The following is a 72,089-nucleotide window of genomic DNA, read 5'->3' on the forward strand; positions in this document are numbered from 1 at the left end:
AAAGTAAATTTCAATCGTGGTTTTGGCGAGATTTGGCTCAGTTGAAAAAAAAGGTTGCCCACCACTGGTCTAGGAGATAGGGTATTTGCACGAAATTTTATAGCAGACCCGAAGTGGGTTGAGGGACATATTATTCAAGTAACTGGCCCATGTTCTTATAGGGTCCAGTTACAGGACAGACGACAGTGGCGCCACAATCAATCATCTTTGTTGCTCTTCTCTGTACTCTTTCTAGAGTCTCCACATCTTTTTTACATCGTGGCCACCAAAACTGAATGCAGTATTCCAAGTGTGGCCTTACTAAGGCATTATAAAGTGGTATTAACACTTCACGTGATCTTGATTCTATCCCTCTGTTGATGCAGCCTAGAACTGTGTTGGCTTTTTGGCAGCTGCTGCACACTACTGGCTCATATTTAAATGGTTGTCCACTAGGATTTCAAGATCCCTCTCACAGTTACTAATATTGAGCAAGGTACCACCTATACTGTATCTGTGCAGATTGAACTGACAAAAACTGAACATCATCTCAAAGGGCACCAAATCCCACATCACTTCAGTCATGGTCTCTTTTATCCCCCAATCTTCCCAGGGAAATCCAGTTTAAGTGTCCTTTACTTGTCAGACTGCTATTCTCTGATTTCACTTCCTTCCCATCTTTGTTCAGCACCGGAAAAGGGGAGGAGGAGATGACTGTGTCCTCTTTTCAAATACCTCTACCAATTTCTCCACTACTGTAATACCATATCAGGTCCTGCCAGTTCTAACCTCTTCTATAGAAGAGGTTCCACAAATCTACAGTGCCATTTAGAACCGGTTCCAGCTTCCTCCCCCCGCCCGTCCGCACATCATCATGATGAAGAGCGAGAGAAGGAATTCTGGGAGTTGAAATCCACAAGCCTTAAAGCTATTAAGTTTGAACACCCTGAGGTTTTTTATTCTAAAGGGTTAAGGGTGCAAGGGTCTTGTAACTTGACAGCTTTAAGACTTGGTTGCTTCAATGCCAGAGTTCCTGAGCCAACATGACTGGAGGAGGAATTCTGGGAGTTGAAGTCCACAAGTCTTAAAGCTGTCAAGTTTGAACACCCATGCGGTTTTTTTTTTCTAAATGGTTAGGGGTGCAAGGATCTTGTAACTTGACAGCTTTAAAATGTGCGTGCTTCAAATGCCAGAGTTTCTGAGCCAACATTTTGGTTGCTAAGCAAGAGCGTTGTTAAGTGAGTTTCACTACGTTTTACAAGTTGGCCATGCCCACCCAGCCACATGGCTGGCAAGCCACTCCCAGTCGGTCACATGGCCAGCAAGCTACTCCCACCTGGTCACATGGCCAGCAAGTCACTCCCACAAAGCAGGCCACACCTACAGAAGAGGTTCTAAAAAATGTGAAACCCACCACTGGATCAGAGTGACAGTTAATCATCTTTAAAACAGGACTATTTCCCAGAGTCTGCTATAGACAGCCCAAAGTGGTTTTTGATCTCCTAAGGATTTCTCCTTTTTCAAATGCAGATGAAAAGATTTCTAAGAGAAGTTAAGAACCCATCCAGCCCATTTGTCCCAACATGTGAAGAAGATGGCAAAGCGCTGGCTGTACTTACCACCCAGATCTCAAATGAGTGGGAACTGGGACAGGTCAAAGGCAGAAAGCACTTCTCTTCCTATCACAGGCCAGACTTCATTCAGGTAATTGGAGAAGCTTTATAACGCTCCCTTTGATCTAGAATTAAAATAAACATCTCTAAATATGACTTTATAAAATGCTATTGTTACTGTTTCTACATATCTATGTTTGAATTAAAGGAATTCTTTTTACAGTATCACTTAAATGATGCTGATCAGAATTTGGAAAAAATCTGCATATGATACATGAAACAGTCCTGCCATCGCAATGGACAATGTTATAATGTTCCTGAAACAAAACAGATTCATATAGGTACTCTAACTGCAGATCATGCTTTGTACATTAAAAAGAAACACCTGGTTAATTAGATGTGCCACAACAACAACCCAGAGCCATAAAAGAGAGGTTGAATATGGTGGTAATGGTGGGTCAAGACAATATGATAAAGAAAATAATGATACTGTTAAGATTAATCATAATGATGAGTTGCCCACAAAAAATTCTTTATTTAATGACCAATCTCTAAAATAAAAATGTTACCTGTATATGATTTCAAAAGTCTTGTTTGAGGAAGAGCCGTATACTGATGGAATCTGATTTTTTCCTTGCCTAATTTTTTTAAAAAAAGTTAAAACAAGAAGAAAATCATCCTGGCATTGTCTTCTTTATAGGTCACCGGAGACTTAGTGCAGGAGCGAAGCGGCCCTATACCTCATTTCATGCCACATTTGCACCTAAGGCAGCCTTAGCTTCCTGCCGCTTCAGGCTGGAGATTGCACCCTCCACGCTTGGCTGAAATAAGAGACTCAGAAACAGGGAGAAAGACACACACACACACACACACAGACAGACAGACAGACAGACATAGAGAGATGGGGGGAGATCAGCTAATGAGTGAGGGCTTTATCCGAGCCTGATACCTGGGGTGGGCATCCGAGGTTCGGCGGGGCCAGCTCCCTTTTCACACTGCCCTGAACCTTTTAAAGCTGCGGCTGGGCTTGAGCCAGTTCGGGGGCATGGCAAGCCAGTGCAATAAAAATGGCTCTGTGCATGCGCAGAAGCAAAAACCAAGATGGCACCGCTTATGGCGCCTTCAGGAGAACCGGTTCAGGTGTGTGCCAGGCCTGGGTTGCTACCTGTTCCAGTGAACCAGGCCACCAAACAACTACCGGTTTGGCCGAAGCAGTCCGAACCTGTAGGAGCCCACCTCTGCCCCGCATGCATTCATAACCCCATGAGCACGCCACAACCCATGCGCATATCCGGCAAAACCCCTAAAGACCAGTTAGCTGGTGGGAGACTGTTTTTAAGTGTCACAATAAGGATAATAGCTCCTTAAGTCAAGTCAAGACCATGATGATTATATGAAGATGTTCATGTAATTTTCTTGGCAATTGTTATGAAACAAATTGTTATGGAGCATCAATTCTCTTCTGAGGGTTTCTTTTTTTTTCTCACTGTTTGCGTAACTATTCTCCATAGATCTGAGATTTGTGAGTCTCCAACCCAAGGTGTAATCAGATACAGCTCACCATAATTTTTATAAGATCATTCATGATCAACCTGATTCTGCCAATGCTGGTATTGAACAATTAACACCAATTAATTGAGGTTTTTATTATTGGATGTGCCTATGCAGGATCTTACAGCAAGTGTAAATCCCATGTTTTGAAATGGGAGAAAAGAAACTCTAAAACAATCCAGATAGGCAGAAAATGGTCCTACTGCTTGTATCTTTGATCTAAAGAGGTAAATTCAGTGGTGATGATCCAGTGCCATTGCAATTAAATAAATGCGGTAATGTCATATTCAACATGCAGAATATGAAAATTCCTTAGTTTATTGTGGACAAGGGTCTAATAATTAAGATGACTTTCCATGCTCTCTATTTATTCTAGTTTACTAGTCTCCCACTGGGTCTGTTTACCTCACAGCATCAGGCAAATATTGCATTGATGAATATGTCAATTCAGGAAAGAACTTCATGGAATAATACTGAGATGTTGGGCTTGATTTGACCAGGTAGAGATTGGTAAAGTCTGTGTTTTCATAAAGATCTAAAAAAGAAACAAAAATTGCAGGTATCATTGTAACTGTCTTTCAATTCACTACAGGCATACTTGCATGATTGTCTTAAACTACTTTAAAAATAAATTATGCTGTATTATGTCAATCATTTCACAATAATATGAGAGTAAATTTGGTGCAATGATTAAGGAATCTGACTAAAAACTTGGAGAGTACAAGTATAATTGTACAGGTACAATAACAACAACAGAGCTCAAAATTTATGTTGCTAAGTGAGATATTTGTTAAATGAGTTTTACCTCATTTTACAGCCTGCCTTCTCACAGTTAAGTGAATCACTGCAGTTGGTAAGTTAATAACATGATTGTTAAGAGTAATAGGCTTCCCCAGTGACTTTGCTTGTCAGAAGGTCGCAAAAGGTGATCACATGACACAGGGACACTGCAGCCAATATAAATACGAGTCAGCTCCAAGCGTCTGCATTTTTATCAAGTGACCATTGGGATGCTACAACAGTCGTTAGTGTGAAAAATGGTTATAAGTCACAATTAAGTAACTATAAACTAGTGGTGGGTTTCAAAATTATTTAGAACCTCTTCTGTAGGCGTAGCCTGCTTTGTCAGAGTGACTTGCCAGCCATGTGACCGGGTGGGAGTGGCTTGCCAGCCATGTGACTGGGTGGGAGTGGCTTACCAGCCATGTGACTGGGTGGGCATGGCCAACTTGTAAAATGTGGTGAAAATCACTTAACCACTCTCTTGCTTAGCAACCAAAATGTTGGCTCAGAAACTCTGGCATTTGAAGCACGCAAGTCTTAAAGCTGTCAAGTTACAAGACCCTTGCACATCTAACTCTTTAGAACCCCCCCCCCAGGGGTGTTTAAACTTGACAGCTTTAAGACTTGTGGACTTCAAGTCCCAGAATTCCTCCTCTCGCTCTTCATCTTGATGTGCGGACGGGCGGGGAGAGGAAGCTGGAACCTGTTCTAAACGGCACTGTAGATTTGTGGAACCCCTTCTATAGAAGAGGTTAGAACTGGCAGGAACCCACCCCTGCTTTGAACTGTCACTACATGAATTGTTGCAAGTCGAGGATTCCCTGTATAAGTTCCTGTCCCGGGTTAGGCACGAAGCTGGCTGGGTGACTTTAGGCTAGTCATATTCTCTCAGGAAGGAGGCAACTGAAAAACCTTCCCACAAAAACCTACAGGGATCTGTCTAAGCAGTCTCTGAGCATCAGACACAATTGAATGCAAGGGAAAAAATCATAATAATATAATCATATGTGCAAATAATCCTGATTTTTAGGGGAATAAAACTGCTCCTTAAAACAAAGAAGGCATCACACAATATGACACTCCATAAGTCATATTGAATTGTTAAATCAATTTTTTTTTAAAAAAAAACACCTATTGGCCAGTGGAGTATTTCGAAATTATAATGTTTCCTTGACAAACATGTATTTATATTGTTGACTAAATTAGTATTAGCATATTGTATGACGCTAACAGACACATGCACAAACCAACTTACTACACACCATAACAGCTTTCTGGCCTATGATTTCGAGAAGCTCCCCTTCTACAAACTCTTGGATCTGTCAAACTCCACAGGTGCAGCCACATTTTGCCCACCATTTCTAATAATTGCTGGCCACTCCAGTTGCTTCCTGCTTCTCACAGGATTACCTTTGCCATCCTTCCATTCCAGGGTCAGGAGCTTTAACCCCATATAGGCCTCCAGCAGCCTCTGCATCCCAATGGGGCTGGTGCTCAAGCGCTTAGCAACGGTTGTGGAACACAGTGTTTCCCCTAATTCCCTCAGGAGATCAAAGACACCTAGCTCACTGGCAGTTGAAATTATCTAAGAGGAAGCAGAGAGCAGGAACAAAAGCCGTGGGCAATTCCCTCAGTTCACACCCCACAAATTCCAAAATCTATTCATGTGGTTTACTGAAGAAGACATCAAGCAGGCCCACACATGTTAACCAGCCCCACCAACTATTGAACAAGCGGAGAAAAGGCATTATGTAGAGATCCATACTTTGTGGAGTCAAATCCTTTCTTCTGAATAAAGCAACTAATATTCCTTTCTTATACAGATTTGGGCTTTGCTCAACTTATTTATCAACTTATACCCATAGACACAGAGAGAGGAAGGGAGGAAGAGGGAGGGACAAAGGGGTAGGGAGGGAGGGATGGAGGGAGGGGGGAGGATGCTCTCCATGATCTGAGGAAACTAGATGTATTTATCTTGGACCTCACTTCCTAGAAGGGACCTTTCAGCCTTGAAGGCTTCTAGGACCATGACTGGTGATATGTTCAACCACCAGAAAGGAACATAGTTAGAAAGAGCAGCATCTTGGTAGAGAAAAAATGGGAACAAAAATACAGATGTCTCATCACACACTATGATTCAAACCCCAGGTTTTTAGATGTACCCTATGCTATTATTGGAGATATCCAAGAGGGGAATAAATTGAAGGAAAGAATATGTGATCCTACCTGGCTGAGGGGAAAAAAAGATCCTACATATGATATATTCCATTGGGGAAGCAAAGATTATGGCAGAAAAATAATAATGATTCTGCCTCTTCCTTACTGCCATAATAATTTGTAGAGTAATAAAATTCTTCAATGCTTTATGAATACTAATTAAACTGAGACAATAATAAATGTTGAACTTCCTATCTATTGTAGTAAACGTTGCTGGAATCCCACATTTAGTATTCAGAGTTTCCTTAAAGTAATGCAAGCAAAATTTATCAAATAAAAGGAAATTTCAAGAGTTAGATGCAATATTAGATATAGGACAAATATAAATTTTGTTGCAGATTAGAGTTAAAACATGCAGGAAAGTATACGGTCACTAGATTATTTAGTAATTTGGCTGGGAGATTTATTCATGGAGATCAATGCCCTTAGGACGTGGAAACTCTGTAAACTATAATCATCTGGTAATAAAAAAGATGTTATAAAAAACTACTAAGGAATTTACCTTATTACACCTATCATGGTGTAGTAAAATTTTATAAACTTAATTTTAATTTCTTATTGACAAAAGAAGAACATATTTAAACAAGGAAACTAAGCTGCTTGTTCAATGAAGCTTCTCTGCTCAGAAGACACAAGAAAGAATCTTGCAGCCATTTAATAGCTGACTCTTTCATTACAACATAAACTTTGTGATTCTATTGTTTTTAAACAATTAAGAAGCTGAGAAATTGAAGGTCTTTTGTATTTTCAAAGTTAGGTGTTCATATTTGAAAGTATTAACCCACCTTACCTTGACAGTTACAAATGAATTCTGGTAGCTAAACAGTATTTGAATATTTTCAATTTCTTCTAGTGAACTCATGGTTCTTGACTTCTCTTGTTGACCAAAAGGACCTTCCTTCAGCCAAAATATTTGGTATTCCTGAGTGTAAAAATGGCAAAATATACAGTCACTAGATTATCCATAAGTCCATAAAATGTCCCAGGATAAAGTATGGAAAACATTATTAAAGAGAGAACAACATCAAAAGGTTTTCAAGAGTCCTTCAGCAAAGGCTCCTGAATAAATTTAGCTGCCCTGGCATTAGAGGACAGGTGCTCTCATGGAGCGACCTGAAAACCAGGAAACAAGGAATAAGAGTAAAAGTGGAACATGTGTGCTTATATGCAGGTCTGGCTGGCACACCTTAAGAAAAACATTGCATAGCTCTAAAAAGTATAAATTTGCAGGATGGAACAGCCTTTCTAAAATGAAAGTTTTCAATCCAAAAGGTAAGCAATAGACACAATCCAGAGAGAATATGAGGCCATTACCACAAATGAAGCAAACACAGTGAAAGAAAGGGAAATCCAGAAAGGGATTTATTAAGTCAGTTTCATTTCCAACCAAGCATCTTAAGGCCTCCTTTACATATGTTCAAGTTAAAGTACTGCTTCTCATCTTTAATGCCCTCCATCCATTAACTCCATGTCTGCTAGACCTTATTTCTCTTGAGATTACAGGAGGTTGGTCTCCCCACCATTCCTCAAAACTGTTGTCATTCCTCAAAACAGTGTCAAAACTGTTCAGATAATTTTCCTTTAAAATATTTGAGAAATTGGGAAATGATGAGAAAAGGGAAAAGGCAGAAAGAAAAGAACTGTTTCAGGAAAATATGAAGAAATTAAATCTGTGTGTACAACTGAGGAGCAACATCTTTTAGAATATGGAAATTGTGAACATAGTAAAAAGAATACATTTCTCTAAGAAAGATATGGGAAGTGAATTTCAGAGAATTAGAAAATGCTAATATACTAATATCTATGTTTAGGGAGTTATTATGAGGTAGAAAGGTGGGGAGAGGTTGAGAATAGCATGAAACTAAAGACCTAGTTTCAGAACAAATGTTAAAAAATAGGACTTTAAGTTCTAAAGAGGGATTTAAAAGATGCTGTACCCAAGACTTAATATATCAAAATAAAATAAAAATATTATTATTGAAATAATTATATGCACATACCGTAGAAAATCTAAATACCAAAGTATGTTTCAGTTTAAATATTAACCTATCTACACAAATCAAGACAGGGAAATTCTAGAAATTATGTTAGGTAGAGATAATTGCCTTATTTGCCATCTGCTTTTCCCTCCTTCTTTTTCTTTTCCTCTTATTATTACACAGTCCAATTGTAGATCCTTTCTCTAATGATTTTGGCAAAGTTGCGTAATTCCGTACAAAGGAAAAGCTGTAAAAATCTGGATAGAAAATTTGAGGTTAGTAGTCTCTTACAGATACTACAGTCCATGCATCACAGACATGAAGTGCTGAGTTTAGTGGATGAAGTCTTACCCACAGGACACTTGAGCAGAGGAGATTCCAAATCAGTCTTTCGTGAGATGTTCAAGATAAACCTCAGTTTCAAGCAAAGGAAACTGTTAGATTGGGTAATGGATAGGCACAGACAGGCTTAACGGTAACAACAGCTCTTTATTCAGTACAACAAGTGAGAACAATCCAGCGAAGGTTGAATCTGACATCAGCCCTTTTATAGGGAGCTGTCAGACCCTTTGACCAATAGGATTAAACCTCTGTTCCCACTGGAACAGAGGACCTTGGTGGAAACCACTGCAGTCAGTACAAGTATCTAACACCCCTCCCCTCTTAGATGGAACAATCCTACTGGTAATTTAGTCACACAGGTAGGCAGGCTTTTGGGTAGCCCTGCCTGAGCTACGCAGTTCAGTAGGAGGGGTTTCCTTGGACAGGTCGGATGGACCTATTTGCTTCGCAGCTCTGCTTGGTGGAAGCTCCTGGAAACTTTCACAGGCCGTGGCTGGAGCTTCTGGAGCTGGTTCGCTCAGAGCTCGCTGCGGGCCTGCCACAAAACCAGATAGGTTTCATGGTACCAGTGGCGTAGTGTGGGTTGTCAGCACCCGGGGCAAGGCAAGTAACCAGCGTGCCCCCTTTCAATGCGGCCGCCCCCCCCTGCACCCCCCACGCTATGCCACTGCTGGCACCCCCCCCCTCCACAGTGGGCGGCGACCCGGCGGCTCGGATCAGATTCGCACAGCCAGCACTGCAGTGAGAGAGAGTGAGTGAACCAGGCAGGGGCAGAGAGCTGCGAGTGCGAGCGCACCCCCCAGATGTTGCGCCCGGTGCGGCCGCCCCCCTGCACCCTCCACGCTACGCCACTGCATGGTACCCTCGGGCTTGAGCTAGCCGTGGAAGGAGTGAGTGTTTGCTCCATTTGGATAGGGCTTTGGCTAACTCGTGGAGGAGTTACCTCTGGTTGTCTAAGAATGGAGTTGGAGAGGCGGCCACGTAGTTGGTCAATATGCCTTCTCCAATTCCTACCGTCCTCGAGCTCTAGGAGGTAAGAGCGAGGGCCGGTGATGCCTATCACTGTGGCAGGAATCTACAGAGTTCCCCCGGCATAGTTGTGGGCGTATACCAAATCCCCTACGCTAAAAGTCCGGATCTTGCTTGTGGAGTCTGGGGGCAATGAGGCAGAATAATTGGGGTGTAGCCGGTCTAACTGGGACCTTAGTCGGCGATCCATGAGAAGCTCAGAGGGGCTTCTCCCAGTAGTGGCACTGGGTGTGATGTGCTGAATTAGTAAGTAATGGTCAACCTGTGTTTGCCAATCTCCCGGGCCCATCCTAAAGAGGGCCTCTTTTGCAGATCTCACCATTCTCTCCCCCTGACCATTGGAGGCCGGATGGAATGGTGCGACCAGGGCATGCCTGATTCCCTGAGCTGCTAGGAAGGTCTCAAATTGCATGGCCATGAATTGGGGGGCCATTGTCAGAGACCAAGACGTTGGGCAGGCCGTGCGTGGAGAAAAGTCTCCGTTGCACCTTGATGACCGCTTCTCCCGTTATGGAGGTCATCAGGACTACCTCTAACCACTTTGAGTAAGCATCCACAACTACTAAGAATGTCTGGCCATGAACTGGGCCAGCAAAATCAATGTGCACCCTAGACCATGGTGCTTGAGGTTGCTCCCACTCCTTAGTGGGTGCCTGTGGGGGAGCTGGTCTGGACTCCTGGCATGGTGTGCAGGTAGCCACCCATTCTTTGATCTCCCTGTCCATGTTAGGCCACCACATGTAACTCCTAGCCAAAGACTTCATCCTGACAATTCCAGGATGCCCTATATGCAAAGCCTCTAATACTGCAATGTGCAGTTTGGGTGGAACAACAACCCAGTCCCCCCACAGTAAACAGCCATTTACAACTGATAACTCATCATGTTTAGTAATATACATTTTAAAATCAGCCCCAACAGGCCCCTTGGCAACACCCTCCACACCCAGTTCAAAATTTGCTTCATAGTGGAGTCCCTTGCAGAGTGACGGGCAACGTCAATGGACGAGACAGGCCCAGTCTCCAGGGAGTCAATGAGGAGGACTGGAATCTCAGGGATAGGGTCAGCAAGAAGTTCAGGCAGCGGGCAGCAGGCCCCAAAGAGGAGCCTGGTTGGTGGATGAGGCGGTAGGAGTAGGCAGCTAGGAAAATGGTCCATCTGGTCATGCAGGATGATAACAACACTGGGGTAGTTCAATCCCCAGCCAGTAAGCCCAACAACGGCTTGTGGTCCATAACCAGTTCGAAGTCCCATCCATAAAGGTACTCGTGGAACCTTTTTCCTCCGGCCACTGCAGCCAAAGCCTCACAGTCCAGCTGGCTGCAGTTCTGCTCTGCAGTGGACAAGGTCCTGGAGTAAAATGCAATAGGGGCTTTGGTTCCGTTGGGCATGTGGTGGCTGAGGACGGTGCCGATGCCAAACAGGGAAGCGTCGCAGGTCAGCACCAACGGCAGGGTCTGGCTGTATTGTACCAGCAAGGGGTCCGCTGACAGGAGTTGTTTTACCATGGCAAATGCGGCAGCCTCAGCTCTACCCCAGGACCACTTCGCATTCTTAGCTAGGAGATGGTATAATGGCTCAGCATCGGTGGCTTTCTGTTTAAGAAAGACACTGTTGAAATTAAGGAGCCTGAGGAACGCCTGCAGCTCGGTTTGATTGCAAGGTGTGGGGGCGTCCTGAGTTGCTTTGATTTTTTGAGCCATCGATTAGGTACCCTAAGAATTCAAGCCTTGGCATGTTAATTTGGCATTTCTCTTTTTTGAGTGGAGACCTTTGTCTCTAATTCGAGCCAAAACAGTTCGTACACATTTTAAAAGTTGCGCCTCGTTTGCAGCCAATACCAAGATGTCGTCAAAATAGGGGATGACTCCTGGAATCCCCTGCAAAAGCCATTCCATGACGCTTTGGAACAGTCCAGGGGCGATACTAATGCCGAGTTGCAGGTGCATTTGAATGCACCCCTGTGTGTCACAATGATTTGGGCCTCCACTGTGGTGCCATCTACAGGCAATTGTTGGTATGCCTGCGCCATGTCCAATTTAGCGAAATTTTTTCCGGGGCCTAACGAATGAAGGAGGTGCTGTACAATGGGTACAGGGTAGGCACTTTGTTGTAGCGCTTTATTAATTGTGCACTTATAGTCCATGCAGATGTGGACTGACCCATCAGATTTGGCAAGTGTCACTATAGGGGTCTCCCAGCATGCGTGATCGACCCACTCTAGGATTCCCTGGCCTACGAGCATGTCAATTTCCCTGTGAATTTTGGGCTGGAGAGCAAAAGGTATTCTCCTTGGTTTTAGCCTTAGTGGGGCTATGTTGGGATCCAAACTAAAGGAAATTGGATTCCCCACATACTTACCCAGACCAGTGCCGAAGACGTCCTCAAACTCCTTAAAGATGGCTTCAGTGCTGTCGTGTTTCAAGGTGTTGATACCAGTCACCTCTAGGCCCAGGGCTTGGAACCAATCTAGCGCTAGGAGGCTCTGCAGGTTGGCGCTGACCACTGTCACTGGGAGTTTCCCACTGAACTGCTTGAAGTTCACCTGGAAGATGCCTTGGCCCACAATGACAACCGGTTACCGGTTTCCCTGGTAATCGCGTAGACGGATGTCAGGGGTGCAAAGATGCTGCTTCTTTAGGCTAGGGATAGCCTGTTTCAGGGTAGACCACGGTATGATGGTCAGTGATGACCCGGTGTTGATCTCCATCTCACATGGAGAGTCCTCGATGAGGACTGTGACCTTCAGCTTTTTGGGCCGCCTGGTGTGGACTTGGCTGATTGATGTGTGGTGGGTGACTCTGTCATCGCCCTCCGAGCAGCGTGGTGGCTTCTTCCAGGCCCCTTGGCTGGGACTCAGTTGGCGGTTTGGTGCGCTTCTAGGCTACCAGGCAGTGACAGGGAATTCGCTCCAGCACACCTTGGCGATGTGCTCCTTTTGCTCGCAGCGCTGGAAGGTTGCGTCGTGGAAACAGCAAGCCGATCTGGCATGGTCTCCTCCGCAGCTCGCACAAGATGGGAGATGCTGTTTGAATTTGCGCGCCGGCTGTTGTCATCTTCTTCTCCTTCTGAACTCTTGGGCTCTGCAGCCTTGTGATATACGTGTGTGCTTTTCTGCACGTCTTGTGGCGTGCTTTGGCGCTGCAGAGTCTCAGTCCATTTGACGGCTGATTCTGATGCCCTGGCTTTGTCCAAAGCAATCTGCAGAGTGAGGTTAGATTTAGCGAGTAACCTCCTCTGTAAGTTAATGTCCCGTACACCACAAATTATGTGGTCCAGAATCAGCTCGTCTAGGTCTCGGAATTCACAGTAAGCTGCAGCCTTGTGGAGAGCAGCAACGTACTCATTAATCGACTCGCCCTCCTTCTGATTTCTGAAGTTGAATTCATGCCGGCGAACGTGCTTGGATGGCTTGGGTGCGTAATGAGTCCTAAGCATCTACTGGAGCATGGACTAGGCAACTGATTGGAGCGGTGTCGGCTCAGAGAGGTCTTTTGCCGTCTCGAACACTTCCTGGCCACAGTACCCGAGGAACATGTTCTTCTTGCGGCCTTCAGAAAGGCCCATGAGGTTGTTTGCCTTGAGGAAACAATCAAATCGTAACATGTAAGAGTCCCAGTGGTCATACGGAGCCGGTGGGGTGTGCATGGCCATTTTGTGTTCAGAGGGCATTTTGGGTTTGCCGCTCAAAAATGGCTGCTCGAAGCCACATTGAGCTCCAGGCTGGATGTACTTGCTGGATTGCTACACTCTTTTCGGTTTGTCCAGTTGCCTTCCAATCCCACCTTCGTCACCAGTGTTAGATTGGGTAATGGATAGGCACACACAGGCTTAATGGTAACAACAGCTCTTTATTCAGTACAACAAGTGAGAACAATCCAGCAAAGGTTCAGTCTGACAGCAGCCCTTTTATAGGGAGCTGTCAGACTCTTCAACCAATAGGATTAAGCCTCTGTTCCCGCCAGAACAGAGGACCTTGGTGGAAACCACTGCAGTTAGTACAAGTATCTAACAGAAACTAAGTCAGAGAAAGGCGTATATATCTGTGGGGCACTAGTGTGTTTCCAGGCATTGCTTAATTGACCTGCCAGCTCTTCATTAAAGATATCAAGATGGATGGTGGCAATAAGCAGATAATTTTGGGAAAACATTTGTTTTCACTACAAACAAAAAAAAGAATTATGGCATGATATTAGTTTGTGTTCTGACCCAGCTTCAGTAGAACCAAGAAACAGACTCCTTGTCCCGAAAAAAAACCTCTTTATTTAACTACTGTGAATTCATGGCATTCACACACAGAAAAATCCAGGCAATAATCAGTGGTGGGTTTCAAAAATTTTGTACTACCAGTTCTGTGGGTGTGGCTTATTTTGTTGGTGTGGCCTGGCAATCATGTGATTGGGTGGGAGTGGCTTGGTGGCTTGGCAGTCATGTGACTGGGTGAGAGTGGCTTGGCGGTCATGTGTCTGTGGCCAATTTAGCCGTCCATTTTGCCAATTTAGCATCCATTAAACAATACATAGCAGCCCCCTTTTCTATTTTTTAAAATACTACATGAAGTTTTTGCTCTAGGTTTTCAGTTTTTTTACTAGGGGGGAGACGTTGGCAATGCCTGGGGATTTCTGGGAATTTCTCCTCTGTGTTAGAGGTACCAAAATAACCAAGATGATATAAGGTCTCCTGTTGGAGTGAGGGGTTGGACTATATGACCTCTGAGGTCTCTTCCAGCCCTGAATTGCTGTGCTGTTCCAAAGCATCCTCTGAAGCTGCATCTAGTGCCTCCTCTCCTTTCTCTCTCTCTCCCTCCCTCCCTCCATCCATATCTCATTCACTTTCCCTTCCCTTCCCTCTTTCTCCCTTTCCTCCCCCTTTCTCCCTTCCCTCCCTCCTTTTTCCTTCCTTCCTTCCTTCCTTCCTTCCTTCCTTCCTTCCTTCCTTCCTTCCTTCCTTCCTTCCTTCCTTCCTGTGAAGAACCCCAGAAGATATTTGCTAGGAGAAAAAAAAGCCAGACGTTTTGAAACCGAGAACATTCCCATTGATCATCTGGTATTCTTAGAACTCCAATATTGATTAGCTTAGCCTGAGCAAGGATAGGTAGCAGAGGTCTTCAAACTTGGCAACTTTAAGACTTGTGGACTTCAACTCCCAGAATTCTCCAGCCAGCAGAGTTGAATTCTGGGAGTTGAAGTTCACAAGTTTTAAAGTTGCCAAGTTTGAAGACCTCTGCTCCATGCACTTGGGGATCCCCAAACGGTGAGGATTTCTTTCTTTCTTTCTCCCTTGAACCCCCCTCCCCGCAGCCCATTTTTGCTCCCAGGGGGCTGCAGGGAGGCTTGCTAAAATATAAGGTGACCAACCGTCCTCCTTTAGGGAGGACAGTCCTTCTTTTGTAAGTTCTGTCCTCCCTCGAAAAGTGTCCTCCCACATGTCCTCCTTTTTGATATTTGAAGGCTAATCTGTTGCGCGTTATGTGACGTATTTTATTAAAAGGTTTTTAATGGTGTTTCTTTTATTTCATCGCAAGTATATTGAACAGATATTGAATCTTGTGTTGAATTTTTATCTAAAGAAATGCTAGACATTAAAATAGATGACAATTGTCTCTTTGAAGAAATTAGAAGACTGAATGTATATTTAAATTCTGAAAAATTAATACAATGGGAAAATCAACATGTTGAAATTGATAAAAGATGGGTCGATATTTTCAGCCATTTCAAAAATGAACATATTCCATGGAACTAATGCAGCAGTTGAAAGAGTTTTTTTTCAATTGCCAATGATTTTTGGACAAGTGAGAAATCGAGATTGAATGTTGATACTCTAGCTGCAGCACTTGCCGTAAAATTCAATATGAAGGATATTTCTTGTTCAGATATTTCCAATATATTGTTAGAAGATGATACATTGACAAAAAATATTAATTCAATGGAAAAGTACTCATTTAAATAATAATTAACAGGCATGTAAGCATAATTACAATATAAAATGTTGCAAATGTTTTTATTATGCGTATATCATATTTTAGTGTATTATTGTTGCAATGAATAAAATATTTCTTTTATTTACGATATATTTTTTCCAATTTATTTGTCCTCCTTTTCATTGTAAAAAAGTTGGTCACCTTATAAAATAGGGTCCCCACATCCTATTTTGGGCCTAGCAGGCCTCCCTGAAGCCCCCTGGCAGCCAAAATGGGGCGAGGCAAATGATCGGGGAACCGGTTTGGGGATGTGGCAGCCCTGGGTAGCTGCCGGTTTCAGCGACCCAGGCTGCCAAGTCAGTAAAATGAGGACCCATATTGTAGGGGACAACATGCTGACTCTGTAAACTGCCCAGAGAGTGCTGTAAAGTACTATGAAGTGGTATATACCGGTAAGTCTGTGCTATTGCCTGTTTGGACCCTGAAACATTATCTTCACTAGAAGACTCGTAAGAGGCAGATGTGACATTATTCCTCTTCACAAAACATAAATTAGTACATTGTGAGAGTTCAAGGATTTACAATGCAACAGGACATGTTGCATATGCACAACCTCTACGCCATGAGAGTCACAGCGAGAAAGTCATTTGTGACAGGGAATATTTTCTTATTTACCATCAATGACTTCTAAAGGGTATGTGTTGAATCTAGCTAATGTACATTTGTGATATCTATAGTTTGTTAAGGACTGACAATAGACTGGTGATAAAAGTTTGCCTTGGGGCTAAGCTAATACCTTAGTACTATCTGTGTCAAGGATTCTCTTCTTCAAAGACCTTTTCACCTGATCATATCCCATCCTTTGTATGACCTATTTAGAGAGAAACAAACCTGGGAACAATATTAGTCTTGTGCCAAACAAATGAGATCCATATTCTTGCAACTCAACATGTGAAAAGATCCACTAAGTTCACAATTAACATCAAGAGGTAAACGTTATTGCTGTATGCCTCACGGCTATATTAAACACATACTGTATCACATTGTGGTCTCTTTTGATGTGGTTCTGTCAACATTTCTAAGGATCCTAGTTTTCTGATGTAAGTTAATGTGATCAAAGCAGCTTCTTTATATTATACAGTCCTAGTCACTTTAAATAGCTTTAAATCATTGTCATTCTGTTGTTTTAGTAAGCTTTTTTCAAGAAATAAGGTATCTGCAACTGGAACATCCTCAAGTCTATAACTGGAAAGTACCCCAAATAATGGGAACATCAGTTGGCAGGATTAAATTCATATGACCTGGCATAAGGCTAGCATCCAGCTAAAGGCAATTCTAATTACATTTATCTTTTTCTGGTTTGCTACCTGGTTATGATCAGAAAGCAAAGAATGGGAATAAATAGTTTTATAACAAAGTCACAGAGTTTCTGAACTTGGCTGCTGTATCTGGAGAACTGGGATATTGGATGAGATTTGTTTATGAAAATATCATAGAGGTATAGTATATTTGAACCAGAGACCAGGACACAATTAAAGCATTAGCGCAATATGCAAATTAGTTTATTGACAGCGATAGAAAATAGAAACGCTAAAATAATGGTGAAATTATAAGCCCTTTTTATAATTAATCACTATTAATAGGATACAGCATTAATAAGGTTATATTACTGATTGGATTAATATAGATGCATTGAAATATATAACTTGGAGTAGAAAGAAAAAGATAAAGTTTCAGAAGTTATTTTACTCTATTTTCTATCTAAAAATCTTTGAGTTCCCAGCACTAATTGTTAATTTCCTTGTGGCTAGGCAATCCTGTGCCAGAGGTGGGTTGCTACCGGTTCGCACCAGTTTGGGTGAACCAGTAGTGGAAATTACAACTGGGTTGCTGAACCGATACAGACGGCAGGCTTGCCATGCACCCGAACCAGTTTCCCGGTCAATGCAGCATATTTTTTTTGACATTTTTTATGTTCTGCGCATGCACAGACCTGTTTACAGGCAACTGCGCAGGCACCCAAAGCGCATGCAAATTGCGTGTGCACCGAACCGGCAGTAAGGCTGGCAGAAACCCACCCCTGTCCTGTGTTTATTATTATTATTTATATTGTTAGCACTTATGGCACCTGTGCATTGCAGAATTTATAGGGCTTAATTGATTTCAAGAGGGGCTAATATACTGAATTAGCAAAGCAATATGTATGCTTTAAGAGTGCTATTCCGGATCTTTCAGATTTTCTCCAATACTCTATTGTTTGGTTAATGTGTATAAGAAGATTGTCTTTTTATGTAAGAATGGGTTAGAATGTATGTAAGAATGGGAAGAACTAAAGATCTATAAAGAGATTAATTTTTGTCACATGATAACAATTTCCTCTATCTCCTTATTGCCCAGAATTGGTTCTCAGGATTTTTGCAGCTATGATCAGGGAACCCAAGTTACAGTGAAACCATTTTATGATAAGAAAAGGATCAGCTACTTACTCTGTGGATTCTAGAAGAAGAATAGAATATACATGTAATTAACAAATCAATTTATCTTAAGCATTCAACAGGAAGGAATCAGAGGCAGCATTATTTTCTTCCTAGAATAATATGAAAGAGGCTTCCTTTCTTTAACTCAACTTCTTGGAAACCAGCTTTGCAGAGGAGCACATTAAACTCGGATGCTGACCGTTCTTTCCCTTCATTGAAGAGCAACATTAACAAGGCGTAGAAGTGGGCAATTGAAGGCCCTCCCTTGTCTTCATCAAGAAGCATTTCCACTATTAAGACACCACCACCTGTTTCAAAATATATTTTTCATTTATTTAGAGGTGAGAAAATGTTAATGCAATAGTTATTTCAATAGCCTAATGAACACTTCATATTTTGAAAATGCCTAATTTTATATTATGAACCTTCTTTCAAATATGCTATATGTATTCCTGCTAAAGGTCAATATACACCCATTTGTTGTTGTTGTTGGAAATGTTGTCTAAGTATTCTCTAAGGCTTTTCCCTGAATCCTTTGTAGAAATTGACCATGTAATTTTTTTCTTGTCAGTATTCTGTTTGTGTTTCATTAGTACATTGTGACAAGTTTATAATATTATAATATTTGATCAATATTATATATATTGTTTCCTGCACATTGAGAAAGGTCAAATTTTTAATGTGCATCAATGCTTGTTATTGTCTGCCTTATACATAATTAGCCAATGCATACTCTACTTTTTTGACAGTTTGTTTGACTTGAAGTAAACGTCTGTTTTCATTTCTGTGGACAGGTATAATCGATCAATATTACTACAGGGTTGTAATACATACTAAACAGCCACCAGTTTTATTATTTTTCTCACTCTTTGGATATATTCTTTACTAATCCCACCAAGGACCTGGGATAGGCAAAGGTTGTTGTTTGATGAGGTTAAAGGTATCATTGCAGGATGTAAGCTGCTTCCAAGTAAAGTTTCCTTTTGCAGTTGACTGATGGGGATTTTGTCAATGCCGATGGGGTTCAAGTGGTTCTTCAGATGTTTTGGGATTGTATCAAAGGTGCCTGTTATTACCGGAACTACCTTTGCTTTCATTTGCAACATTCATTATACTTCTATTTGCAGGTCTTGGTACTTGGTGATTTTCTCCAAATCTTTCTGTTCTATTCTGCTCTATACAGGTTCTGCAAGATCCAGGACCCATACTTTTTGTGTCTTTCTTATCAACAATTGCTAAGTCTGGGATTGTATGTAGCAGTTGCTTATCTGTTTGAATTTTAAAGTCCCAGAGCACTTTAGCTTCTTCATTTTCTATTTGTCTATTTTGTGGTTCCACCAGTGCTTGTTTGTAGGCAAGTGGTATTTCTTGCACATATACCAAGGCACTGTTGTTGCTGCTACTTTGTTATGCAGTCTGTCTATGTAATAGACTTACAATAGCTAAGTAGGTGGTCCACTGTTTCTTCAGGTTTTTTGAAGATTCGGCAATTGCTGTCTGTTCTTCTCAATTCTGGCTTGATATGCATTTGATCTTAAGGATTGGTCTTGTGCAGCAAGAATTGTCTGTTTATTCAAGTTTCCTACTCTTAGTCATTGCCAGATCTTGTTATCTGTTTTCCCTGCTATTTTTATGTACTGGCTGTGTAATATTTTACCTTGACATTTCTCTTTTTTTATTATTTGCAGGTAGTGCTTGAATTATGACCACAATTGAGCCCAAATTTTCTGTTGTTAAGATGGTTGTTAAGTAAATTTTGCTCCATTTATTGCCACAGCTGCTAAGTGAATCACTACAGTTGTTAAGTAAATCTTGTGGTTGTCAAACAAACCTGACTTCCCCCATTGCCTTTGCTTGTTAGAAGCCAGTTGGAAAGGTTACAAATTGGGATCACATGACTTCGGGACAGTGTAATTATCATAAATACATGCCAGTTGCAAATGCATCACATGACCATGGCGATGCTGCAATGATCGTAAGGGTGAAAACTGTCACTTTTTTCAGTGCCATTATCATTTCAAAGAGTCCCTTCATTGTGATTTCGAATGGCTACTAAGCAAATGATTGTAATTGAAAGACTATCTGCATTCTTATAGGCCACTTTGGTCTCTCCAGTATTCCGTAAGTCCTCATGCAGTACTACTTTCAGTGTTTCTTTACTCTCCTTCATATAATCTTCCAATGTCCCTTTTGCTTCTACAACTACTGTGTCTAGTGTTGTTACAAAATTCCATGCCCATCTATCTTCCTTCATAAGTAGAATCTGTCAATGTTGCCGCATCAATGAAGGACATGATGCATTGTCATTAATTTTGTGGTCTTCATATCCAGGGCTTTTAATTCTTCTTGAGTCCAGTTCACTATGTACTGTAAATCTGGACATAGTTTATGTACTGATTGGAATTGCTCCAGGTGTTAATTGCCTTGATGGTATTTCTGCCTCTGAGTTTGAACTTAACATCTTAAAATCAGAAAAGCTGGATGGTGAATTTCAAATTGGACTAGATTTCAGGAAGTTTAAAACCTGAACCAAGTATGAACTTCACAAGTTCCCTAGCACATTTAAAAGTCTGTGATTATAGAACACTTACCAGGTTTGCAGGCCTGGTGCACTTTATGTAGCAACTGCAAACATCTCTCATCTGACCAATTATGCAGAGTCCTGGCCAAAATGTACAGATCTGCTTCAGGAAGGGGATCTTTAAAGAAATCACCTACAAACAAATAGTAAAATATCATTAAGCACCATGTTTTCCAAATTATTCTGACAGAATAGAATAGAATAGAATAGAATACTTTATTTGAGTAAGTGTGAAAGGAAAGGAACTTTTCTCTGGTGCAGAAGCTCTCACTGTACATGCAAAGCAACAGGGTAATAATAATCATAATAAGGGTAGTGGGTAGTAGAGAAGATGTGAAGGATAATAATAATACTATAACCATACAACATAGATGCAAGACAGTACTATGAGGATTAGATGTTCAGCAGAGGGATGGCATGAAGGAAAAATTTTTTCCAGTGTCTAGTTGTTTTGGCATTTAAGGGGTCTGTGGTTACAGACAGTTATAGAAGGACAAGCTGCAGATTCAGTAATTCCTTTGTAGAACTGTATCAATAGCTCCAGGGGAACTCTGAATTTCTTAAGTTGTCACGGGAAGAACATTCTTTGATTTATTAAAGATGCAGGTGAAAATGAGGGCCAGGTGTTCAGCACAGGTATGCAAGCATGAAGGAGTTACTCAATCTGGGCCTGATGCTCTCCAATCTTTTGTCTATAAAGTAGACAAAAACACATCTTTTTCTAAGATCACCAGAGGTATTCTCTCAAAACCACAGCATACTAATCCAGTCTGCCCAGAGGTGGGTTCCTACTGGTTTGGACCGGTTCGGCTGAACTGGTAGTGGTTTAGCAGCCTGGGTCCCTGGAACTGGCAGAGACCCAGGCCTGCCATGCCCCCGAACCCGTTCTCCCATCCTTGGCTCTTGCAAAGAAGAAGTGTCATGCCTGCTTCGTTCTCTTTGAGAGCCACCTTGCAAAATGTCAAAAAATTCCCCACGGGATGGAATTTCATAACCTTGCAGGTTGCCACTCACTTTCTACTAGGAATGGAGACTGCTGGACTCAAAGCTACATACATTTGATGTGGCATCTGTAGGCCCACAATGCAAGTAGCCTTCAAATGCCACAGCCGTCTCTTCTCAGGGTTCCGGATTTCTCCAGTAGGGAAAGCGAGTGCCTAGATTCAGCGAGCCTAAAGGGGAGAAGCGGCTGAAGGTAGCCAAGGGAGACATCTTCCCCTCGGCACTTCCACTTCCTTTCTCCCCCTTCCGAGACAAAACGGGCCATCAAGCCAAACCTCCCACCCCGCTTTCTCACTCCTGCAGGGGGAGCTGGCAGGTCGGAGTGTGGGCGGCTGAGGATGGGCAAGCGGAGTGGATTGGATGGCTGCATTGAGGGGAGAAGGGGAAAACACAGGTATGTAGGGCGCCCACCTGCCTGCTCAGGACCTGCTTCTTTCCTCTCTTGGTTCTTTCTGCATGCCTGCTTTTATTCCCGCAAAACATGGTGTCAGCCGTGAGAAGGAGAAGCAGGGCAGGCAAGATCAGTTGCGGGTCCAACCCAGCCAACCTTGAGAGGCGGTTGAGAGGAAGAGCGGCACTTGCTGAGGTGACCTGGCTCTTTTTCCCATTCCCTAGCAGAAGCTCAGCTTTTTCCTCCCCCTCCTCCTGATTTCTCCCCGGCTGTGCTTGCCTCACGCCGTGGCAAGCAGGGTGTGTGTCTGTGTGTGTGTGTAGGGGGCACGGACCATTCAGCACTGTAGAATCAGCAGTGGCGGGGAGGGGGCATGCACAGGGCGAAATGGGAGGCAACTTCCGGCAGAGGCTCTGTATGCAGCAGTGGGGAACGCTGTCTGTCCCCCAAGCTGGCTCCCAGAGGAAGGAGGCAGAGATGCTGGCATGGGGCTCACTTTTCTTACCACCACCACCTGCCAGTTGTAGCCCAGCCCCCGCCTGCTTAGATGGGTGGCTGGCTGGCCAGAAAGGCGGCGAGCGGGCGAGCGGCGGTGAGTAGTAAGGGAAGCGAGTGCTGGGCCAGCATCCCAGCCTCCTTCCTTTGAGAGCCATGGCAGTGGGGAAAGTGAGGCTTCTTTGCCAGCCTCCCAGCTGGCAAAACAGAAATTTTATTTTTTTAATTTTTTTTAAACATAAACGACAATATAAAAAACTCTCATCCATTACATTAGTGGTTCTGTGGGTGTAGCTAGGTGGGGGAGCATGTGACTGTATGTCCCTGTGTGACATCAAGGTGGCCATGCCCACTCAGTCACATACTCCCCCACCGAGCCATGCCTACAGAACCGGCTAGTAAAGAAATTTGAAACCCATCTCTGCCTACTAAAGTTTCTTGTGCTTAGCAAGACATGAGTTCAACCCACATGGAAGACTGTAGCATATCCTCTTTTACCTGCATGGAAAATGATCCGGGACTCTTCTGAAGATAAGTAATGGTTCTTGGATGCTTCCGCTACTCCAGGGAGGTCAAAAATGGTCACAGTACAATTTGGATAGAGTGAAATCAATTCCTTAGCTAAGCCACCAGTGTTTCCTTAAAGAAAGAACAACATGTAATCAAGTAACTGTGAAATAAATTTTTGCAAATCTCCAGCTTTCTTTCCTGAAGCTTCCTTTCCTATTATTTTTCCACAGCTGCACATCAGATTAATCAGAATCTAATACCGTATTTTTCAGAGTATAAGACACACCATTTTTCCTCTAAAAAGAGGCTGAAAATCTGGGTGCGTCTTATACACCAAATACAGCATTTTTTGCCTCCTGAAGCCCTGCCCCCTTCACCAAAATGGCCGGGCATAGCCTTATAGAGGCTTTCAGACAGCTCTGGGGGCTGGGGAGGGCAGAAATGAGGAAAAAAGGGCCGGTTTCCCCCCCCCCCCCGCCTCCAGCAGCATTCTAGACGCCTCCCTAAGGCTATACATGCATTTTTTTGGACAAAAAATGGCCCGTTTTCGTGAAAAACGGGTCGGTTTTTGCTCTTTTTTGCCCCCCTGAAAAGCACTCTGCAAGCCCCCCTCCAAGGCTATTCATGCCTTTTATTTGAAAAAACGGGCCCTTTTTCGCAAAAAACGGGCCGTTTTGGGGAGGTTTGCAAAGTGCAATCCACTCCTTTTTTGGGAAAGCTGTTTAGTTAGAGTAGTTGATGAGTTTTAGGTGCTACAGGTTGTCAGTGATTTCCTTCTCCAGCACATGGATAAATACATCTGGAAACATTTACCTACCTATCTACTCTGTCTCTCTCCCTACCTACCTACTGTATTTCTCTCTCTCTCTTTCTCTACCTACCTACCTACCTACCTACCTACCTACCTACCTACCTACCTATTCTCTCTCTCCCTCCCTCCCTAATGTATTTCTCTCTCCCCCTCTCTTTCTCTCTATCTACTTATATACCTACCTACCTACTCTCTCTCTCTCCCCCTACCTATCTACTGTATTTCTCTCTCTGTCTCTCTCTCTGTCTCTCTCTGTCTCTCTCTCTCTCTCTCTCTCTCTCTCTCTCTCTCTCTCTACCTACCTACCTACCTAACTACTCACTCTCTCCCTTCCTACCTACTGTATTTCTCTCTCTTTCTCTCCCTCTCTATCCCTCTATCTACCTACCTACTTTTTTTAAAAAATTGCCTCTTCAAAACCTGGGTGCATCTTATACCCCAGTGCATCTTATACTCCAAAAATATGGTAATTTCAAAAATGAGATGAACATCATTGAAATATGATATTCTCTTCATATCGTGGAAAAAAATACTAACAGAGAAAAAGAACAGAGATTGAAGCAATTGGCTCTCAACTTTCATATCAGACTGCCATCAATGCCTGAAAAGATTCTGGAAAAGGTAATTAAGCAACAAATCTGTGAACACCTGGATGTAAAGTTATAACCAAAAACCAAAAACAGATTGTGCCAGACATCTCTTATTGCCTTCTTTGACAAAGTGAACAAATTAGTAGACCAGGGAAATGCTGTGGATATCATTTATTTGGACTTCAATAAGGCATTTGATAAAGCTGACTAATAATACAATACAATACAATACAATACAATACAATAGTAGAGTTGGAAGGGACCTTGGAGGTCTTCTAGTCCAACTACAGCCTATTACTTGATAAGATAGAAAATGTGGGTTAGACAGCATCACCATTTGATGGATTTTTAACTGGCTGTCCAACTGCACTCAACAGGTAGTTCTTAGTGGAACTGCATCTACATGGATGGAAGTATGCACTGGTGTACCCCAAGGCTCAGCACTCTTTAAAAAATTTATCAGTGATTTGGATGAAGGGATAGAAGGGGAACTCATCAAATTTATGGATGATACCAAGCTGGCAGGAATAGCCAGTACTGCAGAAGATAGGCTGAAGATTCGGAAGGATCTTGATAGTCTTGAACACAGGGCTTTATCTAACAAAATAGAATTCAAAGTAGAGAAAAGTAAGGTTTTACATTTAGGCAAGAAAAACCAAATGCACAAGTATAGAATTGCTGGTATTTGGCTCAATAATAGCAACTGGGAGAGGAATCTTGGAGTCCTAGTGGACAATCACTTAAATATAAGCCAGCAATGTGCTTCAGCTGCCAAAAAAGCCAACACAGTCCTAGGCTGCATTAATAGACAGAAAGAATCAAGATCACATGAAGTGTTAACATCACTTTGTAATGCCTTGGTAAAACCACACTTGGAAAATTGATCCAGTTTTGTTGCCACAGTATAAAAAGGATGTTGAGACTCTAGAAAGAGTGCAGAGAAGAGCAACAAAGATGATTAGGAGACCAAAGGCTAAAACCTATGAAGAATGGTTGCAGGAATTGTGTATGTCTAGTTTAATAAAAAGAAAGACTAAGGGTGACATGAAAGTTGAGCTCCAATATCTAAGAGGCTGCCACAAAGAAGAGGGGGGAGAGGTTGTCAACCTATTCTCCAAAAAACCTAAAGGCAGGACAAGAGTCAATGGGCGGAAACTAATCAAGGAGAGAAGGGACCTAGAACTAAGGAGAAATTTCCTGACACTGAGAATAATTAATCAATGGAACAACTTGCCTCCAGAAGTTGTAAGTTCTCCAACACTAAAGGTTTTTAAGAAGAGATTGAAGAGCCATTTGTCTGAAATGGTGTAAGCTATACTCCTTGGACTAGAAGACCTCCAAAGTCCCTTCCAACTGTTATTCTGTTATGGTCCTCCATGCTGTGAGAATTCCTCAGGATGGATGCACTAAATATGCAAAATATCCCAAAACACCAGCATTCAATGCAGATTGAACAGTGAAAAACTGAATGTAATCTCAAAGTGGACTAAATCCCACATCAATCTTCAGTCATGGTCTCTTGCATCCCCCAAATGTTCCCAGGCAAATCCAGTTTTAGGATCCTTTATTCATGAACTGCTACCGGTATGCTCTGATTTCAGTTCCTTCCCGTCTAGGTCAGCACTGGAAGAGGAGAAGACTGTTTTCTTTTCAGAAATATTTCCCCTTTTCAAACAGACTCTGCCAATTTCTCCACTGACTGTAATATTGTATCAGGTCAAAGTGACAGTTAATAATCATCTCTAAAACAGGACTATTCCTCAGAGTCTGCTATAGACATCCTAAAGTGGTTTTTGATCTAAGGATTTCTACTTTTCCAAATGCAGATGAAAAAATTTGTAAGAGATGCTAAGAACCCATCCAGCCCATTGGCCTGACATGTGAAGAAGATGGCAAAGCGCTTACCACCCAAATCGCAAATGAGTGGGAACTGGGACAGGTCAAAGGCAGAAAGCACTTCTTTTCCTAGCACAGGCCAGAGTTCATTCATGAAGTTGGAGAAGGTTTGTAACTCTTCCTTTGATCTAGAATTGAAATAAACATTTCTTAATATAACTTTATAAACTGCTGTCATTTTTACGTATCTATGTTTGAATGAATGAATTCTTTTTACAGCATCATTTAAATGATGCTGATCATGATTCGGAAAAATCTGTGTGTTATACATGAAACAGCCCTGCCATTTTAGTGGACAATGTTATAATATTCCTGAAACAAAACAGACTCGTACAGGTGCTTTTGCTGCAGATTAGTGCTTTGTACATTAAAAAGGAATGCCTGGTTAATTAGATGTGCCACAAAAATATTCCAATATTCCAAAAGAGAGGTTAGGTGAATGATGAGTCAAGCACATATGATAGAAAACAGAATGACAGTCTGAAAATTAATATTGATTAGTTGGCCACAAAACACATTGTATTTAATTATCATTCTGTACAATTTTAATGTTACCTGTAAATGATCTCAAAAGTCTTGTTTGAGGGAGAGCCATATATTGATGAAATCTGATTTTTTCCTTCCCTAAAAGGATTTTTAAAAAAAATTAGAAAAGAAGACAGTGGAATTTTTTTCTGCACAGAAGTAGATCCTGAATATCTTACAATATTTTGACAGTTCAAAATTTATTCTAAATGTTCCATTATTAATTCAGTTCTCCTACTCTCCCAAGTACAGTGCAGTATGATTTTATGCATTGCTACTAAGAAATAGCCAAACAAGAAGCACCAGGCTGATTAATTAGGTTGGTTAATAGAAGAAACTCCCCAGATGAAGGTAATAAATGCAATCCACTTCTACACTGCTGCATTTTTACCAGTTACAAATCTTTGGTTTTTCTTCTTTTCTTTTTTTCTAAGAAGTTATTTTAATATTTTTGGTTTAAAGGAAGATTCAGGGTCAATTCCAATTCACCAGACTTATGAATTTACTGTTGATGGATCTGTAGCAAAAAAAAAAAAAATCCCCCAAATCTTTTTGTCTTAAGATTTACATTGGACAGAGTAGTTGCTCAGTGACTAAGTTGAGTCCAACTCTTTGCAAACCCCAGGACCATAACACATTAAGCTCCCTGTCCTCCATTGTCTCCCAGACTTTGCCCAAACGCATGTTCATTGCGTCGATGACACTATCTAACCATCTCATCCACTCTCCCCTTCTCTTTTTGCCTTCAATCTTTCCAACATCAGTGTCTTTTCCAGTGAGTCTCTCTTCTCATTCAGTGGTCAGAGTATTTGAACTTCAGCTTCAGTATCTGTCCTTCCAAAAAACAGTCAGTATTGATTTCCTTTAGGATTGACTGATTTGATCTCTTTGCAGACCAAGGGACTTTCAAACAGAGCTGTTCCTAAGTCAAACAGTTCCACTCACTGTAGTTTCAATGTTGTGAACAGGGACCATCATTTTAATATTTGCAAACAAGAAAGAAGAGGCCTACCTGATGAAATATGGGGTGATATACAGGTGAAACTCAAAATAAACTCAAACTCAAAATAATATTTACATGTACAGGTATGATGACATAATAATGTTGATATAATGACTGTAAGGTGTTGTAGAAGGAAAATAATAATAATAATAATAAAAGAACAAAAAAAAGATTTAAAATGATGTAACTGTTAAACATGATGACACAAAAGCTGTGCCCAGATGACACACTGTAAGATTAATGATGTTAGAGAGATGATGGAAACATAAAATAAAAAACTTTTCCATATATATATATATATATATATATATATATATATATATATATATATATATATATATATATATATATATATATATATATATATATGATAGACTCATTACATGCAAAGCAAGATAGTTCAAGCCCTGATTTGTCATAATTGTGATGATTGTGGCTTACAGCTCATGAAAACCCCAAATCCACAATCTCAGAAAATTAGAATATTGTGAAAAGGTGCAATATTCTAGGCTCAAAATATCCCACTTTAATCAATTAATTAAGCCATAACACCTGCAAAGGGTTCCTGAGCCTTTAAATGATCTCTCAGTCTGGTTCAGTAGGAATCACAATCATGGGAAAGACTGCTGACCTGACAGTTGTGCAGAAAACCACCATTGACACCCTCCATAAGAAGGGAAAGCTTCAAAAGGTAATTGCAAAAGAAGCCGGATGTTCCCAAAGTGCTGTATCAAAGCACATTAATAGAAAGCTATGTGGAAGGGAAAAGTGTGGAAGAAAAAGGTGCACAAGCAGCAGGGATGACCGCAGCCTGGAGAGGATTGTCAGGAAAAGGCCATTCAAAAGTGTTGGGGACTTTCACAAGGAGTGGACTGAGGCTGGACACCACACACAGACAGATCCTTGACATGGGCCCCAAATGTGGTATTCCTCTTGTCAAGCCGCTCCTGAACAACAAACAATGTCAGAAGCGTCTTACCTGGGCTAAAGAAAAACAGACCTGGTCTGTTGCTCAGTGGTCCAAAGTCCTCTTTTCTGATGAGAGCAACTTTTGCATCTCATTTGGAAACCAAGGACCCAGAGTATGGAGGAAGAATGGAGAGGCACACACTGCAAGATGCTTGAAGTCCAGTATGAAGTTTCCATAGTCTGTGTTGATTTGGGAGGCCATGTCATCTGCTGGTGTTGGTCCACTGTGCTTCATTAAGTCCAGGGTCAAGGCAGCCATCTACCAGGAGATTTTAGATCACTTCATGCTTCCTTCCACATATGAGCTTTATGGGGATGCTGACTTCATTTTCCAGCAGGACTTGGCACCTGCCCACACTGCCAAAACCTGGTTCAATGACTGTGGGATTACTGTGCTTGATTGGCCAGCAAACTCACCTGACCTGAACCCCATAGAGAATCTATGGGGCATTGCCAAGAGAAACATGAGAGACATGAGACTAAACAATGCAGAAGAGCTGAAGGCCACTATTGAAGCATCCTGGTCTTCCATAACACCTCAGCAGTGCCACAGGCTGATAGCTTCCATGCCACGCCACATTGAGGCAGTACTGAATACATATGCATGTTTATATTTTTCAGAGGTCCGATATTGTTCTATGTACAATCCTTGTTTTATTGATTGCATGTAATATTCTAATTTTATGAGATTGTGGATTTGAGGTTTTCATGAGCTGTAAGCCATAATCATCACAATTATAACAAATCACGGCTTGAACCGTCTTGCTTTGCATGTAATGAGTCTATCTCATATATTAATTTCACTTTTAAGTTGCATTACTGAAATAAATGAACTTTTGCACAATATTCTAATTTTTCGAGTTTCACCTGTACAGATAGTCCTCAGGTTACAATCATTTGTTTAGTGACCATTCAAAGTTACAACATTAACAGAATGAATGGCACTTATGCCTGGTCTTCGGAGTTCCAGTCATTGCAGCATCTCTGCAGTGATCATGATTTCTGATGTTTCCTGTCAGCTTCTCACAAGCAAAGTGAATGGGGAAGCTGGGAGGAAGCTGGCAGGAAGCTGGAAGTCGCGATCACATGAGGCAATTACTTAATGATCTACGCAGTCCTCATATAATGATGGCAACTGAAATTGCTAGAATTGCAGTTGCTTAAGCAACATTGTAACATAACATCACACTTTATGGCTGCATCACTTAGTGATGGGAATTGCTGCCAGAACTGAAGGACTATCTGTAACAGGGAATATGTTAACAGTTTAATATTTTTAAAACTGTGTTAACACCCAAGAAAGTGTTACATTTATTGTAATTTCTTCTCTTTCAGTTTTTATTGCTTAGAAATTGTCCTTTAAATTATTGTCTTTACTTTTATAAGAAAGCTTTGAATTTTATTTTTTTTTTGATTGGCAGTCCTCTAATAATTTCTGTTTTGATGTTTTTTTGTTATTAGGGTTTGGGTTTCTATTCCAGTTTCTCTTGTGCAAAGTTTTTTTAATGATGGAACCAATTAAAATAGAGGGGAAATTGTGAGAAGAAACATAATGGCTGTCCGTAATTTACTCCTGTTATGTTTTCGTTTTGGCATATACAATGCAGTAAATTCTAATTTAATAAGAATTAATAAATGATGCCCTTACTAAAAAAATGATACTGTCTTTAAGTGTCCCATTAAAGAATAATAACTTCATAATTCAACTTAGGCCCATGGTGACTATATGAAGATGTTCATGCAGTCTTTTTGACAATAAGAAACAAATTGCTATGGACCAACAATTCCCTTTTGAGGTTTTCTTTTTTTCTCACTGTTTGGGTAATTGTTCTCCGTTTTCTGGGAGTTGTGGCAGTCTCCCACTCAAAGAGTAATCACATACAGCTCACAGCTTATAAGAACATTCAAGATCAGCCTGATTTTGCCAATACTGATATTGAATACTTAACACCAATGAATTGAGATTTAATCACAGCTGTAAGGAAATAATAATGGATGTGCCCATGTAGGACTTTCCAGGAAGAGTGTAAATCCCATATTTTGAAATGGGAAAAGCCAAACTCTAAAACAGTCCAGAATGGCAGAAAAAGGTCCTACTGTTTGACTTTTTTAAAATAAGGAAAATAAGAAAGAAAATCCTTTGATCTGAACAGAGAAATTCAGTAATGATAATCCAGTGCCATTTTACTTAAGGAAACAAATGTGATAAGGTCATATTCAGCTTCCAGAATGTGAAATTTCCTTAGCTTCTTGTGGACAAAGGTCTAATAATTCTGGCATTAAGATGCCCTTTCATGCTCTATTTTTACTTATTCTAGTTCTCCCACTGGATTTGTTTACCTCACAGCATCAGGCAAATATTGCATTGATGGATACACAACTTCTGAATGGAACTTTATGGAATAATACTGAGACTTTGGGCTTGATTTAATCAGGTAGAGATTGGTAAATTCTGTGTTTCCATAAAGATCTAAAAGGAAGAAAAATTAGAGGTATCATTGCATGTAACTGTGTTTCAATCTCTGAGAACAGAAGAAAACACTGCCCAGTGTGACCGCGGGCAAGCTGAGAGATGGTGGGATAGGATGGGTGGCACATTAGGATCACCTGCCTTCCCTCCATGCCTCTGCCTCCACCTGGCTCTGCCACACACTTTTTGCCCAGAGGGACACTGAAAGCTTTGTCTGCTTGCAAATGGGGTGCTTTGAAGCAGAGCTAATCGCTCCATTTCAAAGTGCACCATTTGCAAGCAGACAAAACTTCCAGTTTCCATCATTTCTCTGTCTGAGCGAAAAGCTTTTGGCCGCCTATGGGGTGCTTGGGAACAGAGCAAAACCCTAACTCTAACCATCCAAATTCAAGGTCTTGCTGCTATTTGCACCACTTCTCTCCCAGAGCAGATTCTCCAGGTATGAAGCCAAAAGCAGACTGCTTAAGGAGAGTGTCTGAGCATCAGATAAGACAGCTTTATGGAAGAGGAGCTGAGTAGGGTCTGGTTCCACGCTTGTGATAGCACCAGCAAGCAAAGAGGGTACTCCTCAATAATTTATTTTAGAGAAGAGGAAGAATACTTTTTATAAACTGGGATAGGGAAGAGCGGAAGATAAGGAAAGGCAGCCAAAGGAAAAAACAAACACATGGCCTTTAACTCTGATTAGTGAGACACATTCAGGTTGTGGTCAGCAGGATCAGGAAAGGACCCTGTCTCTACACGAGTAGAGATGAATTGGTTGAGTACAATAGGAGTTCTTTCAAATTTCATTAGAAAACTCTTGGACTCTGTCAAGCTCAACAGTTGCAGCCACCTATTGCCCACCGTTATAGAACAATTGTTGGCCATTCCAGTTGCTTCCTGCTTCTCACAGGATTACCTTTGCCATCCTTCCACTCCAGTGTCAGCAGCTTTAAACCCACACAGGCCTCCAGAAGCCTCTGCATCCCGATGGGGCTGGTCTTCAAGTGCTCAGCCAAAGTCACAGAGGACAGAAGTTCTCCTGACTCTCTCAGCAGATCAAAGATACCCAACTCACAGGCAGTTGAAATGACCTACGAAGAAAAGGAAAACAAAATCAAAAGCTGTGGCATTCCTCTCAGGTATCATGGAACAATCCTAATATCTACCTGGGTAGCTGTCGCGTGAATCAACTGAGAGGATATAAGTAAGTGAAGTGCTGGGGCAGGCGGGAGGGCCAACCTGATCATCAGAGTGAACCCGTTTGCTCCCAGCTGATCATCAGAGCTGCCAGTTCATCTGAACTAGTCTGGACCCGCTAAATCCCACCCCTGAATCATAGCATGTGAGAAACCTTTCCCAGCAGAAGGCAGATGGGGTTGAGGAGACACACTCTTCCTTTTACCTCTTTAAATATCTCAGGTTTCCCCAAAGAACTACCTTCTGGTGACTTGGAGCAAGAGAAGAAAGTGCACAGACAGAGATCTACTCTTTTGTGCAGCCATATCTCTTCTGACTGAATGACTGACTGCAGTAAAACAAATACACAAACTAATGTTCCTCTTTTCTTCAATCCTGAGCTGAACACATGCACACACAGAGAAATGGCAGATCTCCCTCCCACTTCTGAACCTGAAGACTTTAGATTTTTCCATCCTGAGTCCCACTTCTTGGAAGAAATCTTTCAGCCTTGAGGGCTGCAGGGACCATGTCTGCAGATGTGTTGAATCATAAGGAGGGAAGGTAGTCAGAAAGAGCAGCAACCTTGGTGGAGTAGAAATGGGGACCAAAAAATAGATGTCTTTTTACACCACAATGCAAACTCCATTTTTATATGCATGTTATTGTTAAGCGATATCCTATAGAAGATTATCCACTAAACAAAAGAAAATATGACTCTATCTGGTTGAGAAAAAAATAGAACCTAGCATTCAACTGAGCGCTGATGATGTTACCTAGGTTGATAATGAAACGTTTGTAATGAAACCACCAAATCAGGGAGCACCAAGGATCCCCCAGTTAAACCCTCAGCTACAAATCTTTTCTTCTAATAGATCTTACATATAATACAGGACCCAACATGACAAAGTAGATAATGATTTTGCCTTTTTCTTAGTGCGTCAACTGTTGGTTACGTTTTTTTAAAAAAATCTTCACTAATATTTAACAAAAAGTAATTTACTAGAAGTATAGAAGCTTCCTTCTACTATAGCAAATGTTGTTGTTGTTAGTTGCAAAGTCATATCCAACCCATCACAACCCCATGGACAACATTCCTCCAGGCCTTCTCGTCTTCTACCATCCCCTGGAGTCCATTTAATCTCATGCTGACTGCTTCAGTGACTCCATCCAGCCACCTCATTCTCTGTCGTCCCCTTCTTCTTTTGCCCTCAATCTTTCCCAGCATTACACTCTTCTCCAGTGAGTCCTTCCTTCTCATTACGTGGCTAAAGTGTTTGAGTTTCATCTTCAGGATCTGTCCTTCTAAAGAGCAGTCATGGTTGATTTCCTCTAGGACTGACTGGTTTGATCATCTTGCAGTCCAAAAGACTTGAAGGATTCTTTTCCAGCACCATAGTTCAAAGGCCTCAATTCTTTGGTGCTCAGCCTTCCTTATTGTCCAACTTTCACAGCCATATATTGCAACTGGGAAAACCATAGCCTTGACTATACACACTATATATATATAGTAAACATGACTGAAATGCAAATATTCAAGATTGCTTGAAAAACATTCAAACCTATGAAAAAAGTCTTACTTACATGCAATATTAGATATAAAAGCATGTTCCAGCAAGATTTTGCTGCAACATTAAAGTTAAAATAATGAAGAAGGAGACATATTTACAAAATTATTTAGTAAATTGACTAAGTGATATATTCCCAAAGATTTACATTAGTTTTTAAGAGCAGAAAATAATTGCAATTTTCTATATAGTTATCTAATGCAATTACTGAACTATTTAAGTACATATACATTTCTAATACATTTATACAAATATCATTTTTAAAAATTAACCTGCTGTATTTTGTATAAATACATCCCATGTTTCCTTATACTTGTGGGTACAAACTCTATGCCAGGGGTGTCCAAACTTGGGAACTTTAAGACTTGTGGACTTCAACTCCCAGAATTCCCCAGCTGGCTGGGGAATTCTGGGAGTTGAAGTCCACAAGTCTTAAAGTTTCCAAGTTTGGACACCCCTGCTCTATGCCTATATGCAATAGGGGGCAAATGCAATCGGGCCTCTAATCTGTTGAGCAAAAGGGGCCATACATTTGCCTTTCCAATGCCATAACATCAATCCAGCTTTACTGCTAAAATTATATCTTATGGTTTTTTCCCCTCTTTTTCCTTCGTTGTATTTTTTTTAACTTTTCTTTTTTTTAAAAAAAAACTTATGTATTTTTTTCTTTGATAAAGTATAATTTTATCATAATTATTTTTATGTATTTTCTTTTTGTCATTATTTCAAAACTAACAAAAAACAAAAACAACAGTCCTCAGAACACAAATTCTTTGTACCAAATGTGATGCTATAATCACCTGGTGGATAAAAAGTCATCAAAAAGCTTTAAGCACTAGTCAAAAAAATTCAGCTACTTCTAAAGAATAGTGTAATAAAATTTGTCTGTCAAAATTGTTATTAACAAAAAAGGGGGCTATTTGAGCAAGGAAAGTAATATACTGATGTCCAGTGAAGAAATCCTGCTCAGGAAGCATAATAATTTCTGGGTCCATTTATTACTGACCATTTCATCACAACATAAACTTTGGTGATTATTGTTTTCACAACTATTAGGAAGCTGAGAAAAGGGCCTTTTGTAGTTTCAAAGCTGAGATTTCTGCAAATATTGCTCACCTTACCTTGAAAGTTACAAATGCATGCTGGTATCTAAACAATGTTTGAATATTTTCAGTTTCTTCTGGGGAATTCATTGTTCTTGGCTTCTCTCAGATCCAAGAGGCACTTCTTCAGCCAGATTATTTGTTATTCCTGAGTGAAACAATCGTAAAACAGAAGTTCTAAGATAAATGGTGGAACACATTATTAAAAAGAAAACAAGACAAGAAGGTTTTCACTGTCCCTCAGCAAAGGGTCCTGTATAAATTTAGATGATGTAGCATTAGAAGACATGTGTCTTGTTTTTTCAAAAAACAGAATCAGGGACTAGAAATAAATGAACAATTTACTGGCAAGATGGAGACAGTGAGATCCTTCAAAGAATGTTGTTAGGCCTTACAATTTTAACTTTAAATTAAACAATTAGGTGTCAGGGCTGAGCATTGAGCAGACCACATCTGTTAAGTTTGACTAAATATTCAGCATGGTAAAATCAAAACTGGATTGTGAAGAGTTTCATGTGAAATCAGGTAAGTGAGCTTCAAACTCTGGCAAATACAATTCGTTGTAAACAAGGTCAAAATGATTCATTTTTGAATACTTAGTAGATCCTAATTGTATCCCAACATTAATGAGAACTGAATGGAGTAATTGATCAGAAAAAGGATTTCTGAATAATAGTGGACAATTTAATGAATATGTCAGTTGTGAAAACTGTGAAAATAGATTGTAAAAGAAAAATTGGTGTTTTTTTTTGAGAATAATATGGGACAATGAATTTCAGAGAATTAGAAAATTAAAAAAGAGAGAGAGAGTAATTAGGAAATAGAAAGGAGGTTGAGAAGGGCATGAAACTAACCACCAGACAAGAGTCCAGGGCAGGGTCGGGGGGGGGTGTTATTAGGGAAAGTCTCAGACCTCAGGAGGTCACTGTGCCTCAGATAGGCGGGTGTGAGTCCCTCTTTGTGAAGTGGGGCCTTGGAGCTCAGGTGGGCCTTTTTGTTACGTACCTGTCTCCCTGCTACGTTTCATTGGCCCTGCCGGAGCTGCTGAATGTGTTAGCTGGATTGGCGGTTGATTTCCCCAGGCTTATGATCCTTGGGGATTTCAATCTGCCTTCCATTGGCGAGACATCCGAGTCAGCTTGGGAGTTCATGGCTTCCATGACAGCTATGGACCTAACTCAGTTAATTCAAGACCCCACCCATAATGGGGGACACACGTTCAACCTGATTTTTGTCTCTGGGCAGTGGATGAATGATCTAGATTTAGGGAATATTTCTATTCAACCCTTGTCATGGTCTGATCATTTCCTCATCAGGCTTGACTTCCATACTGCTTCCCCTCGCTGCAGGGAGGTGAAACCGACTAGATGGTTTCACCCCAGGCACCTGATGGACCCCAGAAGGTTCCTGATGGAGCTTGGGACTTTTCCTGAATCCCTTGCTCACAACTCGACCGAAGCCCTAGTGGAAGCCTGGGATAGGGCGGCCGCTGGGGCCTTGGATCGCGTTGTGCCTTTGCGGCCTCTGCCCCCGTGTCGATCCCAGGTGGCTCCCTGGTTTACCAAGGAGCTTCGGGAGATGAAACGCCAGAACAGATGCCTAGAGAGTGACTGGAGGGCCAGCTGGTCCGAATCTGATCGAACACTACTAAGAATTCATATTAAATCCTACTTAGTGGCGATAGAAGCAGCAAAATGGCAACATTTTCCTGCTCTTATTGCATCCACAGATAACTGCCCAGCCGCCCTGTTTAGGGTGACCTGCTCGTTACTTAACCAAGGAACTGGGGAAGACCCCTTGCAGGGTAGGGCTGAAGAATTTGTTCAGTATGTGCAGGATAAAATCGCTCAGATCCGGACAGGCTTGGACTCTGACTGGGTAGATTTGGGTGAGCTGACGGGGATGAATCTTGAGGAGACAATCTGGGATGAGTTTGACCCTGTGACCCCCAAAGGCATGGACAGGATTATGGGGAGACTCAGTGCTGCCACTTGTGTGCTGGACCCGTGTCCCTCTTGGTTAGTTTCGGCTTCCCGGGAGGTGACACGAGGTTGGCTCCAGGCGATTACCAACGCTTCATTGAGAGAGGGGTTCTTTCCCACTGCCTTGAAGGAGGCAGTGGTGAGGCCCCTCCTTAAGAAGCCTTCCCTGGACCCAGCTTCTTTAGCCAACTATCGTCCGGTCTCCAACCTTCGTTTTGTAGCAAAGGTTGTCGAGAGTGTGGTAGCACGTCAGCTTCCCCAGTACCTGGATGAAGCTGTCTACCTGGATCCGTTTCAGTCGGGTTTCAGGCCCGGGTACAGCACGGAGACGGCATTGGTCGCATTGGTCGATGATCTCTGGCGGGCCTGGGACAGGGGCTGTTCCTCTGTCCTGGTCCTATTAGACCTCTCGGCGGCTTTCGATACAATCGACTATGGTATCCTACTGTGACAACTCGGGGGGTTGGGAGTGGGGGGCGCCATTTTACGGTGGTTCTCCTCCTACCTGTCGGATCGGTCACAGTTTGTGTTGACTGGAGGGCAGAGATCGACCCCCAGGCGCGTCACTTGTGGGGTGCCCCAGGGGTCGGTTCTCTCACCCCTCCTGTTCAACATATATATGAAACCACTGGGCGAGATCATCCGTGGTTTTGGGGTACGGTATCATCAATATGCTAATGATACCCAACTTTTCATCTCTACCCCAAACCACCTAAACGATGCCCTCGACGTGATGTCCCGATGCCTGGAGGCTGTGCGGATCTGGATGGGGAGGAACAGGCTCAAGCTCAATCTCTCCAAGACTGAGTGGGTGTGGTTTCCGTCATCCCGATTTGTGCATCTTATTCCATCTTTGATGATAGGGGGAGAAATTTTAGCCCCCTCAGAGAAGGTTCGCAATCTGGGAGTCCTCCTGGATACAGCTTAGTTTAGTTTAGAAGAACACCTGACGGCTGTGACCAGGGGGGCCTTTTACCAGGTTCGCCTGGTACGTCAGTTGCGCCCCTTCCTGGATCGGGATGCTCTGTGCACAGTCACTCATGCCCTCGTCCTTTCTCGCCTCGACTACTGCAACGCTCTCTACATGGGGCTGCCCTTGAAGAGTACCCGGAGGCTTCAGCTGGTCCAGAATGCGGCCGCGCGGGTTATCATAGGTGCTCCCATGTTACACCTCTTTTAGGCAGCCTGCACTGGTTGTTGGTTGTTTTCCGGGTGCGATTCAAGGTATTAATTATGACCTTTAAAGTGCTCCATGGCTTAGGCCCAGGGTACCTGCGAGACCACCTACTGCCACCAGTAGCCTCCTACCGTCCAGTACGATCCCACAGAGTTGGCCTCCTCAGGGTGCCGTCAGCCAGGCAGTGTTAGCTGGCGACCCCCAGGGGGAGAGCCTTCTCTGTGGGAGTGCCTTCCCTGTGAAATGAGCTGCCCCCGGAGCTTCGCATAATCCCTGATCTCTGGTCTTCTGACGTGCCTTTTCCAGCAAGCCGGCCTGGCTTGTTAATTTTATCTCATTTTTAAATGTATTGTCCTATAAATTGGGTTTGTTTTTTGGATACGTATTTAATTTCTTTTTAACTTTCGGGATGTGTGTTTTTTAATGTTGTACGCCGCCCTGAGTCCTTTGGGAGAAGGGCGGCATATAAATCCAATAAAACAAACAAACAAACAAACAAAACAAACAAAACAAACACCTAGTTTTAGAATAAATCTTTAAAAATAGAAGCTTAAGCTCTAAAGAAAGATTTAAAAGTTGCTGTGCCCAAGATGTAACATATTATAAATACAATTATTGCAGTAATTAATATATGCATTAAAATGTACAAATATTTGCTACTATTTAAAAAACAGATTTATTTTTCAGATTAAATATTAGTTTAACAGCACTAATCAGGAAGGGGAAAATGTAGAAATCATTAACCTAAGTAAAGAGAATAGTCTTATTTGCCATCTGATTTTTCAGTCTCCTTTTTTCCTGACTTTCAAAGGATCCAATTTTAAAGTTCTAGATCATGTACATTTCTCTAAAGACCTTGGCAAAGCTGATGTAATTCTGTAGAAAGGAAAAGCCAAGTAAATTTGGATAGAAAGTCTTTGAGTAGGAGCTTCATACAGATAATAGTCCATGGTTTGCAGACAGAAAATTCCGAGTTTAGTGGCTGAAATCTTATCCACACAACAGCTAAGCAGAGAAGTTCCAAGTCAGTCCTTCAAGTGATAGTTTCATGAGATGTTCAGGATAAGCCTCAGTTTCACTCAGTGGAGATCAGAGAGCGGCTATACAGGTAATCCTCGATTTATAACAGTTCATTTAGTGACTGTTTGAAGTTACGGTACTTAAAAAAGTGACATGATGATTTTTCATACATGATCATTTCATACTTGCAGCATCCCCATGGTCACATAATCAGAATTCAGACACTTGGCAACTGACTCATATTTATGACAGTTGCAGTGTCCTGGGGTCATCTGATCCCCTTTTGTGAACCTCTGACAAGCAAAGTCAATGGGGCAGCCAGATATACTTAAAAACCCTGTTACTAAGTTAACAATTGTAGTTTTTCACTTAACAACTCTGCCATCATTGTTAAGTTTATAATGGGGCACAACTCACATAACAAATGTTTCACTTAACAACAGGAACTATGGGTTCAATTGTGGCCATAAATCAAAGATTACCTATACTGTAAATGTGCCATTCAAGGCTCAAAAAATCTGGGTGGTGAATTTGAAATTACACTAGATTTCAGATATTCCAAACTTGAGCCAAGCATGAACTTTGCTAGATCCCTTGCAGGTTTAACTTTCTGTCATTCAAGAATACCCACCAGGTTTGTAGGCCGGCTACACTTTCCTGAGCAGCTGCAAATGTTTCTCATCTGACCAGCCATGCAGAATCTTGGCCAAAATGTACAGTGAATGGGAACTTTAAAATAATCGCATACAAAAAAAACTCTTTTTAAGCATCATGCCTTCCAGACTATTCCAAAATAATAATTTGTTCTCCCTTTCATAAATGACATTTCTAGCTATATGGAATAAATTATTGCATTAGGTAAAGAGAATAGCCTTGTTTGCCACCTGCTTTTTCCACCCTCCCTTTTCCCTGTCTATTAGAGGGTCTCCATTTAAAGTTGTAGACCCTATACATTTTTCTAAAGCCTTTAGCAAAGCAGGTGTAGTTCTGTACAATGGAAAAGCCAAGAAAATCTGGATAGAATGTCTGAGATTAGTAGCCTCTTCCAGATAATATAGTCCATGGTTCAAAGATAGGAAGTGCTGAGTTTAGTGGCTGAAGTCTTACCCACACGACGGCTGAGCAGAAGAGATTCCAAGTCAGTCTTTCAAGTGATAAGTGTCATGAGATGCTCAGGATAAATCTCAGTTTCAGACAATGGAAGAGAAATCAGAGAACGATTATATATCTGTAGAGCAAAGGAATAGCCCCAGGTGTTCTTTAACTGATCTGCCCAGGCAGTAGTAATCTCAGCACCTGTTCATTGCAGATGCCAGCATGGGTAATCCTCTCAATTCAAAGATAATTTTCCCTTGGGGAAAATTTGTTTTCACTACAAAAGCACTCATAGCAGAATATTAGTTTGTTATATACTAACTAATTATCTTTTCTTTTCTTTTTTACTAATTAGCTATTGTGTTTGCTCTGTGTTATCTTCCATCTAGGTCTAGGATCTCCCTTGCATTTCCTCCTTTATTGATTTATGTTTCGTTTCCTTTTTCCCTCTCATATTGTGTTTCATTAGAAGTTGTATTTGAACTGGTCTGTTCTAACCTTGGCTCATGTACCAGTAAATCTCTGAAGAAAATGCTATTTCTTTTTCTTATGCCATTTCCCAGCTGCTGGCTGTTCACTTTTGAAAGGGGGCAGGTCTATTTTGTCTGCTCTCTCATATTTTTTTGTAAATCATTCAGTACTCAAAATATGTGTCATGGGTGTGAGATTAACTGATAAAATAATATTTTGCTGCACGAAAATCTTGGTAAGATTTTTATATTTAGTTATCCAGTTTTTCTTTTATTTTCTTCTATTTGGCTTTTTTAAAAGGCTAAGAATCAAAATGACAAGCTACAATATGATGCATTTCTATGTACGTATGCATGGGTGCATGGATGGATGGGTGGATAGATTGAATGAATGAATAGAGTCACCACAGATTCTTCTTTTGAAGATATGAGGTTTGCATGTTTCATTACTTTGGGAGAGTGGTCATTAACTGTTCCAAATCCTGCCAGGTAGGGTTGTGGGTCTTGATAATGATCTTAAATAAGTCCACAACCTCTTGAGGTTTGGTTGATAGCAGTCCATAATGCTGTTTCCAGTTCAATAGGTCATTGTAAACGGGACATATTGGAACAGAGGCTGAATTTCTGTCTGTCCCTGACCATCTGTAACTCTTTGGTCCACTTGGCAGAGTGGGGCCAAGAACTGATTTCTGGTTCAGCCAGCAATGGGAGAGGTCCACTGGGGTGCAAGAGAAGGGGATCCACTAGAGGCATTTTGCACTTTTGGCATCTCTCTTTGGTCACTATGTTCTACTGCCCCTTGACTATTGTTATTGCCAGCATTTGGTTGTTGCCTTGAATGACAAAGGGGGGCATATGGAGGGGGACTTTCTTCCTCATAGGGGGCAGTCTTTAAAATAGGTTTCTTTTCAGGGTGAGTCTTTTTGATCTGACATTTGTCATTTCCTCTCATTCGAGCCACACAGGCCCCCATGACTTTCACTCTGCATTCTCACAGGACTTTTTTTTTTAATCCCTGGGATTGGGATCTCCGTAATCTCCACTAAAAGTTTTCTTCAAATTTCTCAACATGCATTGAAGAGGCATTCAGAGAACGCTTCTCTTGCCCCTCCCATGTTCTATTTCTAACACACTTTCCACTGACCTGTGACCCCAGAAAATCACGGCCACCAACAGGAACTGCAATGGTTAAAACCAACCACACATTCTAGAGCCTCATTAGGATATGCCGGTTCCCTTAGGAAAGGACACTATCCCGGGCTCAGGGGGGCAATCAAGCCCCCTATTCCACTCTTAACCAAGTGGGTCTACAATTCCCACAATACTTGCCTGCAGGCGTCTTTTTATCTTAGCCGGCGTTGTTTCTGGGCTAATCTTGATCTTGTGCTGGTTCTTGGCCAGTTGATGTCCTCTGAGTGCCCAAGGAGGGGTCGTAAATCCCCCTACAGAGAAATATCAGTCGGTGCCAAAAGGTCTGAGTAGACAGCCCCGATTGGGCACCCAGTCGGTTCGTGCTGTCCTCAGCAAAATATTGCTCCTTATCTCCTAGTCTTGGCTCGCCAGAAATGTTGCAGACAGAGATAACAATTTCTAACGTCTGGACAAAAACCTATAGAAAAGACAGTTTCTTATATATCTTTCTAAGAGCAATGTACACGGAAATGCTTAACTTCACTTCTTATTGGTTACCTTGAGGAAAGAGCCTTATAAGTAGATAGGGTCTTACTTCTCCTTTTGTCTTGAGTCATAGGTACTATCTACATGTCTCTAAGCGAACTTTAGCTGAACCTTGTGGTTTTGTGAGAACTATTTTACTCTGCACTTAGGCATTCACTTCCTGTTCTTTTGCAAGCTGCAAACTTTGCCTATGTGGCCTTTTAATAAAGAAGGAAAGGAGCCCTGAGAGGCTGTCCATCCTGACCCAGTAAATTCACTCTTAATGTCCAAATCTCACTTTACGTCCTACTTTAACGAACTGAAAAAAGTGTTCTCTTGGATGTGAGAAAAGAACATTGAATTTGTTTTGGTACTGGCATTTGTTTGTAAATGACAAGCTGAAGTGTATAATCCTTGCCAATATTGATACTTAACTTTGAAACCATATCAGATTCTCCACTTCGCAGCTTCTTAATGGTTGTGAAAACAAAGTCACCAAAGCTTATGTTGTCAAGAAAGTGTCAGCTATTAAATAGCTGCAAAATTATTTGGTGTGCCTTCTGAGCAGACCTGCTTCAGTGGACATCAGTAGGTTACATGCTCTTCTTGTGTCAATTAGAAATTAAAAGGAGTCCAAATACAGCAACCAAAATTTTATTGCACCATTCTTTTCACGTAGGCAAATTCCTGAATAATATTTAATAATGTCTCTTGGCTTTTTATTATCCGGATGATTATAGGAACATATTCAGTAAAGGTTCCATGTCCTGAGGACTAATGTTAATCTTTGGAAATAAATCATTTATTCAATTTACTATATAATTAATTAATATATTTTCCCCAACCCTCATATTTTTAATCTTGATGTTGCAAGAAAATCTTGCTGGAACATGATTTTATATCTAACATTCCATATACGTACATCTTGAGACTTTTTTCCATATGCTAACTGGTGGTTTAATTTCATTCAATCAACTTTGAATCCTTATTTTCAATTTCAAGAGAAGCAGAGCAAACAACTGCAAGACCTTCAGGTTAGGTGGTTGCTCTTTTTAATCAGTGATGTCCTGGCTCTCACTTTTTTTTTTTTCAGTCTTGCAGGAGATTTGAGATGAGAGATATTTTTAGAGATTCTAAACATTAGGTCTCCTCCTGAAGCCAGCCCCCAAAATGTGTGGCAGGCAGGACTGCAGCACAGTATGAGATGAGGTAATATCTATTTTTATAAATATTAAAATGACCTTTTGTGTTTCCCACTTTCTCAACATAAATTTGAAGTATCCTTAAAATTCTGAATAATTTTTCTGGAGTCACGTATAGGTGGTGCATCATTTTGTAGATTCTTTTTTAAGTTGTAATGTGTATTTCAATCCTTTCCATCACATGTTTTTCCACTGTTTCAACAATACGTTATGTCCAATACTTTAGCACATTTTATCATATGCTTTTTCATTTGTTAGTCCTCCATTTCAAATCTGAGTAAAAGTCTATGATGATTATTCTGTATGGAGAACTAGGCAGGCAGGAACTGAGGCAAGGCAGGTTGAAAGTTAACAGACAACCTTTAGTCTAACAATTAACAAGGCAAAACGCAAGGCAAACTCCGAACAGGCAAACAGCAACATTTGCCATCTGACAGTTCTTTATATAGCAGCCAGCCATAGCAGTCAGCCGGCTGGCTGCTCGTGTCTCAACCAATTAGGAGCCAATAATGTCTTTCAATGACGTCGTAGCCCCAAGGACTTAATACCCCTCTCCTCCCACTTAGCATATGCATAGTCAGCCAAGTATGATGGCCGGCTTTGGCTCCGCCCAGACCGTCTTAGTTTAGGGGCGGTGGCCACAGAAGGAGGAGCTGGTGAAGAGTCCTTCGGAACTACTGGAGATTGCGCAGATGCATCAGCAGGAGGCTCGATCACCATGGATTTTCTGGTAAGCCTGGCGATGAGAACGCATCGGTGTGGGGGGGTGTTAGGTGAGCCTCTGGCCATGTTGGAAAGGCCACTGGAGGTGTTAGTTCCCCAGGGAAGGACTGGGCCTGCCCTGGGTGCTGGTCTGCAACGACTATGGCTCATTGTCTGAGTTGATTGATGTGTCGGCGCCACAGTCACCCATTGTTGAATAGGGTCCAGTTAGAGTCGGGTCCAGTTAGTTGAGTGATTTGGCCAGGCAGCCACCTTGGGTTGACCGTGTAGTTTTGGGCATAGACTGGGTCCCCGACATTAAAGGCTCAGGTGGTGCTGCGTGTGATGTGGGCTTGCTCCACCGCAAGGGTGCAGTTGGTCCAGGGTTGTCTGGAGCCAACCCCAAGTCTTTCTGTGGGGCTTTGTTTGGTGAATGGGAAACAGATCGTATGCTGCGCCAGGAGGTATTAGGAAAGCTTGTCATGCCAATTCCCAGGCCCCAGGCGGCCCAATGCCTCTTTGACCGAGTGGACAGACCGTTCTGCCATGCCATTACCTGCTGGGTGAAACAGAGCCATTGGGGCATGGCATATGTCATGCTTGGCCAGAAACATCTGGAAGGGTGCTGACATGAACTGGGGCCCATTGTTGGACACCACTACATCCAGCAACCCATGGGTCACGAATAGCCTTCCCAGTACCCTAAATACTATCTCCGAAGTGGTGGAGGGCATAAGTGCCAGCTCCACCCACTTCGAGTAGGCATCTACGAGGACTAAGAAATTTTGCCCAAGGTGGCTCGTGCCCATGGAGCCCGGGGTTTTTCCCATTCCCTGATGGGAATGGAGAGGGGAGCCAGCCTAGATTACTGGCATTGCTGGCAGGTGGCTACCCAGCTCTCTATTTCCTGGTCTATCTTTGGCCACCACACATAGCTCCGCCCCAGAGCCTTCATTGCGCATGATGCCAGAGTGGGCATTGTGCAGGCAGCTTAAAATTGGTGACCTAAGCTGGGGAGGGGGAGGCTACCACCCTGTTGCCCCATAACAGGCACCCATTAAGGATGGACAGTTCATGCTGACGTATATGATAGGGCTGGAACTCAGGTGCCACTGGCCTTTGTGGCCACCCCCTGCGCACACAGTCCAAGACTTGGGTCATTATGGGATCTGTGGCTCATTGCCTGGCAATATCCATAGTGGATATTGGCATGGTCAGACAACAAAATCAAAAGCCCCGAGTCCTTTTTTGGGAGAGGGGGCGGTCTAGAAATGCGAAGAATAAATAAATAAATAAATAAAATAAAAGGAACGTAGCTGCAGGGCAGGGTCCAAGACCAGCGCTGGCAGAGGACAGCAACTGAGGGCCTCAGTGTGCCCCAAGTTTTTTCCAGGTCTGTATTGCCGCTGGCAATTTTGGGCAGCAAGAAAGACTTTCCATCTGGACATTCTTGGGGACAGTATCTGGGGTGTCTGGTGATCACCTGCTAAGATACCTAGAAGGGGTTTATGGTCAGTCACAAAATGAAAAAAAACTGCCCATAAACGTAATCATGAAAATGTTTTACCCCTGCTATAGCAGCTACGGCCTCTTTATCCAGCTGACTGTAATTTCTTTCAGCAGCTGAGAGTGTGCATGAGTAATAGGTGATTGGGCCTTCTGAGCCATTGGGAAGAATATGGCTCAGAATGGCCCCAATGCCATAAGATAAAGCATCGCAAGACAATGTTAATGGTTGGCAGTCGCTATATTGCACAAGCAAAGCCTTGGATGCGAGGACTTCCTTGACTGCCCTAAAAGCCTGGGCTTCCCTAGGGCCCCAATGCCAGGGCATTTTGGAGTCCAGGAGCCTGTGAGAGGGCTCTGCCAAAGATGCCTTGTGGAGCAAAAAAATAGAGTAAAAATTGAGCAGCCCCAGAAAAGCTTGTAATTCAGCCTTAATGGAGGGTGTTGGGGCTTTTAAAATCAACCTCCACCTTAGATGGGGTAGGATGGAGGCCTTTGGTCAATGAGATATTCCAAAAATTCTACTTCGGAAACCCCTATTTTACAATGGTGGAAGAGCATCAGGACTGCCCTTAATTTATCAATGAGTTCTGCTTGATCCATTGCTGAGATCAGCACATCATTGAAGCAGGGTACTATCTCTGGCAGCCCCTGGAGCAGCTGCTCCATCAGGCTCTGAAAGATGCCCGGAACTACAGTAACTCCAAATTGGAGGCATTTACATTTAAAGGCTCCTTGATGCGTTATGATTGTTTGAGCCATGGCAGTGGCTTCGTCGACCAGGAGCTGCTGGTACACTTGTGCCAAGTCCAGCTTGGCAAAAACGTTTCCCTGTCCTAATGAGTGGAGCAGATGTTGCACCGTGGCACTGGGTAAGGGTTGGTTTGTAACCCTTTATTTATTGTGCATTTGTAATCCGCACATATCCTAATGCTACTACCTTGCTTGATTGGCATCACTATGGGGGTCTCCCAGGGATAATGGTCTACTGCTTCAAGCACCCCTTGGGCTATTAATTTATCTAACTCTAGATTTACCATGGGGTGAAGAGCAAATGGACCCTCCTAGGTTTCAAGTGGATTGGCGCCACCTGGGGGTCCAAATGAAAGGAAATGGGGGTTCCTTTATATTTACCAAGCCCGTTGTCAAAAACATATGTGAACTCACTGGCCAGTGCAGTGAGGGCCTCAGGAACAGTGGTGTGGATGCCAGACACATTGAGCCCCAATGCGGAGAACCAGTCCAGCCCCAGGAGACTGGGCATGTGGCCATCGATGATGATGAGGGGAAGGGGCCCATGGAAGTTCTTGATTGAGACATTCAATGTGCCACAGTCCACAATGGATATTGGCTGTCCCTGAGTCTCTGAGACGAAGTGGGCACGATTTGAGCACTATCCATTTGATAGTGGCCCAAGAAACTAAAGAATTGGAGGAGCCGGTGTCCACCTCCATCTTGCAGGGCACCCCCTCTAGCTGTACAATCAGGTAGATCTTGTAGGTAGGCTTGGTCAGGAAAGCGTGGCTATAGCCAAATCAGGCAGATGCTGGTCCCCTGAGATGGTGAAGCAGTCTTTGTGACATTTGGGAAGTTTTTTTGAGAATTGCTTTGCAAAGGCTTGCTCTGGAGGTGGCTCAGAGATTGGCATGTCAGCTCTGCAGAACTTGGCCAGCAAATGTCACTGGAGTCTGAGGTCTTTAACCCCACAAACCAGCTGCTCAAGCAGGACATCATCCTGCATGGGGAAATCACAGTGCGGGGTGGCTGTTCTGAGGGAAGTCATGTAGTTACTGATGAATTCCCATTCTCTCTGGGTCCTTTGCCTAAAAGCATGCCATCTGGCTATGCGGGAGGCAGTTGAAGAGTAATCATTTTTAAGCTTCTCCAAAAGCGTCTCCCAGGGCATGGAATAGACGGCTAGAGGGGCGGATAGCGCCTGAGCCGTTCCAAATGTCTCATGGCCACACGCACTGAGGAAATATCCTCATTTGCAGCCACTGCACAACCCAGTGAAATCATTTGCCTCCAGAAAACACTCAAACCGTTTGAGGTAGGCATCCCAGGTTTCCGTGGCCAGAATGCCGTGAATGCAGGTAAATTAGCCATCCTTAAAAGGACAGAACGCAGAGGAGTTAGCCTTGGAGCGACATTGCCTGAGACTTGAGGCAGCGCTCAGCTAAACGTTCCTCAGCTCTTGTTAGTGACTTCGGCTATCCTTTACCTCAGTCCTGATCCCACCTTCATTGCTAGTATTCTGTATGGAGAACTAGGCAGGCAGGAACTGAGGCACAGCAGATTGAAAGTTAACAGACAACCTTTATGTATGGAGAACTAACAATTAACATGGCAAAACGCAAGGCAAACTCTGAACAGGCAAACAGCAACATTTGCCATCTGACAGCTATTTATATAGGAGCTGTCAGACGGCTAAACCAATGGGATGGCTGCATTCTCCCATGGGCTGGCTGCTCGTGTCTTAGCCAATCAGGAGTCGGCAATGTCTTTCAATGGCGTCGTAGCTCCAAGGACTTATCAATGATGATGATGTCATCTATTCAGTCATTTCTGACTTTTGACAATTCTGTGTGGCAGATCTTTTCACATCTTAAAAATAAAGGGGAATCAGAATATTTTGAGGTACGGAATAGATTTTATGATTGGTATAAGACAAGATGACAAGACTGGAACAAATGTATATATTGTGATTGAACAGAAGGACAGACAATGTATTAAGTAGATTAATTGTTAATGGTTGAAACTAGCTGTACATAATGTGAATGTATGATCACTCCGATTCCGCGGTATTGCATTGTTTTAAATGTAAAAACAATTATATATATATATATATATATATATATATATATATATATATATATATATATATATATATATATATATATATATATATATATATATATATATATTAAAAAAGAAATTTATTGAGGAGACATTCATGAACTACATGTGTTATACTTTGTTCTGGAGCACCATAGATGCATTGTGGGCTCTCGATCATTCCCTACTTAAAGAGCTTAAAGAATATGAAGTATAGTCGGTCTCCACAATGGTATACCTCGGGCAACATTCTGTCTTAACAGAGTGGTTAAAGTTTATACACGTGGCGAATGAATTGGATATTGCATCCCTGACTGCAGAGTCACCATTTAGACTACAACAGTTCTTTTAACAACTCACTGCTCTTCCATAAGAGCACCTCAAGATAGCCATTACCTTGTTTTCTGTGTGAGAAAACTTTATTTGTGCCTGCTAATTTGCAGAATCTGTTATTCACTTCTTTATGCAGTATACCTAGTGGTGGAATTCAGGTAGTTTGCACCGGTTGTTAACTCTCTGAGCAGTTCAGCAAACTGGCTGTTGGAAAAAATCTCCTTCCAACAGTCTTTTGTTTTTCCCACTTTAAGGAGTTAATCCTGTCGGGAAGTCAGGAAGGACACGTTCTAGTGTGTCTTTGTGTGTTGTTTCTAGATTAATCCTGTTTATCTTTATTGCCCGTCTTAAATGTTTTCAGAAACTGCCTCTTCAGTTAAACTTTCTTACATTGTAACAGCTGTTAATGGTTCCTGGAAGTACACTCAGACTTTCTATAGCCTGAGGGCTTCTCTGGAGTTTTTTCTCCCTTTGCTGGTACTTTTATTCCAGGGCTTGTCTTTTTTTTAAAGGAGAAGGGTTGTTTTAAGCTTTTCACACTGCTTTAGTGGTTCCTGGAACTGTCCTTTTGGGATGTACTTCCAACATGGCTGAATCCTCTCCCAGCCACTCCTTGCCTCCTCCATCCCCAATTAAGTGTGGGAGGGGGTAATCATGAGCCTCTTTCTTCCCTGGATCCGTAACCTTCTCTAATGGGACAATCTGGCTAGTCTTTGGCTTCTTTGTGTGTGTGTGTGTGTGTGTGTGTGTGTGTGTGTGTGTGTGTGTTTGTTAAAAAAAGAGGACTTAGGGAGGTCTCCCACCACCCCCCGATGGAAAAGTGGTAATATTTTCAGACTGCTGCGGCTTGCCTGCCTGAGTTAAGCAATGCTGCCTAGAAAAAAAATCTTTTGCAAGGTGTGTCTTTCCCTCTTCCCTCCAACACAATCTTTTCTTAAATCTGGATGATTTTCCTAAGATATCTTTTTTATATATATATTACAAAATTTTTATTGATTTTAAAATATATAGGGAAGGGTAAAAGGTTGTACAAAATTTTTTTTGCAGCTTCAACACTGGTGGCGAAAATCCCTCCAAGAAACTCACAAACTTAACAATCTTAAAAATAAAATATAAAAGAAAGCATCAGAACAAATTTAACCAATATTATCAAACATGTGCTCTTCTGTTTTTCTTTGTTACTTTCTGTAATATCAACAATTACAATGATTCCAAATACATTCATTTTTGTGATCTAAGCCTTTTCAATATTGCTTCTTTTTCCCTGCCCCCTGGAGGGGCCTCAACGCCCCCCTCCTTATCTTGCGTCTTGCTGTCCTTTTCTCTACTCCCACTAAATTCCTCCTCTGGGGGGGGGGAGATTATTTTTGATAAAGGCTTCCGCCTCTTAAATTATATTAATTCTGATCCTATTTCCCTCCCAGAAGACCATCATCCCCTCTGGTAACAGCCATCGAAACCAGACCCCCATGTTGTATAATTTTTTTGATAAGGAGGAATATTTCCTCCTTCTCTCTCTTATTTTTTTGGGGATCTGTTTGAGAATGGTGATCTGTTCCTCTTTGTATTTCAGTGGTCTCTCCCTTTGGGTCGCAAGAACCTCATCCCTTGTGAATCTCCTGACAAATTTAACATGTACCTCTCTTGGAACGTTATGACTTCTGGCATATGCTGAGTTTATCCTATATGCTAGATCCATATCCCACCATAATTGTTTCTTATCTCCCTTAATATAATCTGCTAAAATTGTACTCATAATCTCTTTAAGATCTTCGTTTTCTTCCTCTGGCAGGTTCTGAAATCTAAGAAAAAAGGACATTCTTTCAAATTCTGTTTTTGTCAGAAAATTTTTTACATCTGCGTTTCCCTTGCGTATTTCTTTCACCTCCTCCCCCAGCTCCGCCGCTCCCTCCTCCAACACCATAATTCTCTGTTTATTTCCAGCAATATGTTCTTTAACCTCTCTGAGCTCTTCTTTAACCTCTGCCATTTCTTTTCTCATTTCATTCTGCCCCCGCATAAGTTCTTTAAACATTTCCATAACAGATAATTCTTTTGTGTCCTCTCCAGCCCCTCCTTTCTGCAGCAATGAGGTGATCTTGGACTGTTGCATTGTGGGGCTGGGGGCAGTAGATGAGGGAGCTGAGGGAGCCTTGCCCGGCGGTGGTTTCCTTGAAGCCATTTACGAAGTTCAGAGATGCAAATCCTTTCCAGGGAAAATGGTGTCCGGGGATTCCACAGCCGAGCTCACCTCAAATGGCAAACAAAAGCAGGGAAACCCTTTACAGTTCCAAGAGAGAGATAATCCAAGAAATAATTCCAATAATCAAAGTTCAGAAGAGCCACATACAGAAAGAGGTCCCAGCTTCCCTTTGAGAGAGTGCAACAAACAATCCACTTTTCTTTACTTTCTCTTTGGGAGCAGTATCAAAGGACAACTTTCATTCATATGTAGACAAAGGAAGGAGGGCGGGCGCCATCTTGGCCCTCCCTTCCGCAGGGAAAGAAGTCACAAAAAGTTTTTCTTTCCCTTTTTTTTAAAGGCGAAAGTCAGCTTTAAAATCATTTCTGGCAATTGTAAAAAGCCATTCTCATTCACTGTCCGAGTAACTAATCAGTCATTATTCTCTCTCTCCAAGAGAGTCCCTTTAAATGCTGCTTATTCCGAAGGGGGGGGGGTAATAGAAGAACCACCCCCCTCTAATTTCCATTTCAAGAGCCAGAGCACACCAACTCACGGACATCTGTCGCTTTCTTTCAAGATAAACAAAGAGCACCAGGTGGGATCCGCGCCTCCAGCCTTCAGCCACACTTCTCCTTTGATCTGAAACCTCCCAGGGCTGTCCAGCGAAGAGGCGATGTCACTTGCCCCCCACTGCTCCCCAGCGCCTAGGCGAAGCTGGGAAAAACACCCCCACCGGCCGCCGCCGCTGCGGGGGGTCCCAGCAAGCCGCCTTTCAGCAGGAGACCCTTCGCTCGAGTCTCCTGTGTTCCTTTTGGAGCCCGCCAAGGGAGCGATCGGCGGACTACACGTCCGTTGCCATTCGGTCCTGGAAGCGGAAGTCTTAAGATATCTTGTAAGGTGAGTGAGACCAGCTGGGATCTTGGTGCAAATGGATCTAAAGATTGCTTCTCCTGGGTAGAAAAGTGTGCTTTGTTAGCTCACTGAACACAGGAGTCTCTTGTCTATGGGGATTCTCCAGTCATCCAGGTCATGGTTGTCCTAAAAGTGCTTTTTTCAAGAGGCAACGGGACTTTCTTGGTTTCCAGAAAGGCCAGTTGCCTTTTGAAAAAGCACCTTTGGTATAGGAGTCTCTTGCATTGCTTCGGAGTGGCCAAGGCACATGATTGTCACTCATAGGAAGAATTTTTTAAAAAGGAGGTAGGAGTGTGCATCCTCCCTCCAATTCGTTTTAGTTTTCTCTCATGATAATAAGGCTTAGTAACATGGCACCAGGCTTTAAGTTAATTTATATACCTGTGGCATGTACTAATTTTATTGTGCTCTTGACAAGCTTGGGAGGGCGGAGACTTGAACCTAAGTCCCCTATATATTTTGTTAATTGTTCTCTTTAGCTTGGCGTTTTGTAACCCAGATATGCTCACACACTTTCTGGAGAGCTTAAATGACCTCTCTGCTAAAGGGTTTCCCTTCATGAGTAAGAATTGGCTGCTGATAGTTATCATTGCATTTTAACTATTTTAATTCCTCAAGGTGCTCTGGTACTCTGCCTGTTTTGTAACTCCAGATTGCAGGTATTGCCGATGAAAAGGAAAGTATTCGGACAGAATGGTTTAAGTTTCTATGATGGCTGTGACTCATTGATCTTCAGTGTGTATTCCCCCATTTCATAATCTAATGATTGGTGTTTAAGGCAGCTTTTTGCAAGCTGTGTTTTTGTGTTTTTGTACAGGAAATCCTTGGCTTACAGCAGTTCATTTAGTGACCATTCAGTTACAATGGCACTGAAAAAAGTGACATGACCATTTTTCACACTTACGACTGTTGCAGCATCCCCACAGTCACGTGATAAAAATAAAAATTAAGATGTCTCACATTTATGACTCTTGTAGTCTCCTAGGGTCATGCGATCCTCTTTTGCAACCTTCTGACAAGCAAAGTCAGCACTTAGACTTATATACCGCTTCATAGTGCTTTTACAGCTCTCTCTAAGTGTTTTACAGAGTCAGCATATTGACCCCCAACAATCTGGGTCCCCATTTTACCCACCTCGGGAGGATGGAAGGCTGAGTCAACCTTGAGCCTCATGGGATTTGAACTACTGACCTGCAGCTAGTAGCAGCTGAAGTAGTCTGCAGTACTGAGCTCTAACCACTGCGCCACCTTGGCTCTCTTTTAAATGCTTTTTAAAAAAGGAACATGGGTAATAATTCTGGGACTTTCTTCTGCAAACAACTTAGTTAAAGAAAACTTCCAGATGAAGGAAGTATCCATCTCATATAGAAGTATACCCACTTCTACACTATTGCCGTTGATATGGAATTACCTATTTTCTTTTATTATTTTTTTATCACTGCACTGGGTTAAAGGAAGATTCCAGGTAACAGAAACTTGATTATGATTTCACTGTTGATGAATTTGTTACAAAAAATACCCCCCCTCCCAATTTTTTTGATCTTAAGGTGTATACATATGACTGCATATCCTCTGATCCATCCAACATCATAATAAAGTTTGCAGACGACACAACAGTGCTTGGTCTCATAACTGGAGGGGACGAATCAGCATACAGGGAAGAAGTCCAGAAGGTATCTGCCTGGTGCTCAAGAAACAACTTACATCTAAATATTAGTAAGACAAAGGAGATGGTGCTAGATTTCCGGAAGCACAGAGAGGAACCTGCCCGACTGTATATCGAGGGGGGCTGTGTGGAGAGGGTTTCCTCTTTTAAATTATTGGGAGTGCTTATTAGTCAAGATCTTACCTGGAAAAACAACATGTCTCTGGTGATTGGAAAGGCCCAACGGAGACTTCATTTTCACAGAATCCTGTGAAAAAATCAGGTGGAACAACTCTTTCTATCGGTCCACCATAGAAAGTGTCCACACATATTGTATTACAGTATGGCAAGCTGGTTTAACAGCTGTGGAGAGGAAGGCACTACAGAGAGTGATCAATTCGGCACAAGAAACCATTGGTTGCCCTCTGACACCACTGGATGACATCGCCAGATCTCGCTGCTTTAGCAGAGTAAGGAAGATACTCAGAGATGATTCACACCCTGGTCAGTGTCTCTTTGCACTTCTACCACCAGGCAGAAGACATCAAAGTATAACCAGCTGAACAAACAGGTTTCAAGATAGTTTCTATCCTTGGGCTGTGAGACTTTTAAATACAACCACAATCACTCCATGCACACGCTAGTTTTTTCTTTCTTTTTTCGTTTCTGTTATAAATTTGCACCAGTGAGGTTAAAACCAATTTTGTCGTATTTAAGTACAATGACAATTACTTATACTTATTACTTGTACTTATTTACATAAGTAATTACTTACTAATTACTTGTACTTATACTTATACTGGATCTGAGTAGCTCAAGTACAATAGAGCTGTTCTTATGTCAAGCTTCAATTGACCTTTATTGCAGAGTTTATTTGAGCTGTTCTGAATAGTGATGGTTAGTCTAGTAGTTGCAAACAAGATGGATGATGAAAACTGGAGTGACATTACAGGGAATATGTTAATATTTTCTCATTTTAAAACCCTTTAACACCGCAAATAAGTTTTCTGTCCAGTCTGCTTTCTGCTCTCTTACTTTTTATTGCTTAGAAATTATTCTTTGAGCTTTGACTTCCCAGTTGCTGCTTTTAATTTTACTTTAATTGAAATATGCCTGTAATGATCTAAGGCAGGAGTGCCCAATCCCCAGTTTGGAACTGGGCCATGTGAGTGGTGGGTGAGTGTTTGCGGTTGTGCAAATGGAGTTGCATGTGCTTACACTGCCACTTACACTGAACCATCCCCTCTCCCCTCCCCTCCCCCACTGGGCCACCAAGCATATAAATATTAAAATAATAATTTTTACGTACTAGAAATGACATTTTTTATACTTATGACCAAATTATAAATATAAATGTCATTGACTTTGCCTAGCCTACACAATAAACAATCTGGGTAATCAGGGTAGTTTTTTTTTCATTAATAAAAACAGATTATTGAAATAGTTCAGTATTTTTATCAGAATAGTAAGCACATTATATCCCACACCTTGAGGCAGTTGTTGAGAGATTCCTTAAAGATTGACAATGTTTTTCCTCATAAACTTTAGGTTAAGAATGGGAAGAGATTTTGTAATCCTTGTGCTAACATTGTATGTCCTGTAAGTGAATGACGAAGTTCCTATTGTTTATCAGAATTCTCCCATATCTTTTAGGGAAGATTTTCCCAATATATTAGATGGATTGTGGACTAAGTCTTGGAAGGTTTCAGCACATGCAGTGTTTTAAGCAAAGAGGAGAAATGGTGGGAGAAAGGATGGGGTTTGGGGGCATGAAAATGGGCTGTGAGATGTCACTCTTTTTCTTAAAACTGTATTTGTACTTTCTTTACTATACTTTTGATCTTGCACATTTCCTGCCAGAGTTCTATTAGAGGAATGTTTTGGACCATTCTGTGGCCAGGTAAGTGAACACCGGATGCCTGCTTGAAGTGAAGGTAGAATTTGACAGCAAAATAAAAGTACAGTTCAGCACTTGAATGCCGCTATGTTTTGAAAGCAAACTTTGGAAATGTTTATAGAACCTTAGTTTTTGTTAGTACTTGTGGACATGACTTAATATCTTTTGTGTGATTTTGATTATCTTTTTATGGGTTTTGGATTTTTGATTTTGGGTCTGGGAAGTTTATTTATACATAAAGGAAATTAATCCACTCAATTTCTTCAGGTAATTTATTATGGTTTTATCTGTATTGTTGATATTGTCTTATTTCTTTTGTGAAACATGCTTAATCAATGTTACTGTAGGGGGAGGGGGGAAGCTTAAGTGGTTTCTTTGTATCTTTGTCTTAAATTCACCAGTAGTTTGGGGTTGAGGTTGATGTGTGGTCTGCTTAGGAGAGATGTCATGGAGGCTTTTATCTTCCAACAGTCTTCCCTTTGGGATTCTTGATTTTGCACACTAACATCCGTTTATAATCGTTGTGATAGCCATACTTTCAATCAATTTGTATATTTATGAGGGTGGCTTGTGGCAGTCTGTCATTTTTGGACACACTCACTAGCTTGGTTGAAAGGCATAATGATTGAATAGTTTAATGATAATGGAGGTGGTTTCTGCTCCGGTGGTTTGAGTCTTACCATTGCATGACAGGGTGAGGTCCTGTAATTCACCTCAGCTTCTGTCCACCTAACAGTTTGAAAGCATATTCTATGCAAATGGATATATCTACCCACTTTGGTGAGAAGATTAGTAGGTGCTCTGTGCAGGCAGTCAGATTCCTGATGGTTCTGAATCTTACCCATTGCAGTGCTTGTTTGCAAGCAAACTCCAGAAAGGGAGGGGCCATGGGTAATACTGCAGGAAGAGCTTGTTGTCTTTCTCTCTGGTACAAAGCCATCTCACCCTTCAAGCGTGTCCAAGCATATCATACAACAGAGCTGTACTTTGGCAAGCCAAATGACTACTCTGCAATTGCATTGTGATCTCCAGGCTACTGTAATAATGCCATAAACTAATAGCAATAATATGTAAATGGCATTGAAGGAAAAGTAGATACAAAGCTGACATTGTTCTGGTTGAGATCAGCGGTGTTGAAGAAAGCAACTGAAGACTTCATTTTGGCTGCCGAAGAACAAGCCCTAAAGAAGAATTTCATGAATGCAAACATTCCACATGTCAGAACAACATGAAGTAGGTATAGGCTGCAAAGGCTGTTGTGCCAATTATGCAGATAGTGGCCAACTGCATAGGGATCTCTGCACGCATGTGCTAATATGTATGAAAAGGCATAATTTCCACTCAACGAATGCTAACTCTTTGTTAAGTATCAGAGAGTTTGTAAAGTGCCTAGTTCTGTGTACAATTTTCAACTCTGTGACAACAAAGAGTTGTGTGCTGGCAAAACTGCCCATGGCTGGCACCTATATAATGCTTGGTTTGTCCACTGGTACTTGGTGGATGTAATCTCAATATACAAGAAGGGTTGCTCTTTGTGATCAAGGCTGACCAGTGTATGCATTGGAAGCAGTTTATGGAGCACCTCCAAAAACTGCTCTGGTACTTCTATAAAGTATATTTGTTCCCTCAAAAGTACAGAAACAAATTATTGAGTGAACTAAAGTTATATAAAAGTTTTTCATAGGTAGACAGGCCCAGTGGCTGTTGTATCCTATGTGTTCACAATTGCAAGTAGACCACATTTACCAACATGAATACAATTTTTAGCAGAACATTGCTTTGCTGCAAGCAAGGAGAGAAAGGAAAGAATAACTGTACAATTAAAAAAGCTAAATAATAATTGCAGGAGCAAAATGCTACCATTAAACTGCTCTGATGACTATTTGTCTGAAAAATCTATTAAAACTTATCTTCAGAGCTCTTTAGGATTTCTTAGTCAGAACTTCACAATTCTGCTTCCATTTGTTTACTTCACAAAGGCCTATAGCAATGTCTTTGGTGGAGGTTGCTTCTGGGGTTTCTGGAGCTGAAGCTGAGATAACAGAGGTGTAATCCATGAGGTCAGATGGTCAAATTTGCACTGCTGTGTCTTTCCACCCTGGAGAGAGACAGTCTTTTCGCTGATGCACTTTGTGATACATCCAATATCGTGCTTGTAATTGATTATATGGATAGTCTCTTATAGCCTGTTTTGATTACGTTGTAGTCTGACTCACCCTTTTGGTTTAGCGCTGCTCCTGTTGAACAGATTATACAACACATGCACTATAATTAAGTTGACCATGAATCTGGATGAAACACCTTTTGAGATTAAGATCAACTCAAAGCTTAAATTCCTTGATTGTCCATATACCATTTCATAGGAAGATATTCTTTTTCTTTCAAAGGTGAGCTTTTTATAACCAGGAATTCCATAGGAAATACAGGGTCAAAGTCAATTGCATCATCTGAAAAGGTTACCTCACTGTACATTGCTCCTTCTTGCTTAAGAGTCTGTGCTGACCAATTGGCCCCCATCTTCACCTGAATCTTCAGTAAATCACTAGAGGTGTGCTTTGCTCCTTGTTGCAAATGCTCTACTATCATCAGAGTGCCGAAGAAGCCTACCATCAAGGAACTGAATGACTACAGACCAGTTGCTCTAACATTTGTAGTTATGAAAACCTTTGAAAGGCTAGTACTGTCCCATTTGAAAACCATCATGGATCCGCTGTTAGACCCCCTGCAATTTGCATACCGAGCAAATAGATGATGCTGTTGATATGGCTCTGCATTACATCCTACAACATCTTGAATCTCCAAAGACCTATGCAAGGGTCTTCTTTGTAGACTTCAGCGCAACATTCATTACCATCATTCCAGATATTCCTCTAACTAAACTAAATCATCTAGCTGTACCTGTTCACAGTTGTAAATGGATCATAAGCTTTGTAACAGACAGGAAGCAGCAGATGAAGCTAGGCAAAATCACATCAGATACCTGTACAATTAACACAGGAGCCCCACAAGGCTGTGTACTCTCTCTACTTCTCTTCTCTCTATACACCAATGACTGAATCTCTAAGATCCCTCTGTTAAAATACTGAAGTTTGCAGATAATACAACAGTGATTGGTCTCATTCGAGACAATGATGAATCTGCATACAGATGGAGGTTGAACAATTAGCTTTGTGGTGCAACCAGAACAATCTTGAACTAAATGCACTCAAAACCATAGAAATGGTGGTAGATTTTATGAGAAACCCTCCTATACTACCTCCTCTTACAATACTAGACAACACAGTATCAACAGTAGAGACCTTCAAGTTTCTAAGTTCTATCATATTTCAAAGGACACCTAACATCAAAAATGTCATCAAAAATCCACAACAAAGAATGTTCTTTCTGCACCAACTCAGAAATTTCAAACTGCCCAAAGAGCTGCTGATTCTGTTCTACAGAGGAATTATTGAGTCTGTCATCTGCACCTCTATAACTGTCTGGTTTGGCTCTGCAACCAAACAAGACAGACACAGACTTCAAGAGATAATTAGAACTGCAGAAAAATGATTGCTACCAACCTGCCTTCCATTGAGGACCTGTGTACTGCACAAGTCAAAAAGAGGGCTGTGAAAATAACTACAGAGCCCTCACATCCTGGACATAAATTGTTACAACTTCTACCCTCAAAACAACTCTATAGGGCACTGCACACCAGAACAACTAGACACACGGACAGTTTTTCCCCAAATGCCATCACTCTGCTAAATAACAAATCCGCACAACACTGTCAAATTATCTACTAAGACTATATTACTATTATTATTCTCTTTCTTCCTAGTACCTGTCTCTTTCCACTTATGACTATAACCATATTGCTTGTATCTTTAAAATTCATATTGTGTTATTTGTTTCCTAGTATAATTTGATTGCTTATTAGTAACTTATGACTATCACTAAGTGTTGTATCTTATGATTCTTGATGAATGTATTCTATTGATTTTTCTTTGTATACACTGAGAGCATATTCACCAAAGACAAATTCCTTGTGTGTCCAATTACACTTGGCCAATAAAGAATTCTGTTCTGTTCCGTTCTATTTTATTCTATTATTGTGGGGAGGAACATGGCCCTAGTCCTCTTCCCTTAGATTGGGCTAAACAAACTGCATAGTTGCCAATTATCTGCTCTGCCTTTGTATGAATTTCATTAACCTATCAAGATAATGCTTCTGTTTCTTCATGACTTTAGTTGCGTAGTTGCATAGTTGTGCAGTTAATTGGGCTGAAACATGGAGCAGGGCCAATGTTTCTATCAGCTTGTGTGATAGAACATCCTGTTCTACAAGGACTGCATATTCTGCCTTGCATCAGGCACTCTCTGTTCCCTTCTCATCCTTGATTAAACTAGTAACATCCCAGTAAAATTTAAACTATGCATTAAAACTGGGTGTACCTCTCCTAGCTTCATTTCTATTATAGTGAAAAACAGGCAGTCTTGATCTGGCCAGTTTTCCAATAACAGATCTCAACTGTCTTAGTGAACTGGGGGATACAACTGCACAGATAGTTTTAACCTATCCTAAGTCAATAGTTTATTGGTCCATTTAATGAAACCTGAGTGAACTATAATTTGTTCTTATTCACTTATCTTCTTCCTCAGCTGCAATCTGCATATCATCACCATATGATAAAATAGTTGTCTCTCTGGCAAGGGGCGAGAAAAAAAAACTAGCAGATTTTTGTAAAAGGCATTGAGCTGTCATTTCCTGGCAGGTCCCTCATCTGTTATATGCTATCACAAGTTGAATGAGCTGGGATTTGAGACCCATGTCAGCCTGTCTCAGTTTAGGAAAGAAAGCAAAGGTCTGCTGAGATCAGACACACAAAAGGCAGAATTCCTCCATACACCCCTAAAAGATATTCACTGAGTCCTCCTTACCCAGGAGGGTCCATGTCACAAAAAACACAGTTAGCAAAATTGATACTTGTATTCCCTTAGCGCAAGTTTGTTATTGCACAATCTGTGTCACAACCAATTAGTCAAAGTGTATGTTTGTATGTATGCATTATAAAACTCATAGACTTCTTCATATGAGTTCTGGAAAGATTTCTGTCTGTGCTTTTGAACCCATATTTTAACAAAAGATCAACACAGAAAATTACATTGAGGGAGAGCCTCTTATCAAAAAATATTTGAAAAATGAATCCAATTTCCTCTGAAGATGTAGAGTTTACCTGCATGTGCCCCTCCACCACAGTCACTTGTTGTCACATGTTCAGCTTCAGCCTTGTCTGACGGATCCACTCAATGCAAGCATTTATGTTGATGTAGTTGGTCTGTGTCTGCCTCAGGGACTGACACCAGGCCTCGTTTGATTTCTCTGGAGTAGGCTAATGTAGTAATCTTAGCTCTGGAACAAGCTCTGATCCCCAACACCAGCTAATGCTGTCACTAATGACAATACAAACAATGTGGCCAAGTCAGGAGCTAAGATCAAACACTGGGCCCTGCACTTAGTGATACCACCATTGTGGTTCAACTCACTTCACTACATTGCTGTTCCTCTCAGTTCCTGGTTGCTGCCTTGCTGCCACCCAGCCTCACCTCATTCCATCACTGAACACATTGACAACTTGCCCACCAAGCAAGATTCATATAGGGACCCAGGCCCCGAGGACAGGATGATGTCATCAACACTACTAAAATGCCCAATAGCTGAGGTAAAATGCCAAACAGTGTGATGTCTCCTTTGGATGACTCCTCTGATGCTTCCTCAGAGGCCAGCTTGAGGGAGAATGAGATCATTCCTGACATCCCAGGAAGTACTGACCCTGAACTGCTGGCAGAAGAGGCTTCGGCTGGGAAGAGCTTGCAAGCCAGTGAAGAAGAGCGGCAGCCATGGTGGATCGCAGATCACGCAGGGCAGAGAAACTGAGATTTGCCAGCTTGCTGGGGAAAAGGCCCCGTCCCTCTTGATGAGCTGCACTGGGACCTATGTAGCACAGCAGGCAGAGGGAGGCATTGCTGAAAGCAACGTGTATGGGTTGTTGTGGTGTGCTCATTTGTGAACTGAATTACTATAACCCATGAGCTAACGTGGATGTACTTTAAGTTTTATCCTGGGGGGGGCAGGGCTTTATGTTCATTTATTGGACTCACTGTTCGAGCAGCTTGCTATGTGTTTAATGGACTAATTGGCCATTGCCTGGGGATTTAATCTGGGCTTGCTCGTGGTTGGGACAGCAGGGTGAAGAGAACTGCTGGGGGAAGACATAAACCACACTGATGTGTGAGTGTAAGTGAGTGGTGCAGCAGAAACAGCTGGGGAAGTCATAGTCCCTGCAGTGGCTCCCCAGTTGGACCGCTGGGACCGATGTCACGTTTGACAAGCGAGGACCTTTATCTTTATGTTTTATTGAATGTCCATAATATTCTCAGAAGTCTTTGCCAACACCAAAATTCAGGGACATTAATAATCATACTTATTCATTGTCTTTTTTATTCAAAATATCCAAATATTTAGTAATATATTTTAATTGGTTTGTGTCTGTCTGTGTCTGTGTCTGTGTGTTAACCATAATGGTAATACAAATAGTCCTCAACGTATGACCACAATTGAGCCCAAAATTTCTGTTGCTGAGACTGTTGTTAAATGAGTTTTCAAATTTCAAATTCAAATTTTTAATTTGTTAGCCGCTCCCTCTCTGCAAGGGACTCGGGGCGGCGTACAATAAAAATATACATACATACATATAGACATACAGATACACACATATACATACATATACATACATGGAGGAGGTAGTAATCAAAACATATATCACATTAATAATAATAATAGAAAATTAAAATTAGCCATTAAAATATCTCATGATAAAATACAATTTAAAAAGGACTGTCAGGAGGAGGATAAACTATGGTTGAGCCAGGCCAGATAATTGAAAGAGGTGGGTCTTGAGCTTTACACGGAAGGAGCGGAGATCGGAAGTAATCCTGATGTCAAGGGGGAGGTCATTCCACAGGGCTGGGCCCATCACAGAGAAGGCCCTGCTCCTGGGCGTCGCCCCCCGACACTGTTTAGCGGACGGCACCCGTCCCATTTTACAGCTTTTCTTGCCATAGTTGTTAAGTGAATCACTGCAGTACTTAAGTTATTAACACAGTTATTAAGTGAATGGGGCTTCCCCATTGAAAATTGCAAAAGTGGATTACATGACCCTAAGACATTGCAACCTTTGAAAGCATGAGTCAGTTGCCAAACATCTGAATTTATTTGATTATGGAGATGCTACAATGATCGTAAGTGTGAAAAATGGACAGAAGTCACTGTTTCAATGCTGTTGTAATTTAGATCGGTTACTAAAAGAATTGTTGTAAGTCGAGGACTACCTGTATGTGCTGTGATGGCTTCTCTTTATCAAAATCAACTTTGATTTTTTTCTCTCCAAGTTACAAGGCTTGTTATGTCATTGTCATATTTTATTCACCTAGTTGTTACAATATGTAGAAATGTAGTTATAATTCAGCATAAGTGTCAGGTGTTTTCAGATGATGTTTGTAGATTAAATGAATCCATCATTAGGAAATGAAAGAATAATATGATTACTACAGGTTTTTAATGTTGTGATGCTTTCTAGAGCTGTGATTCAACACGGACCATACAGAAGTGGGTTCCGGATCCTGTCACAACCAGTACACTGCAACGGGGCTGGGCATCCTCGTCGGGCATGTGCGCTTCATGCGCATTCCACCGCCCAGCGACACTCAGCTGCTTGGCATGTTGTGCAGGTGCCACACGCTGTGCGTAAGTGCGCAATTGGCCTGTTTGCATCAAAAAGTGGTAAGGACCGTGGGAGGGTGGGTTCGCCAAATGAGCCACCGTTCCGGTACGGTGGCCACTGCTCCCAGCTACCACCGGTACACCCATACCAGGCCATACCGCCCAGAACCCACCACTGATATCATGAAGACTAAACTTATTACAAAATGCTTATTTTCATTTTGAATTTCCAATTTATTACATAATATAACTGGATATTAACCAGTCCTTCTAGTTAACATAAATTAAAAGGTTTAATTTGTTATTACCTTTACCTTCCAGGCCATATCTTCCTTAATTTTTTTGTTTTTGTTTCAAGCCTAAAAACCTGCTTGTCGCTTCCCTATACTGCTACTGTTTTCATAGAGTTTCTGTCTGGTTTAAGTTCTGTTTATTACCTCCCTATTCTTAAGTTTCTAAGACATAAACTGAAATAATAAAAAGGGGGCTATGAGAATATTAAAATGCAATAAAATATCCAAGAAAAATAGATAAAATTATTTATAAATAACTATGTATACAGCATATTTGTTAAAATATTAAAATATTAACTTATATTCGTATTTTACATTAGTTCTTATCCTTCAATACAGTGCAGCAACTTTTAGTGAAATCATCTTTATTTTAGTTGTCTACTGTAGAAGTCAATCATACTTTAAAAAAGCACAGAAGTAGGGATGTGATGATTAGGGTTGATCCAATTGAAATCAAATCTCTGCTTCTGAAAATTGGTCTCTTGCCGTTTGGATTTCCGAATTAATTTGAAAAAGCACATCTTTACATACTCTAAAAACAGATTAAAATTGTTGGAGTTCTTTATTTTGATTCAGAGATTCACTGAGTCTCATTCTAGTTAAAACTCTGAATCAGAGCTTCTCACAGTTCTAGGCAAAGCCCCTCTGGGGAGGGACCCCTGTTGGACCCCTTCTGCGTCATCCTGAAGTTTTAGATGAGACATCGGCTCTATTTCAATAACCTGTAAACAGTTAAAATTGAACATACTTTTTCTTTTTCTTGAACACATTTTGAAAGAAATTCAGTAGGAATTTAAACACGTTATTCCCCAAAAGATAAAACTACAAGTATAAAGAATAAAAAAAGACTGCTGTCTGAATAAAAGAATTTGAAAATGAAACTGATTTGGGATGTATAGGATATAGGATATATTGCACTGCACAGCACTTGAGCTTCAAGTGATCAACCATTTAAAGTCTATGCCAGTGATGGCTAACCTTTTTGCCATCACATGCCAAAAGCGGGGGGAGTGCAGGGGGGTCATGCACATATGTGCCCACACCCATAATTCTATGGGCCCTCCCCCTGCACATGCACTCGTGACTCCCCCATGCTCCTCCCGCTTTTGGCACGCGATGGCATGGTGGACCCATTTTTCATCCTCCCTAGGCTCCAGAGCCTTTCTAGAAGCCTTGGGAGAGCAAAAATGGCCTTCCACACACCCCAGAGGCCAGAAATGGCCCATTTGCTTACTTCCGGTCGGATGGGAAGGCCCATTTTTAGCTCTCCCCAGGCTCCAGAATCTTTCTAGGAGCCGGAGGGAAAAGGCCTCCCCCTGCACACTAACCAAAATGGCTCCGTGTACCACCTGTGGCATGTGTGCTATAGGTTCGCCATCACGGATCTATGCTACTTGGAATGACTTTTCAAGTAATACAGGAACATGCATAATATATTCAGTATTTGATGATGGGATAGAGAATGTGATAATTATTCTACCCGAATTTGGCTGTATGCAAGTTTGTTCCAATTAATATATTTTAAGCAATTATAACCAATGAGAAGCGGAAAGTACCAAGGAAAAAATAATAACAAAATCAAAAACTGGGGAAATACGAACTCTTTTTTTCTTTTTTGTCTGCAAAAGATCAAGATGGTTCCAGCTTCTTTTCCATTTTCACATTAGTTGAATTAACTACATTTAAGGTGGACCAGAATTTCGAAATAAGATTGGTATAACTAACTGCAATTTTGGAACTGGACATTAAGGAAGAACAAAAGACCAAGATGGCTCCCGTCACTCTTCCCCACAGCAATTGAAGTAGATAAATTTAAGGTGGACCAGAATTCTGAAATAAGAACTCTATAACTAACTGCAATTTTGGAACTAGACATTATGGAAAGGTGGGAATTTGAAGAACTACATGAAATTATAAAATATGCATAAATCATTAAAATCAAGCCTAGGTCTACATCTTGACCAATGTAAAGATGGGGTGGGGTTAAAGCACAGTCACTATATATGTATAATTTTTTGTTCTATTTTTTTAAAAGAAGGAGGAAGATATATGTTAAAATTACATATGTATACTGAAAAGAAATTATAAACACCATCAACATAAAATGGAGCTTGCTAATAAGCTGAAATGCACCAAGTAAATGAGATGAAGAGTGTGAAGTAGAGGAGAGAGGGAAGGGAAGAAGAGAGAGATAGGAGAGAGGGTGGGGGGAAGAGGAGGAGAGAAAGAAGGCGTGGAAAGGAGAGAGAGCAGAAGGAGAGAGGAAGGGGAAGGAGAGAAGAGAAGGGTGACAGAGGGAAGAAAGGAGGTAGGGAGGGGGAGGAGAGAGGGAAAAGAAAGTGACAAATATGGTGTATGGAGAGCAGAAGAGCTAATAATTGTTTTTGGGAGTTGATGGTAAGATGAATTGATGTAAACATTTAATAATACAATACGATGTTGGCTATGTAATAGTATACATGTGGTTATATGTTATGAAAATGAAAAAATAAAAAAAATTTCTACATATACTGTGTGTGTTTGTGTGTGTGTGTGTGTGTTTTGTAGATTTTCATGGGTGTAGGTATACTGCTCTTGTTGTATTTGGGTCTTTTCCCATGTAAGATTGAGATTGTTTTGGCAATGTTTCGGCGAGGTCCCACTCGCCATCTTCAGGTTGGTGTTTTCGGCTTCATGCTTGTGTGAGTAAGGTGTGGTCGGAGCTGTTGTCTTTCTATACGTCTCGGTGTGTGTGTGTGGAGTACTGGCTTTGTTGCTGTAAGTGGGTTGATTGGCTGTGTAGTTGCATCCCGATTGGTAGATGGAGTTGATGTTTGTAGATTGGTTGGCTGTTTCGTATCATCCTGTGTGGCTGAGGTGCTGGCTGTGTGTCTGTTGTTCTTTTGTGTTGTAACAACCTGGGTGGTGGGTGGGGTTCATTTGTGGACTAGAGCTGGTTTCCAGATGTATGGTAGGCGGGAGGTATCATCACATTTATTCATGTTGTTGGGGTGTTTCTCTATTTCAATGCCTTCCATAATTCTCTTGTTGAAGTGTTCTGTTTTGGAGATTAATTTGGTTGCTTCAAAATCAGTTTCATGTCCTGTTGCTTTAAAGTGCTGGAAAAGGGAGGAAGTTTTTTCTTTTTTTCTGACTGTGTTCTTGTGTTCTGCGCTGCATGCATTTATTCTCCTATTAGTTTGTCCGATATATGTGGCAGGGCAGATTTTGCAAGGTATTTTGTAGATTCCTTGGTTTTTCACCACTGTTCTAAACCAAAGTTAATTAGAAAAAATTGTCTATAGAATTTGGTTAACAAAGCAATATTTTGCAATGCCTTTATAAAATTGAAAATATTTCCCGGGGAGGCGGAGCTGACGTTGCAATAATACGACATGTGATCTTGGAGCTCCAGAATTGCCATTGATATCTCTGCCACTGGACGGTCCTTTTGGACCTAAACCGTCCCATATAGACAGTGATAGAGAAGGGCACATCCTACTGATCCCGGGGACATCGCAAAGTCTCTGGTAGATCCAGGAGAAGCCCTTTTTTTCTGGTGACAAAGAAGCAGCCATTAAAGCTACTGAAAATTGGGACAGCTCCAGAAACGGAAGACAAGCAGGAGAGAAAGTGTGCTGAATTGGTAAGATAAGTTTTTACTATTAGATGAGAGAATACCCCAAAGATTAAAAGTAAAGCTAAAATTGAAGACAGAAGAGGTCAAGCGGCGAGATTAAGCCTGAGTCAAACTTAGTGTGTTATTATTTTTTAATCCTTTTACTGCTGGAATTTCTACAAACCCTTATTTTTTAAACTGGACTGATTTTATTTTTGTCTTTTTAAAAAGATTTTCACTCTTTTTCTCTTTTCAACGCCCTATAATATTTTCTTGTTAAAAAAAATTTTCCTGGAGTATAAAGAATATAAAGAGGGAAGTGAAAATAGATGAAAAGAAATAACACTGCCACTTAGAGGCTCGGAGGCTTGGAAGTATTGTTTTTCTTCTCTACGTTTGAGCATTTGATAATCTTGTGCAAAGTAAGAAATGGTGTTACACTTCAAGGACTCTGAGTTTGTTTATTGAAAATGATAGTGGGAATACCACGGATGTTTATACAGATGCTTCTCTGGGTACTATCAGAGTGAAAAGCTTGGAGTGGAAAAAAAAGTTTGCACTGAACTGGGAAAGAGAACAGTTAACTCTGTTTGGAAAAGAGCCTTGGATTTTACAGTGGCAGTGTGCACTATTGGAAGGAAAAGATCAATACAGACAATGTTGCAACAGGGAAAAGAAAAGGAAGTGACATTGCAGATGATAATGCATGTTCTATTGAAAACTTACAACGGGCCACTGTGAGTTAGATGTTGCAAGGCTACATTCTTTTTGTCTTGTTTTTATTCATCTGGAAACTGATTCATCTCCCCCACACACACATTTCTTCCCCCCTTTCAACTTCTTGGAGATCAAAATATATGCCTGAAAAGATAGTTTTAGCCTTACACTCTTTTAGAAACCATTACTGAAAAGACCTAATGCCAACAAAAAGAGCTAGACATCCTAGAGACAAATTTTGCCACTAGTGTGTCTTAAGAGAAGCCAATTCCATAGAATACTGTGGCTCATTATGTAACTCATTTTATCAGATCCCTTAAATCTTTCATGTTGATTTCTACTCACAAGGAAAGGTATGTTAGATTAAAGCAGCACATACCTCACACCTGTTGGCCATTTTAAATAACACAAACTCAATGGTCAGTGAGTTTTGCAAAACTGGTGTTCTTATTGTACCTATTCTTCCTCCTCATTTAGGAGACCTATAGCATTTGAAATCTTATACTTTTGTATTTGAACAGGGTCAGTTTTCTGATATCAAGACAGGCTGGTGTGCCAGTTATGCAGACAAAAAGTCCATAAACATCTCTGGTATTTAACAGTCTTATGTTGCCATCACAAGTCATCAATGAGATATCAACTTCTATGCACTCACATAGGCTTGTGATGAGTGTAATTTTGGACAACTGCTACTGCATGAAATGAAATGGCCAATTGCACAGGAGTCTCTTCAGACATGTGCTGGAATGTATAAAAGACATAGTTTTTACACAACAAATACCAACTCTTTGTTAAGTACCAGAAGTTTGTACAGAATGCAGAGCCATTGTTGTGCAGTGGTTAGAATGCAGTACTGCAGGCTACTTCTGCTGACTGCCAGCAAGTCAGCAGTTTAAGTCTCACCGACAAAGTTGACTCAGCCTTTCATCCTTCTGAAGTCAGTATAATGAGGACTCAGATTGTTGGGGGAAATATGCTGACTCTGTAAACCACTTAGAGAGGTCTGTAAAGCACTGTGAAGTGGTATGTAAGACTAAGTGCTATTGCTATATTGTTACCCTTGAGCAATATTCAACTCTGCAATACCAAATAGTCATAGAGAATTCTGCCCTGGCAAAATTGCCCATGATCGGCAGCTGTATAATGCTTGTTTCATTCACTGGTTCTTGGTGGATATAATCTCAATATGCAAGGAGAATTGACTTTGGTGATCAAGGCTGAACAGTGCATGTATTAGGAGTAGCTTATTGAGTATCTCCAAAACCTGCTCTGGTACTTCTGCAAAACATGTTTTGAACAAAGAATACCAATTTGTTCCCTCAAAAGCATGGAAAGTTTCTCTGGATGGAATTATGGAGTGAACTAAATTTAAATAAAAGTTATTGATAGAGCCACAAGCCCAGTGACTGTTGTATCCTATCCCTTCTCAATTGCAAATAGACCACACTTACCAACAGGAACACGATTTTAGCAGAGCCATTACTTTGCTGCAAGGCAGCAAGTAAAGAATGGAAAGAATAATAGTACAATTAAATAAGCTACAAAACAATTGCAGAAGCCAAAATGTCAAAGTTAGATTGCTATGAGGACTATTTGCCTAAAAGTCTATTAAAACTTATCTTCAGAGCTCTTCTGGATTTCCTAGTCAGAACTTCACTTTTCTTCTTTCTTCTGCTCGTTTCCCAAAAGCCTAGAACAATGTATTCAGTAGATGTTGCTTCAGCAGTTCCTGGAGTTGGAGTGCACCCGAAGTGACTGAGGTGAACCCATGAAGATGCTGTGCCTTTCCACCTTAGAGATGCACCCAATGTCCTGTTTGAAATTGGTTATATCGTGCAGTCTAATATAGATTGTTCTGAACACAATGTAATCTGACTCACCCTTGGGTTTGATTCTGCTACTGTTGAAAATATTTTATTTTCATTTTACTGATGATTAAGTTATTTATATTTAGCATATTATAAAATAATTATGCATCAGGATGAATACTTTATGTGATTAAAATCAATTCAAAGTCTAAAGATAAACAGATAAGCGTGCATAGGAAACTGTTCATTTATGATTACAAAATATATTTTGGATGATCTCTGAACATAAAACAGTTTAGAAGAGTGTAAATGATAGGGATTAAGCAGATACTCTGCTTTCTTTTTCTACTTAACAGCTTTTTTTTTTTCTAGTCAGGGCAAAGCAGAGACAGAATTAGGAAATTGTGGGAGAAAATACAATGTTGTCTAAATCAGAGATGATATTCAACAGGTTCTGACCAGTTTTGGAGAACCGGTAGTGAAGATTTTGAGTAGTTCAGAGAACCAGTAAATACGACCTCTGACTAGCCCCACCCCCATCTATTCTCTATTTCCCGAGTCACAGCTGATCGGGAGGAAATGGAGATTTTGCAGAAACCTTCCCCTGCAGTGGGGAGGGAATGGAGATTTTACAGTATCCTTCCCGTGGAGTGCAGTGGGAATGGAGATTTTACAGTATCCTTCCCCTGGAGTGGGGTGGGAATGGAGATTTTACAGTATCCTTCCCCTGGAGTGGGGTGGGAATGGAGATTTTACAGTATCCTTCCCCTGGAGTGGGGTGAGAATGGAGATTTTACAGTATCCTTCCTCTGGGGTGGAGTGGGAATGGAGATTTTACAGTATCCTTCCCCTGGAGTGGGGTGGGAATGGAGATTTTACAGTATCCTTCCCCTGGAGTGGGGTGGGAATGGAGATTTTACAGTATCCTTCCCCTGGAGTGGGGTGAGAATGGAGATTTTACAGTATCCTTCCTCTGGGGTGGAGTGGGAATGGAGATTTTACAGTATCCTTCCCCTGGAGTGGGGTGGGAATGGAGATTTTACAGTATCCTTCCCCTGGAGTGGGGTGGGAATGGAGATTTTACAGTATCCTTCCCCTGGAGTGGGGTGGGAATGGAGATTTTACAGTATCCTTCCCCTGGAGTGGGGTGAGAATGGAGATTTTACAGTATCCTTCCCCTGGGGTGGGGTGGGATGGAGTTTTTACAGTATCCTTCCCCTGGAGTGGGAAGGGAATGGAGATTTTACAGTATCCTTCCTCTGGGGTGGAGTGGGAATGGAGATTTTACAGTATCCTTCCCCTGGAGTGGGGTGAGAATGGAGATTTTACAGTATCCTTCCCCTGGAGTGGGGTGGGAATGGAGATTTTACAGTATCCTTCCCCTGGAGTGGGAAGGGAATGGAGATTTTACAGTATCCTTCCTCTGGGGTGGAGTGGGAATGGAGATTTTACAGTATCCTTCCCCTGGAGTGGGGTGAGAATGGAGATTTTACAGTATCCTTCCCCTGGAGTGGGGTGAGAATGGAGATTTTACAGTATCCTTCCCCTGGGGTGGGGTGGGATGGAGTTTTTACAGTATCCTTCCCCTGGAGTGGGGTGGGAATGGAGATTTTACAGTATCCTTCCTCTGGGGTGGAGTGGGAATGGAGATTTTACAGTATCCTTCCCCTGGAGTGGGGTGGAATGGAGTTTTTACAGTATCCTTCCCCTGGAGTGGGAAGGGAATGGAGATTTTACAGTATCCTTCCTCTGCCATGCCCACCATGCCATGTCCACAGAACCTGTAGTAAAAAAAAATTGAATCCCACCACTGATCTAAATGCTTGTAAAATATTTTCTGTGCTAATTCCAAAATACTGTCCAGGAAGAGAATGTGTGTGTCCATGGTGTCAGGAGTCAATATCAAGTCTTTACTTTTTTAAATGGAATATCAAAAGACTCTGAAGAACACAATACTTAGAGTGCACACTGACTTGTTTTTAATAATTTTATTAGGTTTTTTTCTTTGCTACATTAATAATTGCAATCTAGGGATCTAAGAGAAGGAAAAAAGCAATAGCTAACCTTGCAAACTGGAGACACTTGATTTCATCTGAAAAGATTACTGTATTCTAATTTTTTTAAAAAATTCTTGTTCTATAATGTCTTTTTTTAATTGGTTTAAATAAATCTAGATTTTTTTAAAATGGAAAAAAATATTTGTAGTCCATTTGTAAAAGAACACTGATTTATTATCACATTATAATTAATTTTTTTATCTGCAAAATCATTTTCACCCTTCTTCAGAGTTTCAGATCCTTTAGCGACTTTTAAAAGCATGTTCTTGCTATA

The 72,089-nt window shown here is 41.5% G+C and overlaps 1 protein-coding gene and 1 pseudogene across 2 annotated transcripts; both read right to left on the bottom strand.

Annotated features, from left to right (window-relative positions):
- Positions 1 to 1,608: 1,608 nt before the first annotated feature.
- Positions 1,609 to 7,005, bottom strand: LOC309389370 (acetylserotonin O-methyltransferase-like; annotated as a pseudogene). Its single transcript has 5 exons — positions 6,934 to 7,005; positions 5,337 to 5,511; positions 3,549 to 3,678; positions 2,162 to 2,230; positions 1,609 to 1,717 (listed from the first exon to the last, which is right to left on the bottom strand). The product of its transcript is annotated as an acetylserotonin O-methyltransferase-like (transcript).
- Positions 7,006 to 16,961: 9,956 nt separating this feature from the next.
- On the bottom strand, positions 16,962 to 40,353 carry LOC309389361 (acetylserotonin O-methyltransferase-like). Its single transcript, XM_081947631.1, has 9 exons — positions 40,250 to 40,353; positions 34,982 to 35,111; positions 32,033 to 32,207; positions 31,002 to 31,131; positions 26,720 to 26,788; positions 26,174 to 26,292; positions 22,856 to 22,996; positions 20,480 to 20,602; positions 16,962 to 18,196 (listed from the first exon to the last, which is right to left on the bottom strand). The coding sequence occupies exons 2-9, from the start codon at positions 35,051 to 35,053 to the stop codon at positions 17,988 to 17,990; spliced, it is 1,038 nt and encodes a 345-aa protein (XP_081803757.1). The 5' UTR covers positions 35,054 to 35,111; positions 40,250 to 40,353; the 3' UTR covers positions 16,962 to 17,987.
- Between the last annotated feature and the right edge of the window lie 31,736 nt (positions 40,354 to 72,089).

The sequence above is a fragment of the Natrix helvetica genome (genome assembly GCF_964273705.1).
Source record: "Natrix helvetica genome assembly, chromosome: 3".
In the NCBI taxonomy this organism is placed as follows: Eukaryota; Metazoa; Chordata; class Lepidosauria; order Squamata; family Natricidae; genus Natrix; species Natrix helvetica.

Bases quoted from the DNA above. Each gene is read 5' to 3' on its own strand.
- LOC309389361 (XM_081947631.1), bottom strand. From the start codon at position 35,053: ATGAATTCCCCAGAAGAAACTGAAAATATTCAAACATTGTTTAGATAC. The intron at 26,293-26,719 runs GTAACATTAAAA...TTTCAATTCTAG, and splicing joins ACTTTTGAGATCATTTACAG to ATCAAAGGAAGAGTTACAAA. The intron at 18,197-20,479 runs GTAAGTGTTCTA...ATTTTGAAACAG, and splicing joins GCACCAGGCCTGCAAACCTG to GTGGTGGTGTCTTAATAGTG.